Source organism: Anas acuta, chromosome Z (genome assembly GCF_963932015.1).
Source record: "Anas acuta chromosome Z, bAnaAcu1.1, whole genome shotgun sequence".
Taxonomy (NCBI): domain Eukaryota; kingdom Metazoa; phylum Chordata; class Aves; order Anseriformes; family Anatidae; genus Anas; species Anas acuta.
In genome coordinates, this window is record NC_089017.1 from 24,056,738 (window position 1) to 24,117,685 (window position 60,948).

At 41.1% G+C, this 60,948-nt stretch overlaps 2 protein-coding genes across 2 annotated transcripts in view; one reads left to right on the forward strand and one right to left on the reverse strand.

Moving 5' to 3' along the window:
- Positions 1-15,222, forward strand: part of KCNV2 (potassium voltage-gated channel modifier subfamily V member 2) — a 15,571-nt gene extending 349 nt beyond the window's left edge. Inside the window, exons 2-4 of the mRNA XM_068667397.1 lie at positions 2,466-2,555; positions 4,043-5,821; positions 9,906-15,222. Of these exons, the coding sequence (XP_068523498.1) occupies positions 4,382-5,821; positions 9,906-10,181 (1,716 nt within the window). The 5' untranslated portion in view covers positions 2,466-2,555; positions 4,043-4,381 and the 3' untranslated portion in view covers positions 10,182-15,222. The remainder of the gene's footprint in view (positions 1-2,465; positions 2,556-4,042; positions 5,822-9,905) is intronic.
- Positions 15,223-24,590: 9,368 nt separating this feature from the next.
- On the reverse strand, positions 24,591-59,968 carry PUM3 (pumilio RNA binding family member 3). Its single transcript, XM_068666810.1, has 17 exons — positions 59,766-59,968; positions 58,291-58,473; positions 56,509-56,644; positions 55,704-55,779; positions 54,789-54,882; positions 54,499-54,565; positions 53,577-53,751; positions 51,555-51,658; positions 50,947-51,025; positions 48,734-48,832; positions 47,891-47,944; positions 45,822-45,902; positions 41,974-42,116; positions 41,002-41,224; positions 31,845-31,932; positions 29,678-29,768; positions 24,591-24,831 (listed from the first exon to the last, which is right to left on the reverse strand). The coding sequence occupies exons 1-17, from the start codon at positions 59,860-59,862 to the stop codon at positions 24,702-24,704; spliced, it is 1,920 nt and encodes a 639-aa protein (XP_068522911.1). The 5' UTR covers positions 59,863-59,968; the 3' UTR covers positions 24,591-24,701.
- Positions 59,969-60,948: the final 980 nt, after the last annotated feature.

A 60,948-nucleotide genomic window follows, 5' to 3' on the forward strand; every position in this document is an offset into this window, starting at 1 on the left:
TAACAAGGATCCTCTTGCCCACTGTTGCTTGCATACAAGTCCAGCTGAGCTGGGTGGAGGGGAATGGTAGAGTAAATATTGCTTCAGCTTTAGACATATCTGTTATTGTGGCATAGTGTTAGCTCAGGCTTTCTTTTCCTTTTCCTTTTCCTTTTCCTTTTCCTTTTCCTTTTCCTTTTCCTTTTCCTTTTCCTTTTCCTTTTCCTTTTCCTTTTCCTTTTTCTTTTTCTTTTTCTTTTTCTTTTTCCTTTTTAGGTATGGGGACCTGAACAGAACAGAACAGAATTGTAATTCTCCCACTGCCTGAGTCACACCTCACAGTTTAACTAGACATTACAGTCAGTCAGTCTTCCTTTGACCCCATTATGTTTTTTTTCAGTGCCCTAATATAGCAAATAGGACATGAATAATTATCAGGTTATTAATAATCACCAGTAGAAGTATTTTCTACACTGTCAACATAGCTTGAGAGGTCACTGGGTGTTACTGAAAAAGTATGACTGGACACTTTGAAACAAATCTTTATGTAATTTTCAGTGCAATTCCCTACAGATAGCTGAGCATGTTGTTTCAAGTCTGAAATCAATGCAGTGAGGCAATATAGAGACATATAAATTCTTCAAGGTAATTTTAATTAAAAATCTTTATTTTTTCTTTTTTTTATTGTCAATAGAAGGCAAGCATATTCCACTCTGAAGGTGATTTGCTCAGTGTAAAAAAAAATGTAATTACATGATCCCTTACCATGGGAAAAGTCAGCAGTCCCTAAGATGAAGACTTACACAGACTCATCTTCTCATGACCCTCTTCCGTTTCACCTAGAGTTTCCTATTGTGAAAATGGTGTTCTCAGGAAGCTGGTATCCAGAACACTGACTGCTAGATTGGACAGCACTCTCCACTGCTACTACTGTCTTCATGTCTCTTCTACTGTCCATAAAATAAAATGTTATGTAGTTCCTACTACCAACACACTGAGATGGCTAAGGAAGAAGATAGGGGTGAAGAAAGTCCCACCTGATCACTTCATTTTCTTGCCTATCTGGGCTGAGAATCTAGCATCTCAGAATCATGTCTGAAAAGAACTTGAAAGAACATAGTAAAGAACGTAAATAAAGCAGTCGTATTTTACCTATTTCATCAGTGCAGGCAAGCTTGAGCAGAGTGTATTGGGTGCCTGACAGTTTCCTTCACAAGAATAACTAGGTCAAAGTGATTAGCCTGAGGAGACATGAAGCTAGTAACCTTTCTTGCTTTTGTTAGTAGCAGTGTGTAAGGTCTTAGACCAGGTGTACAAACTGCTGGCATTTGACAGTCATGAATTGAAGCTCATGCCACTTCATGGTGTGAAAAAACAAAAGATCTTTTGAGTAGTGAACACTGAACCTTACCAGAGACTTCTCAGAAGTGAGACCAGGGAGTCTGACAAAAAGGAAAACACAATACTACAGTGAAGTCTGGTAAGAGGAATGTGGTTATACTCTAGCTTGAATCTTGATTAAGAAACATTCAATATTTTTTAGTAGTAAAATGATGGTATTGCAGACCAGTGTTTTTCTTATGTCTGAAGTAGTTTGCTTAGGACAAAGAGACAGTCCTGACATTGTACATTAATTTGTACTAAGGTTGCTAACAGAGGACTAACCACAGCACGTTTTAATATTCAAAGCAAACTGCAAAGCAGCTGGGTGTCTGTAATAAGGCACTGACAATCCCTATAAATATGGGTCTTACCTTTATTACGTCGAGAAAGATAAAGAGAATGGGCAGTGGAGAATTTGTGAAACAAAACACCTCCAAGAACACCTAAATATGAATTGCTAGAAACACAGGCCTTAAATAGTGTGACTTGAAGAAGCCTCCTTTAGTATGCAGTCTGAGAAAAAAGGTACTGTCAAACATTCAGTTATGATGGTCTTTGTCAAGACCTTGTCCTTGTCAAGACCTAGTAAATGTAAAAGCTACAGCCAGGAGGTAGGGGAAACGTGGAAAAGAAGCGGTAATTCTCACAACAAAGGTGATTTTTTCACATAATGGCACCTAAGTAAAATTATTTGCATGCTTGGGAACAACAAGGGAGAGATACTGCCGCAGGTGAACTAGGATACAATGTCCTGACAGCTTGTGTGAAAAGGTAGGGAGCTGCAGGTAGAAGACAGGCTAAAGGGCTGCAGATGGAAAGCCCTTAGCAATACACAGTCACTGTGCAACACTTGGTTTTACAGATGGCAAGCTATGTGTATGTATTATTTCCGAAGGGCAGACTTTCATGGCTACAGTACCACTAAAGATATTAATTAGGTGAGATATGACGGTAGAAGAACATTTTCTGTTGGATAGCTGACAATAACCAGACCCTGAAGTAACACATGCTCAACAGCAGCTGATCTTTTTTCTATTTATATCAGTCAAACTAATAATCTCACAGACTTTTTCTGCTTATATGGCTTTTTTTTTTTTCAACAGCATCATTTTGTGTCGTGTGCAAGAACTCCAGCTGGGACAGAACTCAGTCACATCAATCCAAAACAGCTTCTGAGAGCACCTGCTGCGCAGGTATAAGAAATCTCTGAGTTCTTGCAGCTGGTCCATTTCCAGACCACAGGTTTCTCCCAGGGCCTGAAGATAATGATCCAGATTTGCTCAGGTTATGTCTCTGTGCCCAGGTGCACAGGCAGATGTTCCATGCTGTAGGCTGTGGTACAACCACAGCAGCACTTTGGGCCACACCATGATTCTGTTGGAGGCTAGGCCTACCAAACCGTTTTGATAGACACTCATTATCATGGGAAACCTGGTTTGAATTAACCTTGCATATGCCCCTTGCTGTTAGGTAAGCCAGGAATGTTGAAGCTGTGATACTGAGCAGGAAGGAACACAAAGGTAACATAGCCAAAGATGTAACAGAAAGCTTGGCTGCCACTCATTGAGACAGAGACTTCTTCATTTTAGGGATTGCTTATACATTGAGTTACTTGGTAAGATAAGTGTTTGAGGAGCAGGGACGGATACTTCCTCTCATCTTCAGTGACTAGGAGTAGTTTGGAATTTGTGTCAATGTTTTAATAAAATTGCGCTTGCAAGATTGCTTGGATGGCTAACACGATCACTCTGATTATTCAAGATTTCCAACAAGAATTTCTTCTGACTGAGAAGCTATAAAAACAAAACCTAGCTTTTGGCTGCTCCAAGTATTCACACTGCAGCTTTCTGTACCAGTGACGGTGTTGCCAGAGCTAGTGGTTTTCTACTGCCTTGTCCCATCCTGCACCAGCCTGCATAAACCAGGGATAATGAGCTGATGTTAAGATGAAACTCAGGGACTAAGAGTATGCTGAAGGAGCCATATGTTTACTGTGTGTATCCTCTTCTTTAGAGGAGCTCTAGCCCAGCTGAAGTGCTTCCAGCATCAAGGGGAAGCAACTTGGCTTTCAGGAGGCTCATTGTTACTGGAGATTCTTGAGCCAGCTCATCGAGGGCTGAGATTGAAACCTCCACCAAAACAAGGATAAAGAATCTATCCTGTCCTGCTAGGTACCTTACGTGGCTTTATGCTACTAAACATGCCCTACAAGAGAGGGAGGAGTGGCTTTGCACCCTGTTCCCTTTCTCAGCATCTTAAGAAGAGTTTGAAGTGAAGCAGTGTGCTAGAAACCCCTCCACATGCTTGCTCTCTCTTGAGCTGTGCCCAGAGAAGCATGAGACCTGTGCCGGCAACCAGACAGACAGCAGATATGCTAACCATGAATGAAGAGGAATGATTTTTATTTGCTTGCCTTTGGAAAATATTTAAAGACTTATGGTAATGAATGCCCACAAAATATCTGCATATTAATTATTCATTATTTTCATTAAGGTAAGCCAAGACATACTATACTGAAGTAGATGAAAGAAATCTATAATGTTCCGTCTCTTCTCTCTGCTCCTCATACATTTTCATTTTCAGATTATTCTTATTCCCTATATATTTCAATTAGGGAAATGTATGCTTTTTTATTAGCAATAAAACTTTACATTTTTTCCCCCTTACTGATTTTTCATAGATTTATGGATCCATAATCATTCACGTCACAGCCTGAGGGACATGAGGCTGGAACAGGATAATAGCCCTTAAATCCCCTTCTCTAAGCACTCAGATCTTCCCTGTCAGCAAGATTAAAACAGTCAACAGCAGTCTTCATGTGTCTATATCCCACAGTGAGCTTTCACAGCAACTGGAGTGGTGACTGGCAGGAGGAAAAATGCAGAACTGCCGCTGTGCTTGATATCACCGAGGTGAAGAGACAAGAGAGCAGGACTGTCAGTCTTAGTACCAGAAAGGATTGGTGCTAATTTGTCAAGCAGGTGAATGATAAGAAGGGAGAAGAGCAAGGGAAAATAGTATGTTGCAGTTTAACATGAGGAGGCAGTTTCCTTTCCTGAAAGCTAAAGGAAGAGAGAGGGAAGCATCAAATGTCCTTCCACAGCTTGCCAGGAGGAAGGACAATGAAGGCATGTGTTTAGACAAGCAGAGTGGCTTTTCTGCCACTGCTCCGCTGAGCTCCCAGCCCCTGCTGCTCCTTGGACCAGAGGGGAATTACAACTATTACGTGGATGATGAAGATGAGGAAGAAGAAGAGAAAGAACAAGGAAAATGGCCAACCGGAGACCCATTTGAGGGAGAAAACAAGCCCTCATCATCCATTCCTTGCTCCCCTGCCTTTTCCTCTGGAGCCCCAGCCACGGCATCCACTTCATCCGTGCTGAACATTAACGTCGGTGGCCAAAGCTACCGCCTCACCTACCAGGCAGTGGCCATCTACCCCAAGACACGCCTGGGTCGCCTGGCCACCTCCACTGACCGCCGCTGCCAGCTGGGTCTGTGCGATGACTATGCTGCCCAGGGAGACGAGTATTTCTTTGACCGTGACCCAGCCGTCTTCCAGCTGGTGTACAATTTCTATGCTTCAGGGGTGCTGCGTGTGAGGGACGAGCTTTGCCCACGCAGCTTCCTGGAGGAGTTGAGCTACTGGGGCGTGCGGCTCAAATACACACCCCGCTGCTGCCGCATCTGCTTTGAGGAGCGCCGCGATGAGCTGAGCGAGCAGCTGAAGGTCCAGCGTGAGCTGCGCTCCCAGGCAGAGGCTCAGGAGAATGAGCAGCTTTTCCACCACATGCGCTACTATGGGCCCCAGCGCTGGCGCCTCTGGAACCTCATGGAGAAGCCCTTCTCCTCTGTCACCGCCAAAGTGATGGCGGTGGCCTCCAGCTTCTTTGTGCTCATCTCCGTGGTGGCCCTGGCACTCAACACCGTGGAAGAGATGCAGCAGGTGGACCGGAAGAGTGGGGAGAGTCGTCCTGTCCTGGAGCACATCGAGACCCTGTGCATCGCTTTCTTCACCCTGGAGTACCTGCTGCGCTTAGTCTCTACCCCAGACCTGCGCCGCTTTGCCAGCAGCGCGCTCAATGCTGTGGACCTCATTGCCATCCTGCCCCTCTACCTGCAGCTGCTGCTCGAATGTTTCGCTGATGATGACCAGCCCCGAGGCCGGGGCTCCCAGCATGAGCACGATATCGAGAAGGTGGGACGGGTGGGCAAAGTGGGACAAGTGCTTCGCATCATGCGCCTCATGCGCATCTTCCGCATTCTCAAGCTGGCCCGCCACTCCACGGGGCTGCGTGCCTTCGGCTTTACCTTGCGCCAGTGCTACCAGCAGGTGGGCTGCCTTTTGCTCTTCATTGCCATGGGCATCTTCGCCTTCTCTGCCATGGTCTACACAGTGGAGCATGACGTCTCTAGTACCAACTTCACCAGCATCCCCCATGCTTGGTGGTGGGCTGCCGTAAGTAAACACAACTCAACTTGCTCGGTATCTAGAGACTGTCCCCTCCCTCACCACCCTTATTTTACCCTCTTCTCCCCTCCCTTTCTAGAGTAGCTGACGGTCTTGAAAACAGAAGGCCTAGATCAGTGAACATCTGCTCTGAATTCAGAGCTTACAGGACATATGCACTCACTCACGCACACACACGCATGCACTCATTCACCTCAGTTGTAAGCTTTAATCAAGGCTTAATCAGGCAGACGGTGTTGAAATTCCCATCTGACCAAATGCAGGCAGTACTTGCCCTTTAAAGAATAAGTGGGAAAAGAGACAGAAAATAAAAGCTTTTCTCCATTAAATCCCATTGTCAGTGTTGCCAAAATAAGCAAAGAAAAAAAGAGTTTATCGGGCTATCTGCTGGCAGCTGCACGTGGGATTTTCATTCTTGATCTTTTTGAAAATCTACTGTGACCCATCATATAACTGCAAGATGATAAAACATGGTTTATGTACTATTCACTGTACTCTGGCAGGCAAACTTGCAAAGTCCAAACTGTCCCAGAGCTCTGGCTATTAAATTTCATTCGGACCAATGGTTGTTTTACACAAGAGATCGCATTCTGCTCCTTAGGTGGCACTTCCAGGATACGTCTGCACATATATACACACAAAACATTGGTGGTTATTTATATTGTGCCAGAGTTGATGAATGAATGCAAAAATAAGTGGCATGGCTCAGGAGGCTGATAATGGGATAGGCTGCCTTCTACATCTAGGTCACTGGTTCGAACCCCACATCAGTCTGTAGTGAGGGAGGTTAATGTGTAGTTAACGTCACCTTGAGTATTTTTGCAGCCTTTGCGAGAAAGAGTGTGATTCTTCCCAAGAAACTGGAGTGTGGGTAACTGGCTGAGGTTCTGCTGACAAGACTTGGAAAGGAAGGCAGAATGACCTCATTTCTAGAGACTGCCACGGAGGTCTCTGCTCTAAGGCATTTGGGCACATCTCCTGGAGGTCTGAACTATCACTGAGCTGTACTACACTCCGTTATGTGGAGGGATGTTTCTCGGGCAATGTATTCCATGTTGTTTGGATCACCTCTTGGAGGGGCATGAAGATTTAGCTGGGAACACAGAACCATGAGAGTTTAAAGTACTCCACCTTACTTAAAAGCCTCCTGGCTCTGACAGCATACTGGCAGAATGGTTCAGCATCCCAAACTCATGCTTCACCTTAGAAGCATTTACAATAAAAGATGGCCATGCAGTTATTTCCAGTACACTAATCAATTTTTCTCAGACTATTGGCTGAACAAAATGATAGTTATATCTTTCAAGGTGAGTTACAAATACAAAAGAAACACCTCTGGATTGATAAGGACTAGCAGACAATGGAGGCTGGGTAAGGGAAGCACAGGCTGTAAGTAGATGCTTAGCAGATAATCTTCATGCTCGTGTATGTCAGTTTCCCAATTATCATCTATACAATAACATGATTTTTTTTTTTTTTTGGGGGGGGGGGGGGGGAGGGTGGGGATTGACTACAGGGAGAGGGGAAGCTGATCCCTCCCTGTACTGCAGCCAGCAGCTTCAGAGTGCTGGAAAACAGGAGTTCTTTGTGCTGCAGCAGCTGTGCATCTTTACAGCAGCCTGAGTCAAGTCAAAGCGCAGCTAGGTGCTACCCGTTGCACTAAGACTTGTTCTAGTCCACCGTCACTTGCAGGGTACGTATATTTCCTGTCAGAGCAAGCAATGCTGGCCTCCATAACCCATTCTTATGGCAGGGCTTCAGGAGCACCTCTGCCCCCTGGACCTGGCTATGTTGCTGGCTACGTCCCCATCACTTCCCAGGCAAGGAAACCAAGGCAAATGGATTGGAAAAGAATCAGAACTCATGCTGGACAATCAGCATAGCATGGGGACCATGCTATGAGGAAGGCAACTCCAAACTGTCCAATAATGATACTTCTGGCCAGCAGCTGGGAAGATCCTGGCCAAACTCACTGTTTCAGCAGTGGCTGATTTAATGTGGCGGTTTCCCACTTGTTTGTTGTGATTTATGAACATGTGAGATATATGAAAAAATCTTAAGACATCACTCCTGCAAGCTGGTAACACCGTGATTATTTAGATATTCCTCTGAATCCCATATAACCATGACTATGTGAGAAAGGTGTTTTTAGCTGAGCAAGTGTATCCTAAAGATGTGCTAGAGCATGCACATTGTGATTCTAAAGCACACAGAAATTTTTAAAGCCTATCCATTCTTTAAAAGTAAAAATTAAGAGATAAAGATCACTCAAATTTCATCAAAATCCAGCAGTGTCCACAGTCTGACCCACCCAAGAGAACAGCTCTCCCTCCCAAACTGTCACAGTGATGTCGAAGACTGTGCCAGTGGAACAGAACCTTATCACAGGATAATGGCTTTGTCCTGCCTGGTAGAGATAAACATCTTGCCCTCATCTCAGTATTTATTTTTGGAGATATTTATCCTGTATTATCATTCAAATCCAGTGACTTAATTTCCATTAAACCAAGTGACTAATCCTTTTTATTCCGCAGGAAGCACCAGGTGCATCCTACAAATATGCTTATCCAGTGCTGTCTCATGTAGCCTAATACTTTCTTTATTTGAAATAACATTTTATTTAGCATGTTAGAGGATGGCAGGCTGCACACCGTGACCTTCCAGAGACTTATTTCAGTGCGAAAGCCACAAGAGAATTACAGTAAAACTCCTGCCTGTACTGTATTCTGTGGAAGTTTTATATTACCAGATACAAACAGTCTCCTTGGATACTGTAAAATAAATAAATAAATAAATAAAATTAATTGGCTGCAAAAGATCCCTTGCACATGAATATTACAAGGAAGCGCCAGATTGCAGAACCCTGCAAGTTTTACCTGCCAGAGAAACATAAATTGTGTTTACTAAATGTAAACGTTATAAACAATCAAGATGCATAGAGTGGAAGAATATAACAGGAGTTATTTCATGCTAACTGTTTGGGAGTACATCATTTATATGTAACAACCATGTAAGCAAACAGCCAGGAATTTTTAAAACTTTATTTTACAAAGAAAGTTTTGCATTGCTTGGTACTATATATGGGCCATATAAAACAAAGCTTATTCATACCTGTGTAGTCTAAAACTAGAAAAACGTGAAGGCTCAGGAAAAAGGTCCTTTATGAACTATGTAGACAATGAGATGGCAAAATTCACAGGTTCATGTAAACTGGGAATATAAAATACCATCACTCACAAGCACACAGAAAATATTTTCAGCAACCCCCAAGCACTTCTTCAAATACAAATTCATAAAAATTCAGCAAAAGTTTGAGATTTCTAGATGACTGAGAAAGATACCTGTTTTTTCATTAGGTCCTTGTATACACAATACTTGTGTAAACATTGAAGGCAATTTTATAAAGAAACTTCAGACTGCTGGGTCATATCTTCCAACAGTGCAAACATTATCAAAATATATTTCACAATTAGCTGAAGTTTTTCATGTGTTTTTCATTCATACTTCACATATATATAAATATAACAAGCAAAGGTAATACTCAAAATAGAACACACACAGTAAGTCCCAAAATACCAGCTTTTATAAGCACACTGGATTTAGACACAGAGGGGTGCCTGTTCCCAGTGACACAATGAGGTAGCAGGATTACAGTTGTCACTGGATTTGTGCTGCCTTCTCTATCCACAGCTGAGCAAATCCACCCTCCAGACACGGTGGTGGGGAAACCATTTGGAAATTCCCTCTGCAAGACAAAGCCTTTAAAAATCTTCCTGACTGGTGCCTCACTGCACTGTTGTCTTTCTTTATTGCAGGAGAGGGGGTTATTTATTTATTTATTTATTTATTTATTTATTTATTTATTTATTTATTTATTTATTTATTTTAACTGGGGACTTTTACATAAAATTAACAGTACCCAAAAAAGCCAGTGCAGTCGTGTGATGCAAAGTACAAGAATGTTAGCTCCAGAATCACCTCTGATCCCTCAGCAAATCTAGAAAGATTACAAGGAGATAACCTTTTGTATGCCTCTTCCCAGCTAATAAGCTGACTGCTGATTTGCCTGTAGGTCAGCATCTCTACAGTGGGATATGGAGACATGTGTCCAGAAACTCACCTCGGCCGCCTGTTCGCGTTCCTCTGCATCGCGTTCGGTATAATCCTGAATGGCATGCCCATCTCCATACTTTACAACAAATTCTCAGACTATTACAGCAAGCTGAAGGCCTACGAGTACACTGCTCTCAAGAAAGAAAGGGGGAAGGTGGACTTCACACGGAGAGCCATGAAGAAAATATCTGAATGCTGCGGAGAAAGTGCTGCCCGCCCTTTGCCACAACACTGATATGAGCAATGCCTTGGATATTGGGTTGGAACAGGGAAGCTGAAGAAAAAGACGGAAAATTGATCAGTCAAGCTAACTGGAGATAAACTGAAAAGGATAACAGTAACAAAAATTAGATGGTGAAATCTGTTTTGAAGTGAATTACTTTTAAAAGAAAAGGTTCAGATTATAACAAAAGATTTATTTTTTCTTGGCTTTGTTAGTCTGAGAGCAGCACTCAAGTGCTCATGAGCTATCTGGAAGGAGATTATTCAGACAAATCACCCAGAAATTCTGAATTAGATCCACACAAAGATGTGGCCCCTTAAAACCGATCAGACCAATGTCAAAGACCAATGACCAAACCAAAGGGAAACAAATTGTTGCCATTAAGGGTCAGACCCTTTGCTGCTGCCAGGGCAGTCTTAAACAAATAGTATACTGACTGCATTGCTGAAATTGGTTTTGCATCATCTTTCAAAACTGGGAAAACAGCCTAGAATTCCTTCCTGAATATTAGCAGCATCTACACTCCATGAGCTTTCAGCTTCCACTTGCACTGGTAGTTATGCTTCAGTGTCCCAATTGTACTTTTCGTCCCAGCAAGTGACTTCCATTTTCACACCTAGGCAAGCAACATGCTGGTTTTACTATTTTCCCCACCTCCACCTCCATAATCATCTTCCGTTATGCCAAGATCTAGTGGAAAATCTGGATTTTGAGTTGATAAATGTCATCAGCCTTGAAAACATTTCTAAACAAATACTTTCTCTAGGGTTAAGTGATAATCTACATTTATTCTACTACATTTAATATATCTACTTATTGAAATGTTAGAAAAATAACAGGCCTGTCACAGGATGTAAACGTTAGAGAAATGTTCTGAAAAAATACTCAAACACGTAGTAGGTAATATAACACTTTTCATGAAAAGGATCTTATTAGCTCTTGTCTGAAGCCAATTTAAAATATAATTTAAAGTCAAGATACTTTGGTACATACAGACACATTTCTGACATCTTAACCCACCTCCAGTAGTACCTTATTTCCTGAAATTACTTAGCCTTCTTTCACAGCTTGGCTTTTGCATGTTACCCCAAGAACTATGCAATAAATAGTAATAAGAAAAAAAAAAGAAAAAAAAAAAAAAAAAGGAAAAAAAAAAAAAAGATGGGACCAGCACTTCTTCTATTAGTTCACAGTATATCAGGAATATTCTTTTTACATAACAGCAGTCCTAGGATTTTAAAAATAGGAATCTGAGCAACAGATCTGAAAGAACAGTTATTTAATTGATAGTCAGATCCAAATAGTATAAACCACAGGGTAACAAAAAGAAGCAATGGCAGCAGTCACATGATTGTTATTCATTAGCACTCTTTCTGTGAAACAGCCTGACAGCAGAGATGCGCTTTAAAATTCCTGAACTTCCACGTTGTGTCTGTAGTGTGCTGCTGAATGTAAATCATCATAGTCAAGTCTCAGAGTCAGGCTGAAGACAATGGTGTGAAGCTCACTCCTGGGACAGCTGAGGGTGAAAAAGTTCATTGATTTTGCTACATCCATACAAATTGTGTCAAGCATGGGGACATTTTTCATTTGCATAGTGAGAAGGTAATCAGTAACGAAGTTGCTCTTCTCATTTTCTATCTCCAGACAAACTTATCATAAGCCCAGCTGTCATTTTGTTCTTTAGGAATGACAGTCAGCACATTGTGTGCTGATCAGCTCTGTTAAAAGCTAAACGGTGTCTTTAAGGCACAGCTGAGCCCTGAGAGTTGACTGTGATAGATGTGTGCTGTCCTGGACTGCACACAATGCAGCAGGCACAATCCCAGCACTCACTGACAAGAATAGCTGCTTTAGTTTGGCTCTGGGGTGGTATGAATTTGTATGGCCCTTCTGCACCAGTGGCTTCCTGAAGTCACAGGAAGCCGCTCTTTTAGACCCCTGTTGCAGTTGAATGGGGCAACAGGTTAAAAGTACGCAGGAACACAACCGTGCTTCATTTTCAACGTGCAGCTTGAGACAATAGGTTACATCCATTGGATGAGATTCATTAAAGGACTTAAACTTTGATGACCACCCAGCATTCCAAGACAAGGAACCCCTTAATTTAATTTCTCAGTCTGAAGGAGCTGGCAGGACTTAAGAGGTAGTTCCCACACCTTGCAGCCACATGAAGGCAGGACTCACAATACTCTATAATGGTTAGAGGCCAAAAACCTTTCAGACATGGAGGAGACCCATTTATATTCCTTCAGGAGAAGACAATAGTGCTAAATCCCATCTGAGTACTCTGAACCAAGGCATCACACACTAGGCAGCTCAGCTTGCCTAGAACCTGCTGCATGCTCTTCTTCTTCAATATGCTTTCCTCACTCCTCCCTCCAACACCCAACCCCACTGTTTTGCTGATGGCAGCTTTGGTGCCTTTGTGATTCCTTTATGATTCCTTTATGAGTTGGTTTAACATACAAATGGGACAATCTGGGGGAGCAGGATTAGATTCTTCATTGGTCTGTGCCCTAACTTGATTTGGAGAGCTCTGACTAATGCTGATGCAAGATACATGGTAGAAGTGTGCAGTTCGGAGGACAGATCTCCGGCAGCTGCCACATGAAATGTGAAGCAAAAAAAATGACTCAAAGTTGTTGTTTTTCTCTTTCGTAATAATTGGATCATTTGCCTTGCCTCTTGCAGCAGGAGAACAGGCTCTTAGTGAAGTAAGGCATTTTCCAGCAAACTGTAAATTAGAGTTCTGTGTTTTCTTTAATTAAAATTCATAGTTTGCTTTACTGTATTACCCCACACAGCTTTCTGCCTTGTAGCTTACCTCATTTTATTGTAGGGGTGTTGAGCTTAAGTCTGTGAATTCGGTAGTATAGATTATGCCTAATACTGAGGCACCACAATGCCAATCAGATGTTGCCCTGAATGCCCAAGCTCTATCACTACTAGCATTTTCTGTAAGTGGTTTCTAGCAAGGTCCTCCCACCTGCCCAACTCCTGAGACACCCTATCTGATGCTCCTACTATACAAACTGGCTAGAGGAGCTCCACCAGCTCAGAGGAAGGAAGGAGTTCATAGTCACACGGAGCAAACTCCTCACTACCTGCAGTGGGCTGTGCATATCTTTGTCAGCTGGTTTTGAAATGTAATGCTGCATTTTTGCCATTTTGTTGTGTTGACACAATGATTCCTTTTGAGAAGGACGCAGTTAATTTACTGTCACAGCCACTACAGCTTTCAGTGGCATCGCAAGTACCCCTAGATTACTGTGAAATGAAACAGCCAAGTGCTACATGATGGCATTCAAAAGTAATGCAGGACGGCCTTGATTATCTTGATTACTTGAATGCCATAGGGCTTTGACAATCAAAAGATTTCAAAATAACCACTTCAAGGGAAAATATGCTTAGATTCAACAAAGATGGGTAATACCATCAAAGCTAAAGTAGATAGGGCTTATTTTATGAGATGTTAATTTGGTATTACTAAGATTTTGGTGGAACAGAGTGGGGGATTCTCAAAACACTGAGAAATTAGAAAACTCAAGGAATGTGACCATGCTCAAGTCTTCCATTTTAACTAATTGCAGATATTAATGAGCCCCAGAGGGAGAAGGAAAATATGTTCTATTATGCTTTGCTACAGACATAGCAAACATGTTGTCCTTGGTAGACAAAGAAACAATTTGTTTATCTGGATGTCCTGGCTTCATTTTTAGACAACTAAGTATTCCTTCTTCTATTTCTTATAGGCCTGTGAATTACTGAAATTAAAAATAATCATAATAATAATTAAAAAAAAAAAAAAAGATAGTAGCGTGCAGGGATGGTGGAGTCTCGAGTCTGTCCCTACATGAGACAGTGAAAAGAATTCCAATCAGAATAGCTTTTGCACAAATCCTTGTCTTAGAAGAACATCACTTTCTCAGTGCAATTCAGCAGCTGTTTGCTTTTCTCATTCAGAAAGATAGCACTTAAAGGGGTAGCTAGAGTACAGCCATAGATTAATATGCATCTGGTGCTATTCCCAGGCTTCTAAGGCAAACACTAATATTCAGTCTTTAAGTATGTATAATTTTAAGATTATAAACTAGGTAAACTTTAAAATTTTTGGAGAAAAATAATGACTATCAATAAACCTAGGAGGGAAAAAAATGTCTACTTGCTTTAAAAGTAGCTTTAACTGTTTAGATTGTTCTGTTTTTGTTATGTAAAAATATTTGATTCATGCTTATCTGCTATTTACAAAACCTTTATTAACTTCTTTATTCAGAAGTAGAAAAAATACATGGCATTTGACTGTAATCTAGTTCTTTATCTTGCATTGAAAAAGAGAAAGGTCAGAGGCACTAGCTTTTTATGTACTTAGGTAATTATTGGAAATATGCTGAGAAAAATTAAAGCATTCCCCAGGTAGTTCCTGAGACAGAGATTATCAGAGTTCTCAAAATAAAATTGCTCAGAACTTACTTCTACTCTGTGAAATGTCTCTATGTGGTCATTCTGACTTCTGAACCAGATTTGCTCCATTTAGAAGCAAAAGCATTTCCCCTTCTAACAATAACCAGATGAACTAGTATCGAACCTGAAAGTGAGTCTTTCGCTACCACTAATAACAGTTATTCAGGCCAACAAATACCCACACAACCCTCCTTTCTTCAGCTGTTCTGGCAGAAGAAACCGCTTGAAACACTTCCCCTAGCACCTGGGAAAAGGAACAGAGACCCTGCTCTGGCTGCCGAGACAGCGTGGCTACACATGGTTAAATTCAACCAGCACTGTCACAGAGAATAACTGTGCAGAGAAGTTTCTCCATCCCCACGCCAGAACAGCCTTGCTCAGTAGGAAAGTTAGACTTTTCATTTTTTTCTCACCAAAGGCTGCATATTAAGGCAAAGGCACAGACTGAAGACAAATGCAACAGGCCACCCACAAAAGGAAGGTCAGGCTTTGAAGTGAACTCTTCATGATCAAACCCTGGCATAAGCTGGAACCAGACTGACATCAAAGGGACTCCACGCTCCTCAGGCAGTTCAAGCCAACTCTTGAGGGTCAGATTGGCCTGACATCCAAACTCCTTAACATCCAAGTATTTTATTATCATAAACAATCAGTACAAAAATAAAAATAGAAACTTGGAGTTCAGAAAAATGCCCTCATCACTCACAAGTTGCACGATGGTTCTGCTGTGATGGGGGCCAGAAAGGGAGAGGCAGAGGGGTTCTCGCAGGGGAAGTGCAGTCCCTTGCATGGAAAATTGTTCACTACTGCCATCAGGAGGCTAGAGGACGGCAGAATCCCCCCTTTCCTTCAAAACACCTCACGCATACACCACTTGCTGTGTTAGGTTGCTCTGCTGTGTCTTCAGGCACAGAGAGCACTAAAATCCTGGACTTCCCTGGAGTTCAGTCAGAAAGTGCCTACAAGAAAGAAGGAGTAACTATAAAACCTGTAATATCACCACTAGGGACTAAATGAATCATCAAAATAATGCCACATCAATTGGAGATGAATTTCCCTCTCTCTTTCATTTCTAAAAGACAGCTCCAAAACCAGAAATGCTCCCAGAAGGTCACTGCACAAAAAGGGAACCGATTCTAGGCAGATCTGAGTGGTGTTGGGCCATGGTTAATGCTCAACATGTGTATTTCTAAAACAGTTTAAACAAACAAAAACATCATCACTTACACTAAAAAAAAAAAAAAAAAAAAAAAAAAAAAAAAAAAAAAACAGGGAATATGAAATTTCAAGACAAAATTAACCTCAATTGCAGGCTGTATCAATCATTTTAGATCCACAGTGAAGCTTTTACTGGCAGTATAAGCAATCAGAGTACTGGTCTCAAGCAGTTGTTGTTCTACCTTTTGGCATGTCAGGAAGAAAAGAGACTAGTGCCATTTTATACACAGATTTCGAGTACAGATTGATCATGAAGATGGGCCAGCCAGGAGATTAATTTGATCCCCTGTGAAGGGAAGGTTTGGTCCTGACTATTGCCAGGCTTCCTTCTGTGCAACTTTGCCATTTAACTCCTGCTTTAGTGTTCAAGTGGGCTCCATTTGTTCAGCAAATTTTATCAGCTCACTAATAGAAATTAATTCAACAAAACACTCCACACAAGTCTCTCATAAGTTGTAAACTGATTAATTTTAAGTGCCAGAGCTGCTGTAAAGAGAGGGTGCATTAGACACTTTGCATTTCTGTCTGAAAAGGAACGTTGATGTATAAATATGGTTTCTGGTTCTGGTAAACCATACAGAATCTGGAGTGAAAGAGTGCTCAGTCCTGCATGACCACAACAATTTCCTTTGCAAAGATATAATGCTTCAGGCTTCATTCATAACATTTAGTCTCTACTCACAGCTTCTTCTTCAGAGTAAGAGCACTCGGTTACATAAAAGAATACTGACCTTAATAAAACAGCCTGAAAATCGGCTTGGTTTAAGGAAACCAACCATTTCAATTAAAACAAAAACAAACAAACAACAAAAACAAACAGCCTGGGGAAGGGAAGGGAAGGGAAGGGAAGGGAAGGGAAGGGAAGGGAAGGGAAGGGAAGGGAAGGGAAGGGAAGGGAAGGGAAGGGAAGGGAAGGGAAGGGAAGGGAAGGGAAGGGAAGGGAAGGGAAGGGAAGGGAAGGGAAGGGAAGGGAAGGGAAGGGAAGGGAAGGGAAGGGAAGGGAAGGGAAGGGAAGGGAAGGGAAGGGAAGGGAAGGGAAGGGAAGGGAAGGGAAGGGAAGGGAAGGGAAGGGAAGGGAAGGGAAGGGAAGGGAAGGGAAGGGAAGGGAAGGGAAGGGAAGGGAAGGGAAGGGAAGGGAAGGGAAGGGAAGGGAAGGGAAGGGAAGGGAAGGGAAGGGAAGGGAAGGGAAGGGAAGGGAAGGGAATGTTTGCTAGGTATTGTGACCCAGTGCTTGCTTGTCAGAAAGCAACAGCTTATGCATTGCAGCAAGTGATATCTGAGCAGCAACTCACTGCTTGGAGTAGAAAATGTATGTACAGCTTTTCTAACTTAGTACACCTTATGAAGACTAAAGGACAAAGTAGGACCACAGGCAGACACTCAAAGTGCATCTGAAGCAGAAGGAAACAAATTATTTGAGATGTCCTCTTATGACATACAGTGCATTTGCTCTGTGAACAAATGTTCTTCTTTAGTGCTTGTTCCAATGTGCACTTGGTCAGTAACACTGAAGCAGCAAAGTAGACTGATGCACAGAATATGAAGCTGAATCACCATCTGTGAAAGCAAAGGTCCTCGAACTAGGGCAGGATGCTGCATAAAATAAGAAATACAACGTTGCATTGACATCCATCATTGATGAGGATGTGTTGAAGGGAAATCAATGGACCTGAAAGGATGCTGGTGAGCAGCATGAGTTCTTGGGCAGGTTCACTGAGCTCCTGGTGTCCAGGCTATGGCTAATAAAATATTACACAATTTAATGTTAAAATTCCCAGTTCAACTGCTTTTCATTATTTTGAAGAGAAATCATTTAGACATTTCTTAAAGATATCAACTTCCTCGTAAGGGGGTGTCGAGAGGCAGGAGACCTTTTCTCCATTAACACCAGTGACAGGACCCGCGGGAACGGGGTTAAGCTGAGGCAGGGGAAGTTTAGGCTTGACATCAGGAGGGGGTTCTTCACAGAGAGAGTGGTTGCACACTGGAACAGGCTCCCCAGGGAAGTGGTCACTGCACCGAGCCTGTCTGAATTTAAGAAGAGATTGGACTGTGCACTTAGTCACATGGTCTGAACTTTTGGGTAGACCTGTGCGGTGTCAAGAGTTGGACTTGATGATCCTTAAGGGTCCCTTCCAACTCAGGATATTCTATGATTCTATGATTCTATGATATCTTTAAGCTGGTACTACCTGTTATTTTCACTGTCCACTGTTGAAAGACTTGGAATTCAAACCTGGCTCTAAATACTTTACCTCTTCAGGTAAACAGAGGCAAAAACAACAAACAAACAAAAAAATCAACAACCACCAACAAAAACAGAGAAAAAACACATACGTGGAAAAAACAGTGGCATCAGTTTGTAAAACAGCCTTTGGAAGCATTTCAACCATAAAAAGGATGGTTTTGACTGCCATAAAAAATGGTACTATCACCACACCATGAAGATACCTTAATAACAGGTTTTGTGGCACCCAGTCCTCTTCATCTAACCACTCTACAGGAGCAGAAGCTTAAGCAATACAACATATTGAATGAATTATCATATTGCTTTATTATCTTTTTCCACAAAAAAAAAAAAAAAAAAAAAAGTTTTATCAATCATGCTTATAAATCATTACACCTTTAAAATGAAAATCCCCTCCCCCCCCTCCCTTTTTTTTACTCACACAAGTGCATCATCTTCTTCCTATCTGTTTATCTGTTTCAAACACAGAAAACCCTCCAAATGACTTCTTGTTTCAATGCTTCTAGCACTTGTTCACATATGTCTGTATACCCAGAGCTCTTGTTGATTCCCTCCCTTTCATTTTCATGACTATTCCCTCTTTCTGCTAAAAGTTGCAATCCTCAGTAGTTAGTGCAGACTGAAAAGCTACAGTGATGACAGGCAGAAGCTGATGTGGGGAAGACAGTAAAAATCAGAGAATACATAAGATTTTATATTTTGTAAAGTATATTTTTTAAGATGCATTTTGATCAAAAGAGCATAATATCCAACAATTAAAACCACCTTCAATGACAGCAGATGACAAGATGACCAAACCCACTTCAACTAGTACAGCCCCTCTCTGCAGGGCTGCTCTCCAGCGTCTCATTGCCCTGTCTGTACATACAGGCAGGGTTGCCCCATCCCACGTGCAGGACCCAGTACTTGAATTTCAGACAAAACAAAAAGGGAACACTGATAAAATCCTTTTGCTTCTATGTCCTTCAAACAATCTATCCATCAGCCTTCATACAGCAGTCATAGACTCACCCACAGAAGACCAGCAAACAATGGCACTAAATCCAGCCAAATTCTCCACAGCGGGGAAGTGAGTCCATTCTGTGAGTACTCATCCCTATGAGTAAGAAGGCAAACGAACAGGGCTGGAGACCTTCATGGATGAGAAGGGAGCTCAGACAGAAAAAGGAAGTTCACAGCATGTGGAAAAAGAGACGGGTCACTTGGGGAGAACACAGGGACACTGTCAGAGTATGCAGGACTGCTACAAGGAAGGCCAAGGCCCACCTGGGATTAAATCTGTCAAGAAAGGTCAAGGACAACAAGAAGGGCTTCTTCAAATATATCAGCAGAAAAAGGAAGACTGGGGAAAATGTCAGCCTGCTGCTGAATGGGGCGGGTTCCCTGATGACAAAGCATACAGAGAAGGCAGAGTTGCTGAATGCCTCCTTTGTTTGTCTTCACCACTGAGACCAGCCCTCAGGAATCTCAGACCCTAGAGAAAAGGCAGGAAGTCTGGAGAAAGGAGGTCTTTCCCTTGGTCAAAGAGGATCAGGTCAGAGATCTCTTAGGCAAACCTGACATCCACAAATCCATGGGCACAGATGGGATACATGCTGGAGTGCTGAGGGAGCTGGCCGATCTTATTGCTAGCCCACTCTCCATAATCTTTGAAGGGTCATGGAGAACAGGAGAGGAGGCTGAGGACTGAAGAAAAGCCAGTGTCACTCCGGTTTTCAAAAAGGGTAAGAAGGAGGACCCAGGCAACTACAGGCCAATTGGCTTCACATCCATCCCTGGAAAGGTGATGGAATCACACAACCTGGAGGTCATCTCCAAGCACATGGAGGAGAAGAAGGTGATCAGTAGTCAGAATGGGTTCACCAAAGGGAAATCATGCTTGACCACCCAATAGCCTTCTATGATGGAATGACTAGCTGGGAGGGTGACAGGAGAGCAGTGGCTGTTTGCCTTGATTTCAGTGAGGCTTTTTGACACTGTCTCACATAACATCCTCACAGACAAGCTCAGGAAGTGTGGGATGGAAGAGTGGACAGCGAGGTGGATTGAAGACTGGCTGGATGGCAGAGCTCAGAGGGTTGTGATAAGCAGTGCTGAGTCTGGTTGGAGTACTGTAGCTTGTGGTGTCCCGCACGGGTCAGTACTGGGTCCAGTCCTGTTCAATTTACTCATCAGTGACCTGAATGATGGAATAGAGTGCACCCTCAGCAAGCTTGTGGATAACACAAAACTGTGAGGAGTGGCTGATAAACCAGAGGGCTGTGCTGACATTCAGAGGGACTTGGATATGCCGGAGGGATGGGCTGACAGGAACCACATGAAGTTCAACAAGGGCAAGTGCAGGGTCCTGTACCTAGGGAGGAATAACTGCAAGCACCAGTACCGGCTGGGGGCTGACCTGCTGGAGAGCAGATCTGCGGAGAGGAACCTGGGCGTCCTGGTGAACAACAAGTTAACCATGAGCCAGCAACGTGCCCTGGAGGCCAAGAATGCCAACAGTATTCTGGGGTGCATTAGGAAGAGTATTGCCAGCTGGTCAGGGAAGGTGATCCTGCTCCTCTACTCAGCCCTGGTGAGGCCACACCTGGAGTATTGTGTCCAGTTCTCCGCTCCCCAGTGCAAGAGAGACATGGAGTTACTGGTGAGAGTCCAGAGGACGGCTACTAAGATGATCAGGGGACTGGAACACCTTTCATATGAGGACAGGCTGAGAGAACTGCGCCTGTTTAGCCTCTAGAAGAGAAGACTGAGGGGAGACCTCATCAATGCATATAAATATCTGAGGGGAGGGTGTCAAGAGGATGGAGCCAGTTTCTTTTCAGTTGTGCCCAGCGACAGGATGAGAGAGAACAGGTACAAACTGAAACACAGGAGTTTCCATCTGAATATGAGAGGGCAATTCTTTGCTGTGGGGGTGACAGAGCACTGAAACAGGTTGCCCAGAGAGGTTGTGGAGTCTCCTTCTCTGGAGATGTTCAAAACCTGCCTGGATGCCATCCTGCACAGTGTGTTCTAGGTGATCCTACTCAGCAGGAGGGTTGGACCAGATGATATTCAGAGGCCTCTTCAGAGGAGAGTAATAATTTGTTTAAGTTCTACTTCTAGTAGAAAAAGTGTAGTAGAAAAAGTGTCATCTTTAGTGTACATCTAAACTAATGTCTACTTAACAAAAAAATGCATTTCTCAAATAGTAGTAACAAAAAATAGTAGACAGTCATTCCAAACTACTACAGATAGCTGACAGTTAAAGCAACTGGAATTTAAGCATGGAAAATTTCAAATCAGAATCACCTAAGTGACCTAAGATACAGCTTTGTGCTTTTTTTTTTTTTTTTTTTTTTTTTTTTAATGGGTAACTATCTTTAGTTATGAATTTTATTCTCTGAATTTGAAATTCCATTCCAGATTTTAAGCATTAGTTTATTTGCCACAGTAACTTGAAAACTGGAAATGGCTGTCTCATACTTTCCCCCCAATATCTATTTTATTCTACCACTAATCGTTCAGTCACAACTCCGTTGCATTTTTCTTTCAGATTGCTTTTTTTTTTTTCCTTTTGGGGGGGGAGGTGCAGTAAATAAGACTTCTTTAGAAACAGTTCACAACAGTTTAAATTCATTATCTGCTGCTAATTATGTTTTATTGTCACAGGAGAAAATCCTGTTACAGACACTAATGAGCTACAACCTTCAGTAACTGATCCTGGTGAGGCTATCTGTTTACAAGCATGAACATTTTATGCCAGTGGCAATCAGGTCTAATTGGCATTAACCTTTAAGTATTCACTACTACTTAAAAGCTTAGGTGGAATTAGAAGGAAGCAAAGTCAGCAAAGTATCAGTAAATCAACAGATACGAACAGAAACAAACTCGGGAAACACTTTCAAGTGTAATGCTGAAGTACTACTTAAATTGGGTTAAGTAATTAAAATTGGGTTTATAATTTTTAAAAATTTGCCTACGCAGGCATCTTGTCATTTTTTTATACTCTAAAATGTTCCCCCTAGAATGGGTGGACCAGTAAGAAGCACAGGACCAGTGAGTAGCAAGACATTACTTCATATTAAGAAAAAACAATGCATTTCTCTTTTTTGTATAAACTATTTATAATTAAACATACACATCTTGAAATATACTTGACAATTCCAGAATCTGTAAACAGAATCTGTAAGCTTTGTGCTCTCTAGGAAACCAGAATATTTTACCGCATGCTAAGCATGCAAGCTTGTCTGAGTCTCAAACTCAGTAATCTGAATTTCCTGGATGCTGAGCACTGCAGTTCCCAATGGACTGTAAAAGTAGTTGTGGATCATCACTACCTCTGATACTAAAGTCATTGAATTTAGAAGACTGATTTATTGTATTGAAAATACAGAAGTTTATGCCAGTACTACTGATGATAGCTAACAGTCTTGGATGACTTCAAAATGAGTGGTCCCTGTAACACACAGCATCAGAAACGTTGCAGTGTTTCAATGTCCAGACACTGATGTTTGAAATCCAGCACATGCTAATTTGCTTTATCAAAAAGCATAGATACATGAATCTTTGAAGTACTAGAACGTATAATTAAATTGACATCACTGTTACTGGCATATGAGGAATGCCCCAAGTATCAGGAATGATGCTGGTCTCCTTTCTCAGGTGACACATGATAGGACACAAGCTAATTGCCTCGAGTTGCACCATAGGTTTAGATTTGATGTCAGAAATTATTTCTTTACAGAAAGAGTGGTTAGGCATTGGAACGGGCTGCTCAGTGGTGGAATCTCCATCTCTGGAGGTATTTAAAAGATGTGTGGATGTGGCTCTTAGGAACATGGTTTAGTAGTGGACACTGGACAGTGTTAGGTGATGGCTGGACTTGATGATGTGATGGGTCTTTTCCAACCAAACGATTCTAAGAAATAACTTTGTTCAGGAGTAAAAAAAAACTCACAGACCTCGAGGTCCTCAGTCATGAAAACAATATGTTAAATTTGACATCCCCTCCTCCCCCATCATCTGATGCTATTTATAATACTGCAGAAGTAATCCCTAAGAACATTACATCTCATTTCTTTGTACATAATGTTAGTGCAATAACCACTAGCCACTTCCAACCAGTCGCACTGTTCTTTATGCAGAGGAAGCTATATTTTTATAATGGCTAACTATCCCCTACTAATAAAGGAGGCACATCCTACCAGGATATGCAGCAGTAGAGAGTGACTCCTACAGTCAGGGATTGAATTAATTTTGTTCTCTATGTAGATCAGTCTATCAGCATGACATTAAATGCCAGCAGGTTGTTACATGGATGTTTTGTCAAGGAAGAGAAAAATAAAGTATTAGTTTGATTTTTCTAGAACACTTGCTTCATGTTATGCGTAAATAAACTAAGAACAATTTGGGTTGGAATGGACCTAACAATCAACCAGTTCCAACTCCCCTGGCCAGAGGCAGGGACACCTCCCGCTAAACCAGATCCCCCAAAGGCCCATACATCCTGGTCTTAAACACTTCCAGGGATGGAGCAAACACAACTTCTCTGGGCAACTTGTTTCAGTGCCTCACCACCCTCATACATAGATATTTGGAAGAGATTATTTATTAAATCTACCCTATTTTAGTTTAAAGCCATTCCCCCTTGTCCTATCACTTCACTCCGTGACAAAGAGCCACTCTACCCAGTTTTCCTGTAGGCCCCCTTTAGGCAGTGGAAGGCCCCTGTAAGGTCTCCCTTCTCTAAGGCCTTCGCTTCTCCAGGCTGAATAACTCCATCTCCCTCAGGTTGTCTTCATAGGAGAGGTGCTCCAGCCCTTTGATCTTCGTGACCCTCTTCTAGATTCACTCCAACAGTCCTTCTTGTGCTGGGGGGCCCACAGCTGAATACTGCACTCCAGGTGGGGTCCCAACAGAGCAGAATAGAGAAGAATCCCCTTCCTCAAACTGTGAAAAGGTTCCTCATCCTTCTCCTGTTACAAGAAAGATTAAAAACCAAAACAAACAAAGAAAAGAAAACCCCACAACACTAAAAAATGATCACACTGGTTTATCAGGACTTAAAAGTCTGTACTTTTTAGAAAGACTTGAAGAAAAAGAGAATCAAACTATAGTTGACTGAGAGTCATCCTCTCCCTTCTGGAATGTGTTTGAAAAATGTTGGAGACAATATTTTAATTCTATTATTGTTAGCTCCTTCACACGTTAAGAATGTTTTTTGTCTAATTTGTTTTTGAGGAAAACAAGAGGGAAGGTCACTATGAACAGGTGCGTTTGCCCAGTACACAGGAATATCTCCTGAACTGATGCTTCCATTTCTATGGTAACTAGGATATAATATGCACATGATTTTCAACAGGAATGAAAACACCTTTGTGCAAGTCATCAGGAAAGATTTAACTTCTTGTTTCCATGTTCAGAAGTTCCCACAAACTCTGAAATCTCAAGATTTAAATATTTGTGAGCAGCTATTTACCACACACAGCACAATGAGTACAGGAGACAGATTGCTTTAAAAAAATGTTTAATTTACAAATGCTTTTTAGACATGGAGCAGAATCTTACCAACTGGGAGTTCATTGCATAGTTGTATTTGAAGCTAAAAAAGATCAGTTACACTAGGAAGTCAATTTCTCCAGTAATGCTTCTATTCCTTTCACATTTTTGTTCAGCTTCAACTGTGGGACAAGCTTTTTCAGTCCTTTTTTGACTGCATTTGCCACTTCTTGATCAGTGCTCCGGAGAAGGCTACAAAAGGAGGGGAAAAAAAGGGGCATGAAAGGTCAGAATACAGGTCATATGAAAAGCTGTCCATATTATGAAACAGTTAACTACTTCAAAACAAGACAGTTCAGGGCAGACTATTATCTTCTATTAGACAAAGATGTAAAATTTTCTGAAAGCATGAAATACCACATAAGAACACAACCAACACAGGATAAATCAGACCCAAAGGAGCTGCAGAGCCCAAGTTGAATCTCCTGCTCAAAGCAGGTTCAAGCATGAAGTCAGGTTGGACTGCTCAGGGCTTCATCTGTGGTGTTAAGTCTCCCAGCCTGCATGGGCCACAGCTTTACAGCCAGCCAGGCTGTCCTGGTGGGAAAAGGCTTCCCCTCTCTAGCCTAAGCCTTTTGTGTCTCAGCCTGTGCCATGACTCTTGCCCTCCCACCATGCATCATTGTGCAGAGCCTGGCTGCATCTCCTCCATCCCATCCTGCCAGTGCCAGGGCTGCTGCTGGGTACCCCAAAAGCCAACCCCTTCTCCCAGCTGACCTGGCCCCACTCCACAGCCTCACCTTACAGGGCAAGTCCTCCAGCCATGTCTATACTGGTCAGCCACTACTGAACTCAGTCCAGTTGTTGGTATCTTTCTTGTAATGGGGGTTCTAAAACTGGATGCCGTGACATATGCCTAATACACATCAAGTACTTTTAATATTCTAATTCTGTGCTTCCTTTATCACAGGGCTACAGAAACTTAACATTCTTGGTTGTTTTTTAGTTGCTGTCTTTTTGGAAAACAAGCTGCCTTTCTTAGATAACTTGCTCCCCAGAAACAAGGAAATTCACAGTAAGCTTAGCAGAAAAGTAAAAGCTTCTGCACTTGCACACTCACATGTGCAGTGACTTCTCCCCCTCTTTCAGGCAGTAGTGAAACATGCCTGTATTACAATGCAAAGTAGAAGTAATGGCACATCTATTTTGCCAATTCTAAATGGTGAGTGAACACTGCCTAAAAAGTTTAATGTTTTCTGCAGCCAGTATGTGCAACAGAATTAAAAGTCACAGTGGCATCCAAATAAACTAAGATTGGAAGCAAACTATAACACATGTACTGATACCAAGAGGGGTGTGTGATGCTACTGGTCTTTACAAACCCTAGGATTCTTCTACCTGGATCACAAATTTGCAGCTATCTTAAAAGCTTGTTTCTAGCATACTCTTTAAACAAGCCTTTAGCAGTCCTCCAATACATAAAGGGGGCCTACAAGAAAGCTGGAGAGGGACATTTTTATCAAGGACTGCAGAGACAGGACAAGAGGTAATGAATTTAAACCAAAATAGGGTAGATTTAGATTAGATATAAAGAAGAAATTCTGTGATTCTATGATTATATGCATTAGATATGGCAAGCTGAACTGAGTAAAAACAAAGAAGAAATTATTATAGTTCAAGGAGGGATTTAAATTTTACCTCCTTATGAATCTGTATACTGTGCAGGATGACAACGCAATAGGCAGGAAAGCATGTGATGACCATTGAACAACACCACTATTTTCAGCCACTTTATTCCTACATTTAACTCTATGAGTAACAACTTCCAGTGACACTTACCGGAAGTACTTATTTGCTACTTATAGCTGTAGCAGTATTTAATCCAGAGGTCTTCCTTAAAATTGAATTCGACACGGGCCAGCGTTGTACTTTTTCAGCTTTTCTATAGGTCATGTACACCCATTAAGAGCAAGAAAGTCAAAAGTAATGACAAAAGATGTGCTAAATACACTGGCAATTAACATAGGGAGAGTCACCTGGTTTGCCACCTGGTACAAAAAGCATACAGAAGTGGCAGCAAGCCATTCTGGACTACACTTTGATATTTTAGAAGGGAATTTCATCTCCCAGTGCTGTATGAAAACATATAAAGCTGTTTTCAAACTGCTGGAATCCACAGGTATTTCAAGACACCACATTTTTAACGTGGAACATCTACATGTCTAATAATGCAGCCAAAAGATTATGATAGTATTTTTTATTTTTCTGAAAGTTCTTCTAAAATCTGGTAAGCAGATAGCTATGTATTTTGTGGATATAAAATGTAACTTCTACAAGTTACAAAAATTGCACGTGGAGATGAATAAATCAGTTGGTGTATCTATCCTGATGTAACATATCATTGACAAATTCAATACACTGAGGAATGGTCAGATGTAGAGATATAACTAGAACAGCATCCATAAAATTCAAGTACTTAAAACATTTTATTTATACTAAGCTTGACTGCTTGTCTGCAGAGGGCTCTCTCATAACCTAAGGACTCTTCCAATACTGCATGCTTGTGCTAAGTCAGAACCAGGTCCCAGATTCTTTTATAAAACCAAAAGCTATTAGGACATTGAAAGGATAGTGTTCAGAGGATACCAGGTAACTAATCAGTTGAGTGCAGTCAATGAGCTGCACATAACTGGTGAATGAGCTTAAACGACTCTAAAGCTGAAAGCTTCAAATGGACTGAATGAGTAATTCTGAGTTTCAGATCTGCATGTAAGTAACAGATGGCTTCCAAAAGCCAACAACACAATAGAAATTAATCATAGCTTCAAGGAGAACTGTCAGTATCTGCAAGTTACCTCTGTAAGAGGGATCTGAGCTCTCTTATGATAAAAGAATAACCTATTTTTTTTTAGATGATAAGTTTTTAAAAAACTCAAGTGATTCTATTGAAACAAATTGCAGTCATTATACATGCATGAGTAAGTTAAATTTATTACTGCTGTATAATTTAGGTAACCTCTCTACATTTCAGTGCAAGCAGTTGAACAAGAAAAGGACTAATTACATGTGTTACTGTGCTAAACAGGTGTCACATGGTATGGAACAAATACAGCTGGTTAGCTTTATGTGTTCTCAGCCGCCTAAACAAAAGGGCATCCTGCCTGTAGAGTCATTAAGAGAACCTCAACCGATTCAGATTTACTTAGAATCAAAAAGGAATACTACACCCCAACACACAAATACAACAAATAAACCACAACTCCCCACTACTTTTATATCTCCATCCAGATAGATGAGGTTCAATTTTGGTGATAAGTGTTCAAACTGACAGTCCAGGAGATAAGCTCACCTACTTGGTAACAAAGTACCCTTGTCAAATCCCCACCCTGTAGTTCCATGTATAATATCAGAAAGGAAAAAAATCATTCCTCCTTCCTATGTCACTTCCATAAAATAACATCACTCCTGTGTTCACTTCTACTAATATGTGATTATTAGTTTCCTGTTTTTTCCAGAATTCTTCAAAACCTATTGAAAAGCTGTTGTCATACTGACAGCTGAACAGCTGTTAAAGTGTCATGCATGGAAAAAAATATCCATTAATTTACTTCAAAACATTATTTGGACAATCAAAATAGCTTAGCACATAAAGCAGCAACAGCACATGTTAAATGAATCTCCTCAGTCTTAAGTTAGGGAAAGAAGTCCAAGCATGAACACATTGTCAGTGTCCAAACCTTTATAAGAGATCTCTACTGAACACCTGTGCATAGGATTAGATTATAGGCATTAGATGCATTTATTGTAGTTGCAAGATACAAAAACAAAACAAAAAAAAAGCATTCTACTTTTGTTAACTGAACAACCTTAACCACCATACCCCTTTTGGGTAGACCTGTGTGGTGTCAAGAGTTGGACTTGATGATCCTTAAGGGTCCCTTCCAACTCAGGATATTCTATGATTCTATGATTCTATGACTACTATGATGTTGTCTTGTATCGAGATTACCACTACTCTTCTCAGTACTACCAATTCTTCTCAGTAGTGATCTGAGTGGCAACGACTGAACAAGTTAGAATTAAATTGCGATTTCAGAAATAGACCTTCTGTTAAACATTTTTTGATTCATCTTGCAAAAGAGAATGAACAAAGTAGCCTCACTCTAAGGTAATAAGATGCAGAGATGGAAAGCAATCATCAAGGAACCCAAAGTAACTTTAGGAGGAGAAGTGAGGTGGAAAAAGGGAGATGTTTCATTTTTCAAAAGTATGTTGTCTGAATTGTTTGCTGATTTTGGCTCAGTGAAAGTCTTTAACGAGGAGCCAGCAGTGTGATGCTGACCCAGCAGTTCCACAACACAGACCACACACTTAAGTCTTAAGACAAAACCTTGGGTTTCTATGACCTGACACTGACATTTAGTTACAATGTGAAAATAGCAATGGTTAATACAACTGTTCGCATTTGATAAAAACAAAATTGTAATGTTAGTGGTCTGATTCCTGTGCACTCTTTTTGATCGTACTAGTTGTATCATTCATTACTTTCAAGTTGTAAACCAATCAGCTCATCATAATCCTTTTCACGGTCTATTCCAAACACTTTCCTACTTCAGTATGAAGCATGCTCAGGCTCCATAATTAATGCATCAAGACAATGTAGCAAGTTACAGGAAAAAAACCTGTATTTGTGCATACTGACCCCAACCACAGGTATTTCAGGGTTTATTATTTTAATATGTGGATTCCCCCTTTAAGTCTTTTGCACTGGGGAAGCATGCATTGGTAGGTACAAGATCAAAAACCACGTATTTTAAGATCAAAAAACATGTATTTTTTTAAAAATCTTAAGATTTCTTCCAACATTGAACTACTTCCTAGAACTGCAAAAGCCTGAGCTCAAGGGACAACCTGTAGAAATTCAGTTTTGAATTCTTCCAGTACTTTATTCCAATCAAAACTTATCAGTGGCATGGATGACAGTATTCCATGAGCAAAAAATGGAATTATGCTGGTAGAAATTATAACTCATGTTCTCTTAGCTGTTCAAGAAATTAATACTGGGGCCTAATCAGAAATAGTCATGAGCCTTACATACCAACAAAGAACAATGGCACCTCGATTTACTTTTGCCCAGGTCTTCAAATTCTCAATACCAACACGTTCCAGCAAAGTTCTTCCAAAGCAACCTGTAAAACACAGGAAAGGAGCAGGGGGAGAAAAAATTAAGACAGTAACATTATACAAAGTAACATACAAAAAATTATCCATGGCTGCAATTTAATCAAATAGATTTTATCCATCGAGTATTCACAAATTTATGCTCTCTTGGAATAATTGGCTATCCAATGCACTGATACCTCTGCAGACTGTAGTTCCAAGCATTGTTTAAAATTAGACAGTAACAACACCATGTGACAGTTTACTATTATAAAGCAGTATATCCGCTGCTTCTCTTTTTAAATCGTTTCAAAGACTATCCACATCTCAAAAAAGGCAATCACTCCAATGGAGGAACTTGGTAAGAATGACATCAACACAAGAAATAATTACATGCAACTTACTAACGCAGATACCTCTCCTGAAAAATGCTGTTTTCAAGCATTTGATGCTACAAGCAAAGAAACAGAATTTGTACAAGGAACAAATTGACATGACAAACAACATACCCTCTGGTATCTTCAGATCAAATCCTTTAGTAACACATGAAAACCAACCTGACTCTTATTTCTTTCAGTTGTACTGATACTACAGGGCTCTACTTCTTCAGTAGCTTTGAAAGCATAAGTTGATTTGCATTACACTAAATACATATGTAAAAGAAAGAACCAAAGCTGACCATAAGCCCATAGCTGAATTTGACGAACTGAAATGGTTATCTCATCCCCAGAAATGTTCAAGGCCAGGCTGGATGGAGCTTTAAGCTAACTCATCTAGTAGGTGTCCCAGCCCATGGTAGGGGGGTTGAAACTTTAAAGTCCCTTCCAATCCAAATCATTCTATGATTATACAAACTTCAGGGAACCAGATCTTATAACTTGTAAGCTTAGCAAATTTATCAGGAAGTAACCAAAAGAACCCCCATCTTCAAGCTCCCAATAAACACTGAAGCTATTTTTCACTGTCACTTTAGATTAGAATTCCAACCAAAGAACAGGTCAGTTTTTATTCAGCTGTTCCCTATGTGATAATGATTTGGTTGTTTTTTAATGCTAATGCAATAAACTCACAACAATTCTGAATGGCACATTCTTCAGACAAAATCAAGGAAACCAAAGGGAAATACTTGTGTTTAAAAAAGGAATTGTGTATTGCTAGCAGAATAAAAAAACAAACAACAAAACAACAACAACAAAAAAAAAAACACTATTATCATCTCAATTAGTCTAGTCTCTGAAAGACAGATAAAACTTCCTCTTTGAACATTTCCAATCACGCACTTGGGAAAAGTAGTAACAAAACAGCCTCCCTCGAGGAACATTTAATAAAGGCCAGCAACCTCTTATTTTTAAAAGGAAACAGTAGATGGCTGGACACTAAGAAAAAAGGGTTTAACACAATGAAAAAGCCCCCTGTACACAACAGAAGTTCAGATTATACTATGCCCCCCAACCATTTCCATTTTTCAAGGTTTTCATATGAAAAAAGTAATCTCTATTAGGATATGGTGATTCACAGAACAAGATTTTGGAGTTATGTAATAAAATGAGTTCAAAAAAGCTAAATTAAGATGAGAACATCTGTGCCCAATCTCTGCCTTCTGGGATATAAAATAGCAAAGATGTCCTATTTTTGTGCCTGAATTATTGTAGCAACAATTTTAAGGCAGTAACTCAGCACCACTAATGAACACAGTATGGATTACAGCTTGGCTTACAAGCAGTAATGAAACGAGTCTTCCTGTCAGAAAGGCTTTACATTTTCTATAATTATCCTTTAAATTGCTGTGTATTTGAGCAAAGAAAGACATTTTAAGCGCAAAAACGAACAGAGTCCCAAATACACTGTAAACCCAGCGAACAAAAACAGACTAGTACTTGCTTTGTATAAAAAGAAAAAAAAAACAAACGATCTTTTGCATTCTGTTCATGTAACAACTCACAACAGCAAAAAAAAAAAAGATAATAGCAATGATCTTAGAGAGTATATTAAATTTTCCAAATATCAGTATGTTTAAAGAAATAAATGTAGCAAACATTTTAGGTCAGCTAACTAATTACTCTAAAGTCAAAATTTGATCAACTAAAGTTGAATTTCAAACATACCTTCTTTTCCACTCTCTCGCATTTTTTCATCTTGCTCTATTAGCCATTTCAATACTAAATGACCTGCTGGATGTTCTGCAATGTGAAGCTTTAAGGGGGGAAAAATACAAATTATTCAGTGATAATGATACAAAATGTAGTTCTATAGTTATTTCTGCATACCTTATCTACTTTTCCCTTTGTGGGAAGCCACCAAACCACACTCATCCATTTAGTCACTACCTTTGCAAATATCAGCAACTCTGATGCAAACATCTGAACACTTATTTAAAATGACCAGCTTATTTATTTTACTTTCTGCCCTGTAGCATCTGACTTTTAGTAACATAAATTCTATCTGTTGCTCGACATCCACTAATGTTTCATCTATCACTCCTAAGACTTCATGCTTACTTAGCAGAATCTCAAGGTCTTGTTGCCTCTACATTAATATCCAGACTTTTCATGTTTTCATTGATTCCAAAATTTACTATATTATGACTTGCAGAGAAGTACAGAAGACAATAGTTCATAGAAAATTCTACCAAATGCCTATCTAAAAAAAAAAAAAGAAGGGATAGGTGGTTTTAGAAACAATGTCTTGAAGAGATGCATCTGGAACATCTGGGTAGAGGCATATGTTTCATGGCATGGCAGAGATGCAAGAAATCTAGTTTGTTTGTGTCCTGGTTTCAGTTAGCACAGAATTAATTTTCTTCCTAGTAGCTGGTGGAATGCTGTGTTTTGGCTTAGGATGAGAAGAGTGCTGATAACACCCCGATGCTTTAATTGTTGCAGAGCAGTGCTTATACTAAGCCAAGGACATCTCAGCCTTTTGCTCTGTCCTGCCAACGGGCAGGCTGGGGGTGCAGTAAGAGCTGGGAGGGGACAGACCCAGGACAGGTGACCCAAACTAGCCAAAGGGGTATTCCATACCATCTGACGTCATGCTAAACAATATATAGGGGTGGCTAGCTGGGGGGAGTGGGCCGGACTGCTCGGGGTTAGGCTGGGCATCGGTCAGCGAGTGGTGAGCAATTGCATTGTGCATCACTTGTTTGTACATATTATTATTATTTTCCCTATTATCACCATATTATTATTATTGTTATTATTGTTATTATTATTTTATTATTATTATTTTCCTGTCTTATTAAACTGTCTTTATCTCAACTCACGGGCTTCACTTTCCATTTCTCTCCCCCGTCCCAGAGAGGGAGGGGGGAGGGTGAGCGAACGGCTGCGTGGTGTTTAGCTGCCGGCCGGGTTAAACCACGACAGTCTTTTTGGCGCCCAACGTGGGGCACGAAAGGTTGAGATAACGGCAGATCTGACCAGAGTGTGTTAAACTAAAATTGGTGTAAGGATTAGACCTGCTTAATAGTCACTTGTCATAATGCTGATTGCTTTAATCTCAACTCTGCTGCGCCTGTTTTCCAAATTGAGTATTATAGTACATTATTTTCCGTATTTGCTCTCTGTCGTGTTGTTTATCCTCTCCGGGCCCTGGTTTCAGATCATTATGGTGCTGTGTGTTGTAGCAATGGCTTATGAGACGATGAAATACGTGGTCATGACTCTAACTTGTTATTTGTATTCAGTAACATCGTCGACTCTGTACTTTGGAAACAGTATCTTGGGAACTATTAGCAATTATACCTATTGTTTTTTTTCATTAGGGAGTCAATCTGTGGAGGGGAAAGGGGAGGATATTTTTCCTTACTTGCTTACTCTCCCTTTCTCCTTCACCCCCCCTGTATCCTCCTGGGTCACTCTGCCTTCCTCCTTCACCACTCTCTTATCCCCTGAGCTTGTCACAATAGCTCTCCAAGATATTGAATATTTCTGGAATACTCAGAGTACCATAGTCTTGTTGTTCTGCCTCATGAATGCACTTCAGATTCTGCTTATGGTTAAACAACTACTTGGGAAGCTCATCCGGATATCTGCCCGGAGGCAGGATAGTTGTGGGTGGCAGGGAGTATGGGCGGATATGGGCAGGCATCTAGAGCAGTTGGCACCCCCAGTGTGTTGGAAATTCACCCCTGAACAATGGCAAAATCCTCAAAAACTGGCAGAATGCTTGAAAAAAAGGTGTCATGATTCTGGCAGTTCCAAAGTAACACAAATCATTGTAACGTGCTGGGGCCTGGCTCATGCCTATCGAGCTGCCATTGATACTGCTATCAACTTAGTGACAGACCCTGCGGCCACTCCAAGCCCTGTGACAGATCCAACGGCCACTGTGACCCCTACGGTGGATTCTGCTCCAGCTCCAGCCCCAGCTCCTGCAGCCACTCCAGATCCGGTTCCTGCAGCCGCTCCAGCTCCTGTAGCCGCTCCAGTCCCAGCTCCTGCAGCCGCTCCAGTTCCAGCTCCTGCAGCCGCTCCAGTCCCAGCTCCTGCAGCCGCTCCAGCTCCTGCAGCCACTCCAGCTCCAGCTCCTGCAGCCGCTCCAGTCCCAGCTCCTGCAGCCGCTCCAGCTCCTGCAGCCGCTCCAGTCCCAGCTCCTGCAGCCGCTCCAGCTCCAGTTCCTGCAGCCGCTCCAGCTCCAGCTCCTGCAGCCGCTCCAGTCCCAGCTCCTGCAGCCGCTCCAGCTCCTGCAGCCGCTCCAGTCCCAGCTCCTGCAGCCGCTCCAGTCCCAGCTCCTGCAGCCGCTCCAGCTCCAGCTCCTGCAGCCGCTCCAGCTCCAGCTCCTACTGCTGCTCCAGTCCCAGCTCCTGCAACTGCTCCAGCTCCAGCTCCAGCTCCTGCAGCCGCTCCAGCTCCTGTGGCCGTGTCAGAGAAACGAGCTGTAGCAGTGCAAGTTGACCCTGCAGAGGGTATTCCAACCCCTGTAGCAGACTCTGTAACAAAGTCAGAGAAACGAGCAGTAGCAGTGCAAGCTGCCCCTGTAGAGAAGGTGAAAAAATGGTATAGAGATTCAGGTCGTTTAGAACGCAGAGAGTCTTCTGCCAACCCAGGTAAGGCTTCTGCCAAAACTAGGTATAGAGATGACGAAGATGACGACGACGCTGGGCCATCAAGGATTCAGGAGGAGGAAGATGAGGATGTCGAAAAATCAACAGTAACTACCCGAAGCCTAAACGAGCGCGAGCTACGAGATGTGCGAAAAGATTTTGGTCGCTGTATAGGTGAGCAGCTTGTCACCTGGCTGCTCCGGTGCTGGGACTCTGGAGCCAATTGTGTGGAATTAGACGGCAGGGAAGCCAAGCGGCTGGGATCCCTTGCTCGAGACGCCGGCATTGACAAAGCAATTGCAGATGGAGCACAATCCACCAGCCTCTGGAGGCGTCTCCTCTCAGCTGTGAGGGAAAGGTATCCCTTCAAGGAAGAACTTTTATGTCTACCAGGCAAGTGGACCACTATGGAGAAGGGAATCCAGTACCTGAGGGAATTAGCCGTACGGGAAGTGATTTATGAGGATCCAGACCAGAGACAAACATCCAAAGATCCAGATGAAGTCAAGTGTACACGACCCATGTGGCGGAAGTTTGTACGGAGTGCACCATCATCATATGCCAGCTCATTGGCAATAATGGCCTGGAAAGAGGATGAGGAACCCACAGTGGATGAAGCGGCTAAACAACTCCGGCAGTACGAAGAAAGTCTCTCCTCTTCCTTACAGGCCTGCGTCTCAGCTGTGGAGAAACTTTCTGAAAAGGTTCACCAACTTGAAGAGAATCTATTGTCCTCCCCACCTGAACCAACCAGTGTCCACCGACCAAAAGAGAACACCTGGGAGAAAACACTTTCTGAAAAGTTTCACCAACTTGAAGAGAGATTATTCTCCTCCGCACCTGTACAAAGCAGTGTCTCAGCTGTCAGGGGTAGGCGTTCACCCACACAAGGAAGACGATATGGTGGGTACTCACCCCGTGCCACCCTGTGGTTTTACTTACGAGACCATGGAGAGGACATGAGAAAATGGGATGGAAAATCTACCGCGACCCTAGAGGCACGGGTACGTGAGTTGCAAAAGAAAACAATCAGGAAAAAGGGATTCTCCGAAAAGTTTGCTGCTCCAACTTCCAGCAGACAGTCCTTCAAACACAGAAACGAAGAAGATTCTGACCAGGATTAGGGGGGCCCTGCCTCCAGCCAGGGGGAGGAAAGGGACAATCGAGTTTATTGGACTGTGTGGATTCGATGGCCTGGCACATCACGCGCACAGAAGTATAAGGCTTTAGTAGACACCGGTGCACAATGTACTATAATGCCATCGAGCTATAAAGGACCAGAGCCCATCTATATTTGTGGAGTGACAGGAGGATCTCAGCAGTTGACTGTATTGGAGGCTGAGGTGAGTCTGACTGGGAATGAGTGGGAAAAGCACCGCATTGTGACTGGCCCGGATGCTCCATGTATCCTTGGCATAGACTATCTTAGAAGAGGATATTGCAAGGACCCAAAAGGGTTCCGGTGGGCTTTTGGTATAGCTGCCTTAGAGACAGAGGGCATTAAACAATTATCTACCTTGCCTGGTCTCTCAGAGGACCCCTCTGTTGTGGGGTTGCTGAGGGTCGAAGAACAGCAAGTGCCAATCGCTACCACAACTGTGCACCGGCGGCAATATCGCACTAACCGAGACTCCCTGATCCCCATCCATAAGCTAATTCGTCAATTGGAGAGCCAAGGAGTGATCAGCAAGACCCATTCACCTTTCAATAGTCCCATATGGCCAGTGAGAAAGTCTAATGGCGAGTGGAGACTAACAGTGGACTATCGCGGCCTGAACGAAGTCACGCCACCACTGAGTGCTGCAGTGCCAGACATGCTGGAACTTCAGTATGAACTTGAATCGAAGGCAGCCAAGTGGTACGCCACAATTGATATCGCTAATGCATTTTTCTCCATCCCTCTAGCAGCAGAGTGCAGGCCACAATTTGCCTTCACTTGGAGGGGAGTCCAATATACTTGGAATCGGCTGCCCCAGGGGTGGAAACACAGCCCTACCATTTGCCATGGGCTGATCCAGTCTGCGCTAGAGCAGGGGGAAGCTCCTGAACACCTGCAGTACATCGATGACATTATTGTGTGGGGTGACACAGCAGAGGAAGTTTTCGAGAAAGGGAAGAAAATAGTCCAAATCCTTCTGAAAGCCGGTTTTGCCATAAAACAAAATAAAGTCAAAGGACCTGCACGAGAGATCCAGTTTTTAGGAATAAAATGGCAAGATGGACGTCGTCAAATCCCAATGGATGTGATCAACAAAATAACAGCTATGTCTCCACCAACTAACAAAAAAGAAACACAGACTTTCCTAGGTGTTGTGGGGTTTTGGAGAATGCACATCCCAAATTACAGTCTGATTGTAAACCCACTCTACCAAGTAACCCGTAAGAGGAATGAGTTTGAGTGGGGCCCTGAACAACGACAAGCCTTTGAACAAATCAAGCAGGAAATAGTCCATGCAGTAGCCCTTGGGCCAGTTCGAACAGGACCAGATGTAAAGAATGTGCTCTACACTGCAGCCGGGGAGAACGGCCCCACCTGGAGCCTCTGGCAGAAAGAACCTGGGGAAACTCGAGGTCGGCCCCTGGGGTTTTGGAGTCGGGGATACAGAGGATCTGAGGCCCGCTATACTCCAACTGAAAAGGAGATATTGGCAGCATATGAAGGAGTTCGATCTGCTTCGGAGGTGGTCGGTACTGAAGCGCAGCTCCTCCTAGCACCCCGATTGCCGGTACTAGGCTGGATGTTCAAGGGAAGGGTCCCCTCTACGCATCATGCAACTGATGCTACATGGAGCAAGTGGGTTGCACTGATTACTCAGCGGGCTCGAATAGGAAACCCCAGTCGCCCAGGAATATTGGAAGTGATCATGGACTGGCCAGAAGGCAAATACTTTGGGATATCATCAGAGGAGGAGGTGGGTCGTGCTGAAGAAGCCCCACTGTACAACCAGTTGCCAGAGAATGAAAAGAAATATGCCCTGTTCACTGATGGGTCCTGTCGTATTGTGGGGAAGCATCGGAGATGGAAGGCTGCTGTATGGAGTCCTACGCGACGAGTTGCAGAAGCTGCTGAGGGAGAAGGTGAATCGAGTCAGTTTGCAGAAGTGAAAGCCATTCAGCTGGCTTTAGACATTGCTGAACGAGAAAAATGGCCAGTTCTCTATCTCTACACCGATTCATGGATGGTAGCAAATGCCCTGTGGGGATGGTTACAGCAATGGAAGCAAAACAACTGGCAGCGTAGGGGCAAACCCAGCTGGGCTGCTGCATTGTGGCAAGATATTGCTGCTCGGGTAGAGAACCTGGCTGTGAAAGTACGCCACGTAGATGCTCATGTGCCCAAGAATCGGGCTACTGAAGAACATCAAAACAACCAGCAGGTGGATCAGGCTGCTAAGATTGAAGTAGCTCAGGTGGACTTGGATTGGCAGCATAAAGGTGAATTATTTATAGCCCGATGGGCCCATGACACCTCAGGCCATCAAGGTAGAGACGCAACATACAGATGGGCTCGTGATCGAGGGGTGGACTTGACCATGGACGCTATAGCACAGGTTATTCATGACTGTGAAACATGTGCTGCAATCAAGCAAGCCAAACGGTCAAAGCCTCTTTGGTATGGAGGACGATGGCTGAAATATAAATATGGAGAGGCCTGGCAGATTGATTACATCACACTCCCTCAAACTCGCAATGGCAAGCGCCACGTACTTACAATGGTGGAAGCAACCACCGGATGGCTGGAAACATATCCTGTGCCTCATGCCACCGCCCGGAACACCATCCTGGGCCTTGAAAAGCAAGTCCTATGGCGACATGGCACCCCAGAAAGAATAGAATCAGACAATGGGACTCACTTCCGAAACAACCTTATAGACACTTGGGCCAAAGAACATGGTATTGAATGGGTGTATCACATCCCCTATCATGCACCAGCCTCCGGGAAAGTTGAACGATACAATGGCCTGTTAAAGACTACCTTGAAAGCAATGGGCGCTGGGACGTTCAAAAACTGGGATACGCATTTGGCAAAGGCCACCTGGTTAGTCAATACTAGGGGATCTACCAACCGAGCTGGACCTGCCCAATCAAACCTGTTACGTACTGTAGATGGGGATAAAGTTCCTGTAGTGCATGTAAAAAATATGCTGGGTAAAACAGTCTGGGCTACTCCTGCCTCAGGAAAAGGCAAACCTATTCGTGGAATTGTTTTCGCTCAGGGACCTGGATACACTTGGTGGGTGATGCAAAAGAACGGAGAGGTCCGGTGTGTACCTCAAGGAGATTTAATACTGGGTGAGAATAGCCCATGAACTGAATTGTACCATGTTAAATAGTATATTATACTGTATGTTATCACTACCATGATTACTATAGGTGACTAATTAGAATGTATGGAAAAGAGTGTAACCTGAGCATGACATAAATGGTATGGAATAAGGGGTGGATAGATGTCCTGGTTTCAGTTAGCACAGAATTAATTTTCTTCCTAGTAGCTGGTGGAATGCTGTGTTTTGGCTTAGGATGAGAAGAGTGCTGATAACACCCCGATGCTTTAATTGTTGCAGAGCAGTGCTTATACTAAGCCAAGGACATCTCAGCCTTTTGCTCTGTCCTGCCAACGGGCAGGCTGGGGGTGCAGTAAGAGCTGGGAGGGGACAGACCCAGGACAGGTGACCCAAACTAGCCAAAGGGGTATTCCATACCATCTGACGTCATGCTAAACAATATATAGGGGTGGCTAGCTGGGGGGAGTGGGCCGGACTGCTCGGGGTTAGGCTGGGCATCGGTCAGCGAGTGGTGAGCAATTGCATTGTGCATCACTTGTTTGTACATATTATTATTATTTTCCCTATTATCACCATATTATTATTATTGTTATTATTGTTATTATTATTTTATTATTATTATTTTCCTGTCTTATTAAACTGTCTTTATCTCAACTCACGGGCTTCACTTTCCATTTCTCTCCCCCGTCCCAGAGAGGGAGGGGGGAGGGTGAGCGAACGGCTGCGTGGTGTTTAGCTGCCGGCCGGGTTAAACCACGACAGTTTGTTAGGGACAGATGGCGACGAAGCTGGTGAGGGGCCTGGAGAACAAGTCCTACGAGGAGCGGCTGAGGGAGCTGGGCTTGTTCGGCCTGGAGAAAAGGAGGCTCAGGGGCGACCTTATTGCTCTCTACAGATACCTTAAAGGAGGCTGTAGAGAGGTGGGGGTTGGTCTGTTCTCCCACGTGCCTTGTGACAGGATGAGGGGGAATGGGCTTAAGTTGCGCCAGGGGAGTTTTAGGTTGGATGTTAGGAAGAACTTCTTTACTGAAAGGGTTGTTAGGTATTAGAACAGGCTGCCCAGGGAAGTGGTGGAGTCACCATCCCTGGAGGTCTTTAAAAGACGTTTAGATGTAGAGCTTAGGGATATGGTTTAGTGGTGACTGTTAGTGTTAGGTCAGAAGTTGGACTCGATGATCTTGAGGTCTCTTCCAACCTAGAAATTCTGTGATTCTTCCTCCATCAGTAAACTGACTTGCTAACTCTTATGTGAACTATATATATTGCATTCTATAGGCACTGCAGTGGAAAGGGCACTGCAAAACTGGGGGAGACCAAGCCAATTCAGCAAAACTTTAAAAATCTTGAGAATATCTATCTCAAATATAGTCTATACAGCATTTTCTATTTTTTAGCCTACAGAGACTTACCTGCCTGACCTTAACAAAATCAGAAAAGGCCTCTCATGCACCTTTTGAAGAGAAGGTCATACTACAGAGACACTGTTATCTAAGACCTTCCCTTTCATGGATGTATACATGCACATACTTGAAAGCTAAGGGACCCTAACATTTGCAGTCCAAACAGTTCAGTGAACTATAAAAAGTTAATAACTACTTGATTTCATAGTGATAATATTAAAAGAGAGCCTACGTAATGTGACTGTTAGTTACCTTTCAACCAAATGTTTAAATTAGTTCTGGAAGACTCAAGACTATGAAGTACCTTGCTCTCAAATTCAGATGGAACGTTGGCTCAAGCCTTCGTTACTCCAGACACAATAAGCTATTGAAGAAACATGTCAGAAAACAGAACAAAGACCACTTCTAGTGTATGAGTCTATCATGGAAGATCATTGACCTCTTACGTAAAAGAGAAAAACGAACAGACTTTGTGCTAGTAATAAAACAAATGCACTGCAAGGTATCAGCATCTTATCCTCTGTTACATTACCTGCCCATCATGGCCACCTGGAACCAGCTCTTCTGCTGCTAAATTAGCAATTGCATCTAATGTGGGTTGGATTTCACCAACAGCTGTTCTTAAAATGTCAGCAACCAAGACAAAGGTAGCTTTGTCCATCACTACTTCTTGGCAATGTTCTTGCAAATATTCTAGCAAAGGTGGGGAAATGGCTTCCAGGAGTTCATGGCGGCGGAGTTCTGTATTCTTCTTGCTGACAAAAGAGACAGCAAATTACTGTAGAAGACTTGCTCCTCATGCACATCAAGTCAAAAGAAATTCAGAATACACATACATGTACTATTTGTGACAGCTGTATGTTACCGAAAAGTCAAAACCATTATTTTTCCCTCTGTTTCACATACAATTAAATATTGCACACATTTTAAGAACACAGAATGAGGAAGTATACAGCATTTAAAGCTGTCAGTAAACTTCATAGAGTATTTTGTTAGCAACGGTTACCTGACCTCCATATATTGCCTATTCATTCTGTTACCTCAACTACTGAGAGAGATGCTTAAACAAAGTTGCTGCTTCTTCAAAAGCTGATAAGCTTCAATGTCATTATCAATATTGGGGACTGAATTCAAATGAACATTTTACATTTCTGTTGCTAGATTTTAAGATATACTTTTATGCAACTCAAAATGCATATTAAAATTTTACTGTTATTCTGTATTTGATATAGGAATTTAAACAAAGAACACATAGTATTTTTGCCCTTTACAAAAGGGGAAAACTGCTGATCACCAAAACACTGATAATCACCAATCATCACACACAAGCTTCAAACCAAATATATAGGAGTTAGGACTTCAGATTAATGTACCTAAGAGTACTTGCACATTATATAAAAGCATTCACATTACTTAGATATATTATAAAGAAAATTTATCATGCAGAAGTTGGATGAACTCTTCTGGACTCTAGGAAAAAAATTAAACTTGCTATCTCAGTTACCTATAGGCATTTCCATCACCCTGTTGCAGAAGCGTGATGATTTCTGGAACAAAATGTGCAGGGTCTCTAGGACTTAGCAAGTACAACAAAACCTTTTTTCCATGTTTGTTGTTAATAATACTGGGCAAGGAAGCATTTATTTCCTGTAAAAGCAAACAAACAGCAACAGATATAAGTAAGTTTTGAGTTACTGGTAATTATTGATTATCTTTCAAAAACAAAGCTTAGGAAAACTAAATACTGTGAATAGGATTCACACATGCTACTAAAATTAAATCCAAAAGAAACCCTAATCAAAATGCAAATTTGCAGAAATGAGAGAAACTTAAAAAATATTAAGGTTTGATGCATCTGATAAACATGTCTTAATAAGAAAAGTAACTTTGAAAGAACAAGATTTGTTCTTTGTACTTGCTTGTATCAGCAAGAACACCACATATTCTGGTATGTTAGATGGTGTACAGACATAATCTGAGTAGAAGTCATAACCTCAACAGACCAAACATACAAAGCATCATCTACCACAGCACCTATAATCAATCACTGAAACCATGCTGACTTTGAATGGCTGTACATAAGTACATACACACTGTTGACAGTGCTTAAGAAGGAAAACTCCATCTTAAATTGATCACAGAACATCAAAGAATAACACAAAAGTTTCAATAACTGAATAAAGCTGACTTCTGCCACAAGCACTACCAGTATTATTTGCAGTTTATTTAAGCATTAGAAGAAAACACTGGGCTTTCTCCAGAAACCAGCAGTTGGCTAGGAATAATTCTTTTGTGAGCTACAGAGTATGTACCTCACACCCTCGTGCAATGACAGGGCTAAGGAAGAAATGCTTTAGTATATAATGGAATTTTCTTGCAAATACAAGTATATTATTATATTTGGACAGAAGCACCTACCTTAGCCCACAGTTTTTGTCAGCATCTTGACAAATGCCCTTTCATAGAGTAATAATTTTCTTTTTATGCAAGTAACACTGAAGAACCCTGAATACCATCCAGATATTCATGACTATTGCAACAATCAATTCCCTTTTAAAGTCTATCTACAAATGTCACAATTTTTAAAAACAAAGGAAAAATAATCCTGGACTTTGAAATCAACCCATGGCACAGCCATCTAGCATAAAAAGAAATGCCTTTATTTTCTGTTAAGTCCTTCAAAATTCTATTTCCCCGTCTGATTCCGTGATTCTGAAAAATTACAGAACTTCCTCACCAGAACTGTGAGAAAGAACCAGGAGAAACTCTAAATGGCAACGGGTATTGTTACATTGATAACATTACCCCTAGCACTGCTTACTCAGAATTCTTACAGCCTTCCCTCTGAAAACTGCCTGAATTCTAACATGTGCCAAACACATATTTTACAATTCCAATCATATATGAAGGTATAAGACAACATACTTATTCTCTGGTCTAGGATTAAGACTCTGCATAGCTGAGAGATAAGGAAAGACTTTCCTCTGAGGCTTTTAAGAGCTTACAACTCTCTCTTACATTGGAATTCCCTACCATTCTGCCAATCCACATAAGCAATCTGTTTTATAATACAACAACAACAACAAAAGAGAAATACTTGGCAAACACTGCTTTTACTCTTCCCCAGATCTTCATTGTTTTCTTTCCTTCAATTAAGCTTTTAGTATGGACAGAGTTATTAACATGTATAAAGTATTTTAGAAATCTAACTTTAAGAAAATTAAGTTTTTGATTACTCCATAGAGTGTGCTTCAAGACCTGATTTCTTCATGCTTCCACCTCATCGTCAAGTTACTAGTTTTCTTTCCCCATCTGAAGAGCTGGTTTTGATCTTACTTGGTACATTTTTCCTTTTCCTTGACACCTTTTTCATATTTTTGGCCTCATATAAACCCAGACAGGCTAATTCTGTATATGCAAAGGCCACCCCTTCTTATTCTCCTTTATTCCTCTGTGCAGATTGATGCAGTAACATGACCGAACAGTGAACACTCCATTACCCAGGATAACATAAGGAGGTCTCAGATGGCAGAAAACCACAGATGATTCTGTAATTAAATGGCACTTTGGGAGCTAAAGTCAAACGCAGTATCTTAACTAGTAAGTGCCCAGCAAGCTGAGTGCTTGCAACATAGCACAGTAAGGCATCAGTGATCTTGTACAAAGATGCCCTGATCTTTCAGGGCTTATTTTTTTTGGAACTTGCCCAAAGGCATTACATTGTTGAATAGACTCTGGAAACAAAGCCAGCTGTGATCACAGCTAATATTCCTAACGAACACAAACCATCTTCACGCTGGAACACTTTCAATCTTTCTACACACACAGGAGAGGAACAGATATTTCTGTATCCTAACACAGATATTCTTTATGAATACCGTATTCATAAAGAATATCTGTGTTAGGATACAGAAATCTGGAATGTTGTATAGGGGGAATCAAACAAAAACAAAAGCAAAGCAAGCCTCCTCATGACTGGTTTCTCATACTCCTTCTCCATATACAGAGCATTCACCTTGTTATCTACACCTCCTTGCCGCTGCCTCCCAACCTCTGTGATCCCATGCATATCATTAATGATCACAAGTATGACCATAAGCACACTGCAACCTATATATATCAACATTAATTATTTTACCTGCATGAAAATTGTGTGCTATAAAATCTTTTTCCTCAGTGTGAAAAGACAACTTGATGGTCATTTACAGTTAAAACAACTTAAAACCAGTAACTTTTGCATGTAAATATGGTCTACGTAGAAATACCTTACTACCATTAAAGTGTTTTTTTGGAAGAAACTGGGGAAATGGGGCAATCCAAAAGGAAGCAGATGCAGACTAGATCATACTACCATTACTGTTCATCATGCAACTTCATGCAGGTGCTGTAAAATAGCTACAGCGCTCTTTGTGTTTCAGACACCTACCTATATCCATTTTTAAGGTCTGATAAAAATATTACATGGATTTTATCCAGAATGCCAATTTTCATTTAATTATCAACACCTTATGCCAAGTATCAAATTCTGACAGTTAATGTGAGTCTACATATTTAGCATCCAGACAAAAGTCTCCAACTAATTGTTCTCATTCAAACTGATGTTATATTATCATAAAATAATAGAATACTCTGGGTTTGAAGGGACATTAAAGAACATCTGCTTCCAATCCCCCTGCCATGGGCAGGGGCATCTTCCACTAGACCAGGCTGCTCAAAGGCCCATCCAACCTGGCCTTGAACACTTCCAGGGATGTGGCAACCATAGCTCCTCTGCACAACAGGTTGCAGTGCCTCACAACGGTATAGTCAGACATGTTGCCACGTTCCTCTAAGATAGCAACAGCTCATCTTGAAATCTTACTTTCCAAGATACTACTTGGAAATGAGCTAAATATGTTAAATAACCTTTTTTGCAACAAAAAAGCTTACATTACAATGACACTCTAGCCATGGATATCACTGACTTTTTATGTTTGCCCATAAAATGTATAAGGAAACTTCCTCATTCTAAAGTTTTACATCACTTCAATCCTCGCCATACTAGCAGAGCTCAAACTTTTACGACAAAGACATTTTCCATTAAAGAGACTGAAGTCATTCACTAGCTAGAATGAACATACACAAAAAGGGTAATTTTCAGCAAGCAGCGAATCAAGCTTAAATTCAAGTTCAATAAATTAAAGTGCTGAATCATCTATGACAAGAAAAAATGACACAAATATAAGGAAATATACAAGTTGGAAGGGAATTAAATGATTCGTAACAAGTGGATGGATTCCTACTTTGATCCTACAGTACAGTGACAAATACAAAGACACTAATTAGTACAGTACTTCAGGAAAAACTACTTACAGATATAATTAACTGTTTCACAAGTTTAGTGTCATCGATGCAATCAAACGCTGCCAGCAAGACCAAATGAGAAAATTCACCCTGCAAAGACGAGACATGAGAAAGCTTCAAGAACATGTAGCGGAGTTCTACAAACACAGTAACTCATTTAGAACCAACATTTATGACAGTTTGTCTCAAACATGGCACAACATGAGTCTACAAGCAAATTCTATCCACTGTCACACAATGTCGCAGAAAACCTCACATTTAGGCTCTCTGAAAACAAGAGGGTTTTTTTATTTGTTTAATAGAAGCCTCTTAAAAAAGATTTCATGAGGCATTATAACTTGATACATTGCTTTATCATATGCAAGCTGTTAACCTCATCCAATTGCATGATAATCATTTGAAATCACAGGATTTGCCTTGCTAGAACACACAATCATAGGATGGCTTGGGTTGTAAAGAACCTTAAAGACCATCTAGTTCCAAACCCCCTGCGGTGTGCAGGGATGCCATTCACTAGATCAGGTTGCCCAGGGCCTTGTCCAACCTGGTCTTGAATACCACCAGGGATGGGACATCCACAGCTTCTCTGGGCAACCTGCTCCAGTGCCTCACCACCCTGGGAATGAAGAATTAAAAACTGAATGAAAAGTGAGATGTATCACATGCTATACTTCTGGAGAGTATGTATCTAGCAAATACAAGCCTATGGAGCACCACCCAATTCTCTTGTACGTCAGTGAGACACTGCATGAATGCAAGGCCAGACCTTCAATGTACTCCAAAACTGAAGCGTTACTCAACCACAGTCTCAGTTTTTTTATACAAGCATACATCCATATATAACATAAATTATTATTGGTATTAGAAAATCATGGAGAAACTTTACATTGGCCAGTTGTCTCTAAACTGGAGTGTGCAAGACTATCCACTGGGGTGTGAGACCAAGTACTCTTTTGTAGCATTAATTAATAAAGCAAATGCTATTTAAAGATATTTTCTTAACCTTTAAAATTATATTTTTGTGTATACTTTATAATGTATGTAATGTATTAGTACAGTTGTACCATATATTATTTATAAATACATATACTGGGGATATGTGTTCATAAGTTTTTACTAATAGGGTTGCATGATCAAAAAAAGCCTGGAGACCAATGACCAACTATTAGTAAACAGAACACAGCACCCAAAAGGGAATACATTTAAAAAGCATATCTTTATGGTTGCAGTTTTGCCCTGTAACATGAAAACTAGTTGCAACTGCTACTCTGTTGGTGTCACAGTCTCCAATCATACTTCTCATTAAAAAAATAAATATATACAGACTTTTTCCATTGTACGTCAATTCAATACTAATTCATTTTACAGCCCCCTGACTTAAAAACGCATTGAGCACGTTCTAAAACTAATATGCTTAAACAACTTTCCCAATGACATCCCTAGCATATCTTAATTTTTGTTGTTCTTCTGCATACAGATTTTATTTCTAATAAATTAACGAAGGGGTAGTATGAAGACAAAATATAAAGATAGGCTTGAAGATACCTGCTCTTTCTGTCTTCAACAGACTCTCCTATAAACTAACTCATTTCATTTCATTGGAACAGGCTGCCCAGGGAAGTGGTGGAGTCACCATCCCTGGAGGTCTTTAAAAGACGTTTAGATGTAGAGCTTAGGGATATGGTTTAGTGGGGACTGTTAGTGTTAGGTCAGAAGTTGGACTCGATGATCTTGAGGTCTCTTCCAACCTAGAAATTCTGTGTGATTCTGTGGGATTCTGTGTGAACTCTCCTACACTTTAATTGAAGAAAAAAAACGTAAAAAAAAGATTCATAATTAACTCAGCTATTTTAGAGAATACCAAATGTAGTGCCTGCAACGAAGCTTCTTAGTGTCTCCAAATAATCAAGTTGAATATATTCCATACCATCTAGTACAGCATCACTATTGCAAACTTCATTTTATTAAGACCTCACAGTTATTTCTACTACCAAAGCACATTAAAATCAGCCTCTAAGCATTAAATCAGGTATTTAAGCAATTTTTATTTATGAAATAAATGACTAATGATCACTCACCGTTGCTATTTTTTCAATATATGTCTTCATAGTTTTCACAATGACTTTTCTGTCCTATTCAAAAAGAAAAACTTGAGTGAGCCTATAACGTCAGTGATTCTGAACAACTGAATTGTTATTAACACCTTCAGAAAGATAACCTACAATTTGCTTCCTAAAGCATGGAATAATTACTGACGTCCAACATTTGTAATATTAATCAACATCTAAACAGCAGGATAAATGGCTAAATCTGAATTGTGAAAGAGTCAGTCTTGGGGCTGTTCTGTGAGATGTCCACACGTTCACTCTAGGAATGTGAGAACGTAAAAAAGGGGCAACTTCAAAAAAAATATTCACCTATATCCTGTCCATTACTTAGGAAAAAGCAATGCACTTGGCACTCTTTGCTTGGAAAGAAACCCATTCAGTATGACCTGAATCTTTAAAGAAGTAAGGACTCTAACCTGTCACAAAACACCTTTGCTAGCATGGTATTTTTTTGCAGAAAGCTTCCCCAGGTTTGTTCTTCTAGATATTACAATGATTACTCAGTCTTCTTTAGACACATTACTAATCTCTGGTCCCTAGCAACTTTTTTTTTTTTTTTTTTTTTACTGTCTTTAACAATCAAACTAAGTTCTGATACAAAATTTATAAAATCAAATTTTATAAATTTTTATTTTTTGAAACAAGGTGTGTTTTCTTTTTCTATTTATGCAAAGAGATAGGGCACATTATAGTATTTCCAAAAGCTGATACCCTATACCTACAGAGCTTCAATCCTCATGAGCAGTCATAGTCACATATTCTCAGACCAGACTATTTTCAGGCGGAGCTGAGTAGAAAGGAACCAAACAGTACCTTGGGAGTACCATGCCATAAACAGTGCATTGCTACTCGGGCTCCATCATGAGTGTGTGCCAGGTATATGACAGCCTCTCTTATAGCTTCTATCATTTCCTGATGAAGAAAAGGTGGTAAGTAAATGGTGAAAGAAAATACAAGGAATTTTTGCTCATGACACTACAGAGAGCATCAACAGTCCTGCAGAATCGCTCTCAGTGGCTTGAACTACAAGAACAGGCCTCAAAAAGAATGCCAAAGACTATAAATGACACAATAGTCCCTCTTCCAAAACTGTACATTGTGTGAAATCCAAAGCAAGTCAAAGCCTGTCACTTGTCCTATCAGAAAAAATACAAGAAAAAAATCTTTGAGGGGATACAATTTACTTCCACATACAGGGCATCTGCTAGAGAGCATGAAGAACTAAAAGGTCATCTACACATCAAAAGATGTAAATCAGATATGACAAGATTGAGCCAAAAGTTGGTTTTCATATTGTGAGAAACTAAGTTGTATTTTTGCAGTAGAGAACTGATTTTCTGTATTCAAAGGTAGTTGTGTAGTCATGACAAGGAGAAATGCTAAGTAGATAAGTGGACAGTAAAAGGCCTCACCGTTCCAAAATAAGGTAGAAGCTTGACAAAAACAGGATCAGCAGTATGAGAACAGTAAAACAAAGATCACAAGTTCTCAAAACATAAAAAAGGGAAAAAAAAAAAAAAGGCGGGAAAAGGAAGAAATTAAAGAGTTGAAGAAAAAAAAAGTACATATATGGTATAGAGGAGTGTCGAGTAGCTTGTGAACCTGTAGTACGCAGGCAATGAGGAAACGGGAGGCGATCAGGTGTTGGGTAATAGGGAATAAAAGGTTATGATTTGTTTACTAAAATGCGCTCCTAATTGGAAGGACGCCTGCCATTGCAATCGTGAATAAAATAGCTTCACAGAAGATCCTGTCTGAAGAAAATTACTTGAGATTTTTCTCACAATATCAAATGGAAGAGGTTCTGAAGCCATCTGAAAACAACAGCAGGAAAAAAAAAACAAGAAAAAAAAAAACAAGAAAAACAACAACCTAGGTTACTAAATACTATTCCTGTTATTGTCCGATAGATACCTTGACATGGAGTTTCCATTTTTCTCCCTTTCTAGCCCTAGCTGCTTCTGTCTCTCTAAAAACTGTCTCTAAATTACAGAATTAATGGCATCACTGGCTATGCGCACAGGAAGGGAGGAAGGGACAGGTCTACAAAAGAGGTTTCCAAATGGCTGTATGTGCACAAAGACCAAAAAAATGTATCCATCTATCCTTTCATACAGAGAAGATTCAAATGTTACCATATCTGTACAAAAAGACAGGCAAGGGAAAAGAGCCATGCCCTTACTCTTCTTGAGTGGAATTATTATAGGAAACCATTATAGGAACCTTGAATTAGGTAAGATCTGTATATAGAACAGGCCACAAATAATCCACCTCGCTAGTTTTGACTGTGTTAACTCTAACAGAAAAAGAGCTCGGTCTAGCAGAAAATAGGTGAGACACACAGCAAGTCCAGAAGGCTCCACTTGGCCTAGAGTCAGATGGCACTGAGTTGCAGAATCAAAATGAGGACATTGGACAGGGTTTGGAGACAGGTGACACCAGGCAGGATACTAGCTCATACAGATGTCACTTTACTTGGATAAATTTAGGCCTAGTTTTTGCAAGAGTGGCTGGAGTAAGCTTAAAACTGCAGTTTAATACAGACATAGCAATACAAGCCACATGCTTGGCTTGTAGGCAGGAGACTGTTTCATCTGCTGACAGAAAGGAAAAATTTTATTATACTTTGATCAAAAGTATTTTGTAAAACAGCTAGAAGAGGTTAATAAACTTTGAAAGCCGAACTACTACAATTAAAGCTGGAAACAAAGCTTCTATCTTATTTTCCAGCTACTGAGAAGGAACATTTAACACAGTCAGAGAAAACATCAGTTTTCCATCACATTAAGTCTTTGCATTACACTTTAATTATTTTCAAGTCAAACATCACCAACACCATTGTTTTAGTATAAAAGATCACTCTAAGTCCCCATAAAATAGCACTCCCCAGACATTCATCTGGATGACCAGATTAGAAAAGTTACAATTTCCACTGTATTTCTTTGTAGCTACAATGCTATTAAAACAACATTTAAAACATTTCATTGAAAGGTAAGAGAAAACAAAAACAACCAAAGGATACTTACAGATCTTTGTTTTGGAAGAGCGTAAGTGAAAAAGTCCAAAAATACTTTATGTACCAGTGAGTGTTTTATCACAGCCTCTCTGTATTTGGGAAGAGGAAATAGGAGAAAAAGTCCCCCATTAGCAACGATTGTAACATAAGCTAACACTGCCTCATCTGTATTTCCAAAAAATACCCAGTCAGTCAGTATGGCATGCAGAAAATATACAGTCACTCCACGTAAGACGTTTAGCAGTTGTGTTACATAGAAAATTCTACCAAAAGGAAAATTCCAAAACTTCGTAAGATATTGTCACCTAAGACCACTCAAGATTCTTGTCCGATAGCACATTAATAAGGCATACCACACTGTCCAGAGTTCTATTAGGCAGTGGCAGCAGGAAGGACATTCTACTTTATAGAAATTGAGCTCACAATGATTTAAGATATTTGTTATGACAATTTTGACAAAGTCATTGTTACTTGTTAGTCCATGCAGCGATGTTACAGGTGAAAAGAACAGCAGCATTACTGCTATTCTTCTACATAAGCAGATAATGTAAGTAACAAAGAAACAAACAGGTACATGCTAGATTGACATTAGTTAGCTGAGTTAGTTTTTGTCCTTACTTCTGTGCCATTGGTGTAAGAATCTGCTTCATTTCATCCAAGATAGCTTCTCTCTTTTCAGGCTGAGCTTCTAATACCTTATCCAGCGTTGGAACAACTGGTGTCTGAAACGAATGTCCATTCAGAGGTTTAATCATTCCCAGTAGGTATCAGAGTTCATACAAAATTATAACAGTCCTTTGTCAAACAGCAATTCATGAACAATATCACAAACAAAATGAACTTTCTGCAAAACTATCAGCTTTTAGAACTAAAATTCTAAATAAGTGTTATCTACTTTGAATATGTCAGAAGCTATATACTTAAGTTCTCACAAACTGTATTAGTCATTACAAAACAAAAGCTACTTCTATGTCCCGAACTGTTTTCTCGCAATTGCAGTCAGGTCTTCATGAGACTGTCAGGTACAAAGTAAAATACATGAATCGGCAGTGTGTTTAAGGGAGTCTTGCAGGACAGCAAGATGCATACATGTCAGTGGTCAACACAGTAACACATCAACAAATTAAGAAGTTAACAGAGGTCCATGAAATTCCAGTCCAAGAACAGCATGTAGAAAATGACTATACACTCTGAATACCGAACTAACTTCTGGTAGAATCATAGAATATCCTGAGAGGGAAGGGACCCACAAAGATCACTAAGTCAAGCTCCTGGGCTCCCAAAGGACCACCCAAAAAAATCAGACCATGTGTCTGGGAATGTTTTCAAACTGCGTCTTGAACTCCGTCAGGCTCAGTGCTGTGGCCACTGCCCTGGGGAGCCTGTCCCACTGCCTGACCACCCTCTGGGTAAAGAACCTTCTTTTCGCATCCAGCCTGAACCTCCCGTATCACAGCTTCAAGCTATTTCCTTTAGTCCTATCACTGGTCACCAGATCAAACTAGACAGATAATTAGAAGAAAACCGTCTTTTTTTCCTATTTGCTATATATTTTGTATATCCTGATGGAATGGGAGTGGAGAACTTGGAGACAGGAAGAGAAAAATGGGATCACAATTCAAAACTCCACAGAATTCTTTGTCTTTTAAGGATTATGTCATAATTTCTTATAAATCCACCTATTTTTGAGTCCTAGTCTTACACCACGAAGTATGATTATTTGAGGCACTCAAGACAAATGCTAGAATGGTAGAATCTGACTGCATGCTTGATTTCAAAGACTGTATACTCCCAGAAAAATTACAGTACTTAAACACAGAAAATATGCCTTTTGCATTATAGTGTTGCAAAATGCTTTAATAAAACTTAAGATAACCTGTAAAGTAAAGGAAAAAAAAAAAAAGCTTTCAAGTTCAGAAACGTGCTGTTAAATTCCTCTAAAATTCTTCCAGATTTTTTTTTATGTAAGGTACAAAAGTCATTCTGCTGTAGTTAATAATTGGGTAAAACAGTTTTGTACTTTGTAGCAAATAGAATTGTTTGTAACTCCAGTAACAGTAAACCAAATCAGCAAGAAAAATGAACTAGAGGTCAAAACAAAGCAGGCCACGTTTAAAAATCTTTCTGCTGTCTGCTGGGCATCTGCATCTAAATGGTTTCACGAGTTTGGACTCAAGTCCAATAGTCTCTGTGGGAAAAGGAAACTAAGACAAAAATTAGGCTTAAACAGCATGCAATACATAGATCCAAGCACATTCTCCTCGCACTCAGTTCTCATGGGACATAATCCAGTTCTGATACAAAAGCCAGTTACAGCATTATAGGGGAATTAATCCTATCTCAGCAAGGATGACTACATCAGGCTAGACACTTTGGTAACTCCAACTACAGAATACTAGACTGTCTTTGATGAGCAGAACAAGCTCATACATGAAAGTAATAGATTTCACATAGCTCAAACTGAAACACTCATCATGGAAATGCACAACTTCCATAGCATTTACTTATGCTAAACTAGAATGCATTTGAACAGCTCAGAGAAACGAAATTTATCAGAAGTAGCAGGTAAGATAGGTAGAGTATCAATAACACAACATACTAGATACCACAACACCTTAGGCTAGAAAGTATCGTAGTCACCTTGTAAACCTGGAAAGTATTTCCATATAGTTCTTCTGTCAGCATATTTCTCTGCTCCAGAATGGCTTTGTCATTATATGCATACTCCACTACAGCAGATGCTTCAGCATGACGGAGCATTTTTTTCACGTGACCTTTAAAACTCTTTATTATTTCTGCAATTTGTGGTTTTGTCCTGTTTCACAGGGAAAGATTGATACCAAGAGTTAAAACGTTAGAGAAGAGTTGATCCAGCATTAGTTTTATTTCTGGAAGCTTATCTAAGTGTTAAGATATGTTATGTTATCTAAGATATCTTATGTTATCTAAGTATTAAGATAACATGCATGCATCTGGATCAACATTATAGCTTTTACAAAAATACAGTGTGAAAACCTAAGAATCTGCAAAAGTTATAAAGGATGATCAAGTATGCATTCTGATAAAACAAAACGAAACAGTGGATAAACACTGCAGAAGAATGATTTCCTGAAACACTAAGTTTCAGTGAGAACAGAACATCTTTATAAGCCAGTTATTATATGTAAGGCAAAAATCAACTTTCAGCATGTATCTGAGCTTTTTGGGCACTTTTTCCTCAATGATGTGTACAGCTTTAGCTTTACTGCTTGCAAAAGAAAAACTACCAGCAATCACAGAATGGCCAAGGTTGGAAGGGACCTCTGAAGATCATCTAGTCCAACCCCCTACATGGAGCAGAGTCATTTAGAGCTGGATGGCAACCAGGTGGGTTGTGAGTATCTCCCGTGAAGGAGACTCCAAAAATTCTCTGGGCAAAATACTAAACACTCCTGTCTCACCACTGTTATAAACATGCTTCCAAATACTTTTGTTTGTTTGTTTAAATCATCATAAATTCCAGAGTATTCACAGTGAAAATGAAACAATGCATGACACCTAAGCAATCTGACTTCATACTCACCCATACATAAGAAATTTCTTCACTATATTTCTGGAATATTTTGACTTGCTCAACTCCACTAGGCTATCTAGAAGAAGGGAAAACACATTCAGCTAGCTTTTATTTTTCTTGGCATTAACAATACAAAACAAGATGCCGCTATTTAAGTAACTTTTCAAGAGCTCAATAGACAAATAGAAATGATGTATTATTTCAGCACAAAGCAAAAAATATTTTAGCGAAAGTAACTCGGCTTGTTTCAATGCACCTTAACAGCAAGGCACAAGTAAAATGTAGATGGGAAAAAATACCTTTCAGTTCTTCAAATGTCTCTTGTCTTTGCTTATCATTACCATACTGAATAAAGCACTGGATCACTCGAGTTGAATCATGTGCAAATGCCAGCTGCAGGACAGATACATTTCATTACCCTAGGTCATTCATATGTCATTATGTACAAAATTTATTTTAATGCATTCTGTCTCTGATATAGCTCTATGCCACATGTAACAGATAACCACACATAATTGTCATTACAGGTTGCAACAAATCAAGTTTTACATTTTTTTAGATCTTTAGAAGTACTACCAAACAATATACAGAGAATACTTGCAATTGCTGACAATTAAGAAAAACTGTAAAATGCATCAAGTATTTAACTCTGAATGAAAACCATGAAATTGTATCTTGTTTTCACTCATATTCTTCGGAATTCCTGAGTGTTACTCTACAGTTACACTTCTGCATGGAATACCAAGAATCCCTTTAGAATACAGCAATATCTCACTGCGAATTTGCACATTTCAAGAATTAACAGAAAGACTGTTTAGTACAGTTAATTATCAGGGCAATAACTTCTGTGAAGCACTACCTGTGAAGCATAGCAACAATTGTAACTAAGCAAAAGTCTGAGTGGCTGATTTTAAATTTCATTTAACATAGTTTCACTAGCCTAAATCTGCTTGGCAAAACAGCCATTCTCATAATAGTCAGCTGACAGGCAAAGCATCCCAGGACTACCGTTCTCAAATTAAAAGGGGCAGAAGCAGCCTCTCAACCCTGCTAGTTTGTTTGTTTGTTTTAAATGTGGTTAAAATAACATTCCTTCTAGCAAAGAAGGTTGGTATTATATTATAGCATTTATACTCCTCTATTCTTACAAGGAACTTTTGTGAATTTGAGCACGTTATATGATGTTTGTTACATGGTGTTGATTTTTTCCTTACATTTTTAATTTTTCCTTTAAGCAGCTTTTGTAGTTCATTCATCAGCTCTTCCCGCTTCTCCTTATCGCATTTCTTCCTACAAGCAGAGAAGTAAAACAATCTTAATTAAGGAAACATATGATTCAGTTCTATCTATATATTAAAAAGCAGGATGGTAAAAAACAGTATGAAATTAGTGCCTGCTAATCCACATTTACACTGACATTAATTAAAGCTGTGACTAGATATAATTAAGCAGTTTCAGTGCCTAGAAACCAAAACAGATAATCACACTTTGAAATAATATTCTTCTGAATAACAATTAAAAACACTATAAACTTACATCTACCACCACAGTTGCTCATGTCACTTAGATATTAGATTCTTAAATGTCTTACAAGCAAAACTGAAAAGCACAAACAATTAGAGCATAGTAGAATTAACTCCTCCTTCTGACATGGGGCCTCAGTCTGAGAATTACGCTAGCAAAGAGAAATAGTATAAACTCCCACAAAAAAAAAAAAAAGCAGTGATCTAACTCCAAGATCAGATCAAATCAGCGTATGATCTGTGGTTCACAATTTAAAAAACAAGATAACTCCTTAAATATTTTATCCTAAAATAAAAGTGACACCAATCCAGACATTTCTACACTCCTAGCATTACAAATTACCACACTTTGCTTGAATCCTATATAGAACTGCATGTAATATTATGATTTACTCAGAGTTTCACCGTGGAAATACAGTTTCATAAAATTACCAAAGGAGAAAGAATCTCTTTGCAACTTATGACACTAAAAGAAAAAAAAAGAAACAAACATTACCTTCTAACACTTTCCCATATTTGCTTTGATTTCACAATTATGTCATAATTACTTTTATCACTGAGCTGTCTGCTTTGCTTTAATTCCTTCTTTTTCTTTTTGAAGTCATTCCATTTAGGCTTTTTAGAATCTGACCCTGAAGACAAAAATAAACGCATTTTCTATAGTTAACAAGAGAGAAACAAAGGAATTGTCTATCAGACTGAGCTGTGATAGCTCTGTTACTTCAGTTCCTAACAAGTCAGGAGCTTTGCCAGCAGTTTCTCAGGTAGCTAATATGAGAGCAGAAGTAGTTAATAAGCATGCGAAGCCAGCTATTTCCACTTCTAGAATACTGGAAGAACAAAGCAAACAATGATTTTCCTCAAAGCTCTGTCAAAAATGCATCAGAAACCTCTTCACAGCTTGAACACTGACCCTAGATGCACCTTGCACCCTGTGGCTGTACAGCCCCAGGTGATTTTACCTCTGTCCACATATGGATGGATACTACTTCCATCTCTCAAATGGATACCCCTAAATTAAAGATACATAACTGAAATCTCAGACAAAGGAAAAAACGAAAAAAAAATTGCAAGCCTATTCTTTTTATTCAGTCAAATTTTTAAAACAGGAGATTTTGCTATACAATAGCTATACCCTGCCACACAGCAAGTTCATTTAGAGCAACTTTATAGAAAGTGCCACAAAATGACATAAGAAAAAAACTTCAAGTGTTTTAGTTTTATTCACATCCTGACAAAAGAAGTGATCGTATATTAGTTTGTTTTCCAGAAGCAAGCGCTATCACTTCCATATGGAACACTAGAGATAGAGCTTTAAGTTTTTGGACCCTGAAGCACTGTTCTTTGGTATTCAGCAACATGCAACTAGTTACCTTGCCTGTTCAAAAACCATGCTTTCTTTTTACTAAGTGTATTTTAGAATTTCTGTATCACTTGTCCAAAAGTAATAGTGATACTTTGCTTTGAGAGCAACACACCACCATGCAATCTTTCCATCTCTGAAGCCATTCTGCAAATGTGCAACAGCCACTACTCCAGAACACACACTTTTTGCTGTCCTTCAGACAACTAACATTTTTCTAGAGAACTTCAGAATCCACCCTGCAAGATTCCACCTCTCATTTTATGTTGATGTTTATGTTCAATCATCCCAGTAGTTTTGTTTGACAGCAAAAGTTCTCCTGTACCGAAGTTATAAAAAAAAACAACAACTATTTAAACACGCCTTTATTTAGCCTCTCTATCTTAAGACAAAATAAGACGTGAAGTGTATAAAAAATAACACTTTTTTTTAAAGAGGTGACTAGATATTTTTCTGTGGTCCAAACTAATATACAGAAGGATAATCAACTTTGTTTCACAAATGTTTTCATTCCAAATTTTTAGCCAGTACTTTTTATAAGAGCAGATTCGATTTCTAAGGCAAGTCTACAAATAACTCTTTTTCAGAGTTACATGGAAACTGTCACTTCCATGCTTGCCACAACATTGTCATTTAAATAATCATAGCTTTATGATGGGCATATCAGTTATTTAAATTTGCCATTATATCTTTACTTTTGATTTCGAAGAAAACTCTTAACTGTTGATCCTCATCACTTTGGCCTCACGCTTAATCAGGTGAAATAAATCTTTACACAGAAAACGCTAAATATAAAGTAAATTTGGAGGCAATCAATTTGGAAAGGTGATAACAAGATGTGGATAAAAGACTTAGATGAACAATGTGTTTATCAAATCCTCGTTTCCACTGATATCCAGGCTTAAATTTGCTCACCTTCCTCTTCCCCATCTTGAAGTTTCCTCTTCTTTGCAAGACTTCCTGACTGCTGTTTATTCTTGAATTGTTTGATAGTAGCTTTTCCAGGTCTTAAATTTCCTTTCACAAATTTTTTGGAAGTGGATTTGGGCTTTCCCTCCTCATCTCCTTTGTTAGGAAATTTCTTTGGAGGACCTGAATCTACAAAAAAAAAAAAGTTAAAGCATTACCCTAAAGCTTCAAAATAACAAATTACAATTATAAAAAGCAGCAGACTACTTTATAATATGTAATACCAAATATATACATGGCAACAATTCTTTCTTGCTTCTCAAAGCCAGTGATCTTTTTTGCAGTCTTAGGTCTTGCAGTTTGCCCAAGAAACCTTGCATTATTTTCCAGCCTGCAGCATAATAGCCCAGGCATAAAAAGAATTGTTCTAAATTAAAGATATTAAAGTCACCAGTCCTACAATCACCTGTTCACAATTTTAGGTCAGAGCTGTTTTGATATCAGTTCTAACCATTTTGTTAGTTATGTTAGAACTAACAGAACATTCTAACAGGACAGATCAATTTATTGATCTTACAATCAGTTTTGAATGCAACACAGATTCAGACTGGTTTAGGTTGGAAGGAACCTCTGGAGGTCAAGTGGTCCAACCCCCGTATACAAGCAGTAACATCTACAGCCCACTAAAATGATCAGACTGCTTTTGAAGACCTCCGAGGTACACTCCACAAACACCCTGGCCAACCTCTTCCAGTGCTCCATCAGCAGCAGAGTGAAGAAGTGCTTCCTGATGGAACTTCCTATGTTCCAGATTGTGTTCATTGCCTCTTGTCCTGGCACTGGGCAATGCTGAAAAGAGCATGGCTCCATCCTCTTTGCACCCTCCTTCCAGCTGTTTATACACATTGATAAGATCCCCCTGAGTCTTCTCTGCTTCAGGCTGAACAACCCCAGCTCTGTCAGTCTGGTCTAACAGGAGACGTGCTCAAGTCCCTTGATCACCTCGGTGGCCCTCCACTGGACTCTATCCAGCAGGCCCATCTCCCTCTTGTACTGGGGAGCCCAGCATTGGACACAGTACTCCAGGTACACCCTCACCAGTCCAGAGCAGAGGGGACGGCTACCCTGTGCTGATCTGCTGGAAATACTTGCCCGTCTCTGCTGCCTGTGGAGGCTGTCTGGATGGCAGCACAGCCAGATACACTCTGTATCCGCCACTCATCCTTGGTCTGTGGCATCTGCAGGCCTGCTGCGGGTGCCCCACCACTCAGATCAGTAGCGAAGATGTTAAACAAGCCTGAACGCAGCACTGACCCACCGCAGCTCGCCCAGCACACACACCCCGACCCCTCTGTGCGAATGGGACGGGGCGCGGAGGCCCAGGCGCTCCCGAAGCCCAGCAGAGGCCGCGGCCCGGGCTGCCAGGCCGGCCCCTGCACGCGGCCAGGCACAGCCGCCTCCCGGGGACGCAGCCTCCTTACCGTGGTCTCTCTTGAACTTCCTCCTCCCCTGCGGCGCCTTCCCAGCGGGAGCCTTCCCGCTCCTCGCCGCCGGCTTCCTCCTGGCCCTGCCCTCCATGGCCACGCGGCTGCGGAACAGACGAGAAGCGGCCTCAGCGCCCGGCCCCGCCCGGCCCTGCCCTGCCCTGCCCTGCCCGCCGCACGCGCCTCACGGCACCGCGCGACAGCGTGAAGCCACCGGCCGTAAAGCACGGGGAGGCCCTTGCCCTAGGTCGGGGGAGGCGCTGGGCGGGGCCTGGCAGGGGGCAGGGGCGGGAGCAGCCAAAACGCCTCGTGTCAGTGCCTGAAACAGTGCCGGCAGGCATGGGCACAGAATCGTTAAGGGTGGAAGAGACCTCCAAGGTCATCTGGTCCAACCGTCCCCCTACCAGCAGTATCTCCCACTAAACCATGTCCCTAGCACCACGTCCAACCTTTCCTTAAACACCCCCAGGGACGTTTACACCACCTCCCTCCACAACCCCTTCCAGTGCCCGACTGTGACTGCTCTTTCTGAGCAGAAATGTCCCCTCATTCCCAGCCTGAACCTCCCCTGGCACAACTGCAGGCCATTCCCTCTAGTCCTATCACTAGTTATCTGCGAGAAGAGGCAGAGCCCCAGCTCCCCACACCTTCCTTTCAGGTAGTTTTAGAGAGCAATAAGGTCTGCCCTGAGCCTTCTCCAGACTAAACACCCCCAGTGCCCTCAGCCACTGCTCACAGGACTCGTGTTTCAGGCCCTTCACCAGCTTCATAGCCCTTCTCTGGACATGCTCCAGGGCCTCCACAGTAGGCTTTGAGATACTACAAGATACTTCTTGTAGTGAGGTGCCCAAAGCTGAACACAGCACTTGAGGTGCAGCCTCACACCAGAGCAGAGTATGGGGAGATGATCACCTTCCTGGCCCTACTGGGTACACTATTCCTGGTACAAGCCAGGATGCCATTGGCCTACTTGGCCACCTGGGCACACTGCTGGCTCGTGTTCAGGGGAGCATCTACCAACACCCCCAGATCCTTTTCCTCTGCACAGCTTTCCAGCCACTCTGCCCCAAGCCCGAAGCACTGTAGAGTTTTTGTGACCAAAGTGCAGGACCTGGCACTTAGCCATGTTGAACCTCATCCCATTGACCTCTGCACATTGACCCATCCTGTCCAGGTCCCT

Bases quoted from the DNA above. Each gene is read 5' to 3' on its own strand.
- PUM3 (XM_068666810.1), bottom strand. From the start codon at position 59,862: ATGGAGGGCAGGGCCAGGAGGAAGCCGGCGGCGAGGAGCGGGAAGGCT. The intron at 56,645-58,290 runs GTGAGCAAATTT...TTTTGTCTTCAG, and splicing joins TCAAGATGGGGAAGAGGAAG to GGTCAGATTCTAAAAAGCCT. The intron at 55,780-56,508 runs GTAATGTTTGTT...CTCTGCTTGTAG, and splicing joins ATATGGGAAAGTGTTAGAAG to GAAGAAATGCGATAAGGAGA.